This window comes from Phoenix dactylifera, chromosome 5, assembly GCF_051530095.1.
Source record: "Phoenix dactylifera cultivar Ajwa chromosome 5, Ajwa_hap1_PhDact_Kaust_v1.1, whole genome shotgun sequence".
Classification (NCBI taxonomy): Eukaryota; Viridiplantae; Streptophyta; class Magnoliopsida; order Arecales; family Arecaceae; genus Phoenix; species Phoenix dactylifera.
In genome coordinates, this window is record NC_143194.1 from 21693797 (window position 1) to 21746980 (window position 53184).

General features: G+C 42.6%; 2 protein-coding genes, 1 non-coding gene and 1 pseudogene across 5 annotated transcripts; 3 read left to right on the forward strand and 1 right to left on the reverse strand.

Moving 5' to 3' along the window:
• Positions 1-832: 832 nt before the first annotated feature.
• LOC148703466 (tubulin-folding cofactor C pseudogene) lies at positions 833-9271 on the reverse strand (annotated as a pseudogene). Its single transcript, XR_015987739.2, has 2 exons — positions 7997-9271; positions 833-967 (listed from the first exon to the last, which is right to left on the reverse strand). The product of XR_015987739.2 is annotated as a tubulin-folding cofactor C pseudogene (transcript).
• An 895-nt stretch (positions 9272-10166) lies between these two features.
• LOC149753489 (uncharacterized) lies at positions 10167-12224 on the forward strand. The gene is made up of 2 exons (XM_089923532.1): positions 10167-10950; positions 11884-12224. Exons 1-2 carry the CDS (start codon positions 10167-10169, stop codon positions 12222-12224), a joined length of 1125 nt encoding a protein of 374 aa, XP_089779658.1.
• A 5145-nt stretch (positions 12225-17369) lies between these two features.
• Positions 17370-23311, forward strand: LOC103711246 (signal peptidase complex-like protein DTM1). 2 transcript variants are annotated; one of them, XM_039128888.2, is made up of 2 exons: positions 17370-17748; positions 23075-23311. In XM_039128888.2, exons 1-2 carry the CDS (start codon positions 17396-17398, stop codon positions 23139-23141), a joined length of 420 nt encoding a protein of 139 aa, XP_038984816.2. In that variant the 5' UTR covers positions 17370-17395; the 3' UTR covers positions 23142-23311. The 2 variants fall into 2 exon arrangements, with proteins under 2 accessions (XP_038984816.2, XP_008795543.2); XM_008797321.4 differs by having other exon boundaries at positions 17402-17748; positions 23054-23311.
• A 934-nt stretch (positions 23312-24245) lies between these two features.
• On the forward strand, positions 24246-24317 carry TRNAM-CAU (transfer RNA methionine (anticodon CAU)). Its single transcript has one exon. It is a non-coding gene; the product is annotated as a tRNA-Met (tRNA).
• Positions 24318-53184: the final 28867 nt, after the last annotated feature.

Here is a 53184-nt window from a genome sequence, read left to right on the forward strand (position 1 = left end):
TTTTTCTGAGCAAACAAAGAAGTGGAAACTTCATGTTCGCATTTGTTTACTCAATTCTGGCCCCTCACCCTTTCTTCATGTTGTCTCCTCAAAAAAAAAAATAATAATAATAAAAAATAAATAAAAAAGGTAATAGTAATGACGATGACCTTGAAGACTTTGAGTTGGTCAAACACTGTTACCATGGAAGCAAACGTCTAGTGGATTAAGCAACCCTTTGTCAAAGAGATGGGAAGGGTGGGTTTGAAAAGTAAGGAACCAAGGACATGACAGCATCACAAAAACAGGGTAGTTGGTCCACACGTACGGAGATTTCGCATGGGTAGAGGAGAAAACGAGAACATGACAGGATTTCCTCTCAAATTATTTGAATGACAACTCCAAATGAACGATACTAAGAAGAGAAAAGATCTTCCATCTTAAGATAGGTACAGGTTATTTCACCTTGAATCATAGTCTAGTATGGAGTGAGATCTAAGGTCAGAGCACTGTTGCTATCAACCATAAATAGGTAGAAACAGTGCTAAAGATCTATAGTAAATTTATTAGCATGAATGGTCGTCAAAAAATCAAAAAGAAATTTGTTCAGAGAAATAAGCAAAAAAAACTTATTAACAAGGAAATACAAAAACTAGATCATGTTACAGCAACATTTTTGTTATCTCCAGAAATTAGCAATTCAGAGCTCTAGTCGTCAGAATATTTCAATGTCGCTTATAATATTTTGATGCTGCAGTGGAGTTAGCGAAGGGAGATGGTGCAGGAAACACCCAAAATATCCATCCCCTACAGCGCCTCCTGAAATACATTCTCCATAGGTGATGTATACCCTCCCTTCTATGAGCTGAAAAGTAGGCACCACCTTAAGGATCACTTCAAGATATCCACTCATTCCACTTGCATAGGAGGACAGCTTCAAGATGGGACCTGCCTCACATCTGATCTCTTTCCTCTGCATTCCTCTAACCTAGAAAGAGGAGAGATGGAGTTGACATGGATGGATCAAAGTTTAAGAATATTCAAAACACAATCACAATCCCTAGTTATTAATCGTTCAACTAGCTCGGAATAAAAAAAAGGAAAATTAATAAAGCTTAACCACTGCATGCCACTGTGAGCTTAGAAGTGATAGTTCCCTAAATTTATTCACAGAAAACATCATATTGCAAGAGAAGACCTATTAGAATAAAAAGTTATAGAGGTACGTACCACTATAGGTCAATGAAAGAGGAAGAATTACGACAAGGATTTTCCTTCCCCATGTTTCCTTCTCAATTGTTCTTGCATGCCTTCTTTTTCTCCCTTGCTTGCATCATTTGGTGAAGACAAGCATTGCAATAAGGTAAACCAGAGTTAGAGGAAACCTCGCCAGCAACCACTTCAATCAGGCTAGAAATTTTCATATTCCGTAGGTTGCCTCTCTGGCTGAAGCGTCTTATCTGGTGGACCACCCTTGATCTATAAATATGTAAACATGATCTCTCTTATGTCCCCCTTCTAAGAGGAGATAAACAGACAATGACCTCAGCTAACCGACTGCCTCATAAACTTGTGTTTTGACCACAATAATGCTATTGAGTGCTGTTCATTCCACATATACATCCCGAAGTAATTTGCTAGTAGATGTTTTCTTACATTACGACCTTGAGGCATGACAGTGGGGAAAAGAAAAGGCATAAAAAGACAAGGCTCGTTCAGATGCTTATGTTATAATTTCTGCTTCCCTCCTGTCTAATATGCATATCTATGAAGAAGCAATTTAGGCACATAAAAATTTTGACTTTTAGCATGTACCAACAAAAAATTTGATACAAGATCAGATGATGCATGGTCTATTGATCTTAGAATACATCTACAAGGGGGGAGGGATTCATGGATGCCTCCCTCCCTCCCTCCCTCCCTCCTCTGGTGTCATGAATGAAAAATGAAGAGATCTGGCAAATGAAAAATGTACACGTTACCAAAGATTTAATTATTCATTGTAGGTTTCCTTGAATTACATGATGAAGGCATCGGACGGTTAAACTAACGCAACAGGAGGGAAAACATAGTGTGAGATCACTATCAAAGGAAGAAAAGAAATGATATTTGCATGAGTATATCACATCCTATGCATGTTGAGTCATATTCAAGTCATAATATTAAAACCAACAAACCCTCCTAAGCTAATGAGCCTGACAACCGTATATGAGTTTTCTATTTGCAATAGGGTCAAAAGAAACGAAATGCTAACCTTGTCAGAACTTTACCATTTCAATGATAATGAGGGCAGATCCTCTCTCTCTTTTGAGGGGGTAAATCCTAGGAGCTTAGTGTTATGAAAGAGAGTTTGGAGCTGTCCTATGTCATAGGCCGGATCCAAATTAGAGCCATCATAATGTTGAAAAACGATTACGGTATTGATACATAGTCGTATAAGAAACAAATGAAAAACAATAAAAACTATTCCTAAAAATTTTGATAATCATGATGACAGGAACAGTCATAAAATAAAAACAAGTAGATATTAAGGAAAAACAACATTAACAGCCTGATAAGAGTGAAAGATTCAAGTACCTTGTAGTGCAAAATTGAAAGTGGGGAGTGTCAAATTTTGACTTCTTTCCCAAAGTCAAATGGGATCACACCATCATTTAGCAAGAAAAAGAAAAACCAAAATTTTATCCTATAGAAAGGGAATTGAATTTCCACGCCAAGCATAGGTGCAACCTCTATCATAGCTGTCATGTAAGTTGTACACCTTTCACCTGGACTAAATAATATTCTATATTATTGGAATTTGACAGACTATGGTAATATTAACTGCTGCTCAAAGTCTCTAGTTTTCCATAAGTGTATTGAGAGAAGCATAACTGTAGCAATATTCTCCACCAGAAGTCATCAAATCGCCATTACAATAAAAAACAATTAAAACTAAGAAAGGCAGTTTTGCAACAGTGTACAGTTTAGGTTTTGAGCAAAGAACTTCCCCTAATGTTGGATTTGCTGAACCACTCCGCCCAACATCAAAAGAATCTTTTGCTTATGTGATTGATAATTTATTCGCTATGCTTATGGAAGTTTATTTTGCCAGCCACCTAATCTTTTTCTTTTGTATCCTTTTTTAGATTTAATTATGTGTGTCAGCCAGCAACTACTACGATTTTATGTTTGCTCGACTACGATCAGTAATGACCTTAGACCCTAGCTGAGACTCATGGAAGCATAAGAATTAACTTATTTTATAGCATTCATCAACTTGATGGTTTGAACAAGGAAAATGATTAAGTCTATGTTCAATGTCTTAACTCATTTGATTCCGCGGTTAGGAATCGAGCATGTTAGCGGTCTTTTCCAGGGCTTGAGAACAAGGGTTTTGATCCATCAATTGAAGAAGAGAATAGTAGGAATTTCCCCCTCTGGTTTCTGTTTTGACAACTTTGAGGTTGACTTGGAGTCATGGAATACAGGATTAGAACATTAATAGGTCTAAAATTGTTATTAGTATCTGCATAAGAAGACAGGATTAGCAGATTTGTGCTGGTACCTAAGTCTAATGAGAGGAACAAGGGCCACAACACTGTGGAAAAAAGATGAAATTGCCCTCGCAATTAAACATCAAGACTCCACACAGGCTTAGAATTATATAATCATAGTTATAACTCAAGATAAAAACAGTAAAAATTGTAAAATCTTCCTAATGAAATCCCCCAATGTGGATTCAAATCCATAGTGGTGCCCTGTATACATTGTGTGTGGCCATCATCATTGATATGGCATGAATAAGTTGGTTAAAAATAACGTTCTACATCGGTGTCCTCAGCAAGGTACACACACACATGCACGCACCCCTCAAAGGGCATGTTTATTTGCTGAGTACAAATTTCCACATACATGCACTTATATTCTCAGAATTCTTTATTCTTTTATGCATTCTCATATAGTAAGCGCATAAATAATTGACTGGCCTGTATTAAACTGCACTAGTCGAGGATTTTAAGCACAAATCCATTTCACGTCAATAACCATTTGTGCTATGCCATAGGATAGTAATATATTAGCACATTAAGGGATGTGCCTTACCAAATTAAATTTTTTTTTGCATGTAGTAGTCATCATGCAGAATACAAATATAGCAGATTCTATGAAAAGATCTGTTAATCGGCTATCTATTTTTAATTTTTTACCAATAGAGCAGTTAGAATATCAGCCAAACAATATTAAGAATCTAGATTATTTCAGGTCTGACCACATTTAAGCAAAATATGTTTCCATGTGGATGAAACCAAGTACATGGTTTCAGCGCAGTGGTTTTGCAGCCAACTGATTCTTAGATATTTTATAGTAACATCCTAAATACTTGTCAAAACCGACCACTGCAATATCCTATAAGGTTCAGATACTCTGACAATAAAGAATCATGAATCATATGATGAGCACCATCGACTAGTGAACTGCTTAATGCCATTATCCAATGACTTCACTGGTCCACTTCAAGTAAACTCTCAATGATTTAACTTACAAGGTTCTTTTGTCCACTAGATCATGATACATTGTCATTCACACACATCATTGTATCCAAGGGTACAGAGTCTTCTGGTCATTGATTGATCTACTTTAGCTTAATTGGATGTGATATGCGTGCGAAACGCTTGCACCTAATTCTCGAAGCATGCAGAGTCACAGCTGACCCACGTGCCCGAATTTCTGGACAATAGGCGCTAACCTTCGCCTATACAATCTGCTCTCCAAGAGACCTTTCAGATAAGTGCTCTAATGCCCTGACAGACCATTATGTTGTCACCCACTGTGAACCTTCTCCATTCCTTAAGTATAGTCCTGACTTAGGCATCGGAAAGTCCCCCGCTGAACACACTCCGGCAAGAGGACATTTTCGTCTTTGCTATTTCAAGTCGGAGCTCGGTCACAGATCAGGATCTTGGATGCAAACATCCATTCCGAAGCGGCCTCGAACAGGCTGCGGCGTCACACAATCTAAGCAGCTCACCGTCGAGCTTTCCAACATCTTTTCCCCGCTCATCGCCTGGGTCAAGCCGATCCTCAGCAGCAACAGGATGAATCTAATTATTTGACTAATAAATTTTGACCATGGTTGTGCTCTTTCCTGGACTTGTTTATTTTTACTAAAAATATTTATTTTGGTGCATCTTTTTTCTTTTTTCAAACATGAGAGGGAAGTCCCACCTTATAAGTGTCTAGGCCAAATCTTGAACCCGCAAACCCAGAATTTTTGGTTAGGAAAACCCACCAAAAGTCGAGCATCTAGAAGGATAACACCATTCAAGACTCGAACATTGACCCCTTGCTTTACCACTAAGCTAAAACTCAGTTCACAGCTTTTGGTGCAATTGATGCATGCATAACACTATCTAACGGACTATCTGATCTATGTAGCAACCTAATACTAGAGATGGGAGCCAAATAGCCTCAGTTCACGAAAATACAACATCCTCTCTTTTTAATTCTTTAATGTCATTGACTCACATAACACTCATTTTCAATAATTAAGGAGCCACTCTTTCAAGGCAAGCTCACATGTTAACACAAGTAAAAGCTAAGGAATGCCACAGCTTAGTAGCAACATATCAAAACTTTTTTATTGGGTTCAACTTGCTGCATGAATTGTCATTGACTAGCACTCCCCTAACGGTTCAAGCATTCTAGGTTTCTTGCCACATGACTCTATCTAAATTATGCTCCTTTATAGTTTTACTCCATCTAAATTAAGATGATGGTAATATTTTAAAAAGAAAAAAAAACAGCTTATAATATGGTTTATCTTCTATTTATGCTTCTTAGTCTTCCTAAATTCCTAAAAATTTCTTGAATTGTTGCTTCACAAAGTTGACACCTTTGGAATTACAATTTGGTGAAGCTATGGACTTGCTATGCTTGTCTATCTTTAGTTTGCAAACATTATTCACCAGAAAGTTTTTCCTTGAAAAGTTAACACCATTTCACAGGATACTGTTTTCATGTTTATATAAAATGCCATTGAAATTTATCCTGAATGAAGCATCTAATTCTTCAATTTCTAGCATCATTATGAACTTGGCATCTGATTATAGCAACTCTCCTCCAAACAAATTGGGTTCTGAACATAGTTAAGACATGAGATATCAAAATGTGTTGATAGTTTAAAAGGAACAAAGGACTGTAAAACCATCACATACAAGAACAAGACCAATTTCTAAGGAAGGCAAGCAAGGTTCTTATCTCATAATATTGTATTGACTCTGTTTTCATAAAGACACCAAGAATCCAGGTTCCTTCCACATTTCCAATAATTTACAACATGGAAAAAATTTCTGTGATTTATTATGGTTGCTGGGTACGACTTAAAGGAAGATTTATCTATAGGAATATAATGCGTTCATAAAAGGAACAAGGTGGACCAAGAGCAAATAAGCAAATATGTGTTTAGGATCCTCTTCTGTTATTCTACTTACGCTGCAAATTTTGGGTCAAAATAAAGCAGGCAATATATAACAAATAATTGTGGGTCCAGATTTTTTTTATGAACTACCATGTCACAGATCCTACTGACATGATAGTTAAGGGAAAAAACCCTTTACTTGCCAACCTACTGAACAGCCTAATCTATATTAAGTGATACAGATAATCCAAATTATAACAGTAAATACATCAAAAGGATTTTAATAGGAAGTCAAAGACTCACCAAAAGGGAAACATTGTATGAAAACGATGATGGATCCCCATGTCGGGCATGTTCATCAATCAAACTTTAATATGAAGCACCTCTAAATCTAGAGCCTATTTAATCCTCACCCAAGAAAGCACTGTTGCTAAATTCCTGTGTGGGTAGATGGCTAGATTTCTGGCACCAGATTCTAGGCAGCGTCAATCATAGGTCCACATGAAGTGAAAGGCATTTATCTTTGTTCGGATATAGTCATGGATAAACAACTTTGGGGAGTAATCTCTCCATATATTTATATATGTCACTGATCTCTTTCATTGCAAATTTCACTTAGTATGAGTACAAGACTCCATTAGTCCAACAGACCTACGATTAGGCTATTCATTGACGTTATTGCGAACACTAGCTCATGTTGCAGATCAATCATCCTTATGCAGATAATTTAATGCAAAGCAAAGGTAAATGCAGATGCATCTCCTAGGCTTGACTTTTGTAGCATAGTGACCATCTTTATGGTAATAAGGTTCAACTAAGACTACACTGTCCAAGCCCAATCAGGATATCAGATCAGGTGAAGCTGATCAGTCTGGAATTTGGGTTGGATTTGGGTAGGAAACAGAAAATCACTAACTAATTTTTTGGCTTGATTCAGTTAAGGTTAACGGAGTGGAATAGCCAAACCCATCTTAAATTTGATCCAAGTTAATACATGACAACCATGTGTGTGTGTGTGTAATGATATTTAAGACAAAATATAAAGCAAAAATTAAAGAGCGACAATTGATAGAGAAGCACTAGGACCATGATCTACTTAGCGTTGCTGAAGAAAACATTTTATGGAAGCGGCTTGGACACCTATGTCTTCTGGTGTCAACAATGGCATTCATGAGAATGGATGGACGTTTATCATGATTAGGCGACAACGATATGTCTCATACCACTTGCCTCCATAATTATAAGTCAGGAAAGTTGATAGGAGTAAAGGAAGAACAAATTAGATCGGATATGTTGAGTTTGAATCACTCAATAATAAAAGCATCAGACAAGCAATATCTCCAATGACTTTGGGGTAATCTAATGTATGTTCCACTAAAGCAGTGCATCTGATGCTGATCATTTTTTTCCTACAAAGTAGTTACTCACTGCAGCAGCTTACAACCGGACAGCATGCATACAGGATATTGTGCTATAACTTCAGAAAATCAAATATGGATTCATTCAATCAACAGAGAAATAAGCACAACAAAAAAAAAATATAAGTTAAAATTTTCATACACCTATACCAGAGGAAATTGTTCAAATAAAAAATAGCCAAATAAACCATATATGATTTACCTGGTCTAGAAAAGTGCTTGCAGTCAGAAAATTAAGGTCAAAATGGACTATTCATCATCACAATGTTCCGCCCTATCTAAAGCATTAATGGTGTCTACACATAATCCCTCAGGTATTAAACACTGCACAGCTCGTAATCATTTAAAATCATCCACATTGGCCCAATTCCCTGTCTCCTCTCATTGGCCAGAATCTCTCGGCTCCTTATCGATTCCTTCGTAAAACAACCGGAATCGGCCAATCGGGCAAACCTCACAGCACTGCTGTCGTAGATGATTGGCCTACTCCAGACCCGGAGATAGAAATCGGTTGCCCTGGCTTGGTGGATCCTGATCTGGTGAGAGGCCAGCATGAACAAACAATCATTCACATCTTCTAGCAGGATTGATCCCTGAACGGGCCAGCAAAGATGCGGCAACTCATGAGCCGATGTACAAAGGTGCTCGGATCCGGCGTTTTAGGTAGACCTCACAAGTATTAAGATCTGAAAGAGTGAAATCCCCCTCGCCCTCTTCAGAAACCCTAAAATACTTCACCAAAACCGCACATTCCTTGTTCCTGAAACCCAGCGAGTCCCGGACGCCCGCAAGATTCAATTTTTCCGCATGCAGGACCTTGATCTCCTCCATTTCTTCGACCAAAACGCTCGGATCTTTCTTTGATGCTTTGTTTTTGAAGGAAAACCCTCTTCCTCGGCATCGGCTCCGATTTGGCGCTCTCCAGGTCTTCTTTCAACTCGGAGATGGCCTTGATAGAGGAGCCGACCTCGTAGGAGGGCAATAGTAGGAGTTCTCGGCAACGATGCGATCCAGATCGGCGATGGAGCCGGAGACCTTCTCGAGCTCGGGCTTGAGGTTGGGGGCCGAGGCCGGATCGAAGGCGAGGGCGTGGCAGCGGGCGAGGGCAGCCTCGATGGAGAGCTTGGAATCGGAAAAACAGTCGGGAAGGAGCGGACGGACTCGAAGGCACGGAAGGCGGCGGCGGAGTCGGAGCGGCGAGCGATGGACTGCTGGAGGCGGGAGTGGTGGAGGTTGGAGAGGCGCTCGAACATGGCGGCGCGCTTCTTCTGGGCGATAGGATCTAGAGTTTCGGAGGGGAATGGGTTCGGCTGAGAACGGTCTTCTTCCTCCATTGCGGTCTTTGTTTAATTCGAAGGCGGAAACCCGCGAATCCTCGGGGAAACAAGGCGGGAGCGGAGTGGAGATGGAGCAGGTGAGAGGAAGGGCTTATGACCTTACCAGAATTATGCACATGCCCAGCACGTGAAGTTCCATTTCAATATCTATCCCAATCCAAGCTTTGCCCTTTTCTTTCATTTCATGTTTTGGGTTGCAAGATCAAAGTGAAAGGGTGAAGGGGGGGCTAAAGGGGAGTGTAAATTAGAGGGAACAGGATCTTGGGCATGGCTTTTATTCGAACTAAGTGAGAGAAATGTTGGGGTTTGAGAACTTTGGGCATGAGAGAAAAAGGAGAAGAAAAAAATAGGTGGGAAGTTTTTTCTCCTTAGTTTCTCTTCCAGTTTCCTCTTATTTAACCCTTCAAATGACAGATTCTAAACTTTGGAATAATGATCTCTCACAAAGGGACAAACAAATGTGGAATTCTTACTTTCTCTTTTATCTTTCTTTCCAAATCTCATGATCCAAACAAGGCATAAGAGGAGGGCGGGTCGGGGTTGGAGGGAGAGAGAGACAGAGAGCAAGGTGGAGTAGTTTTAATTAGAGCAACGAGGATGGAGGAATAAGAGTTTCGGCGAGTCCTTTAATTTTCTCTTATATTTTTGGTAGACATAATTTATTCATACTTTGTGACATTTCTAAGACAACTCTTTACTTAGCATGGAGATCATATTCATACATTGATAGGATCCACATGTTTGCAAGATTATGTAATCAGTCAAGCAGATGTAAGTTACAATAAACAGACACTTTAGTGGGTGAGCGGGTGAGCGGGTGCATCAAATTTCATGCACCTGGGGGGGTCATTGGGGAGTTTCGTCGAACAGCAGGGGGTGTGATACATGGTCGCCCGTGAAGGGGGTCCGACACGGCCAGAGGCGGGGAAGCCTGACGGTCCAGCTATCCATATTCCGAAGGGTGCGGCGAAGGGCTGCTCTTGGGCGGAGGTGGCGAAAGAAGTAACTCGGTAGCCGGCTTGGACATGCCACCAGATGACCCCTCGTGAGCAGGAGATGTTGCAGAGCAGGTTCTCCAAGGTGGTGGACGTCCTAGAGGAAGAGTTGGAGGGGACCCGAGCTGAATGGCGGAGCACCACAGTCATCGTGAGGAGCTTGGGGAGGAATATTCCGGTAGACTGTGTAGCAAAGGAAATCAAGCGAGTGGGACACTTGGATTACAATGAGGAGTGCTTCCTGTTTATGGACGGTTTTATTGCGGTCCAGTTTGCCAAGGAGGAAGATCGCGAGGCCGCACTGATGAATGGCCCGTGGATGGTGGCCGGACAACTCCTGGCAATGGATCGATGGAGGCCTAACTTTATTCCTAGTGTAAGGGGTGTCGGCAGGGTGGTCGTTTGGCTTCGCCTGGTCTACTGGAGGAAGGAGACTATCCTTAGAATAGCCGCAAGAGCTAGTAACCCCTTGGCCTTGGATGGATTTACGAAGCAGGGGCAGCGATATGGCTTCGCCAGGGTGAAGATAGAGCTGAATTGTTCAAGCCCTCTCAAGCCGGGTACACTGGTGAGAGAGAGATCAGGAGGTGTCGAGGAGCCTTTCTGGCAAGGTTTCATCTACGAAAATCTACTTGCTCCCTGTTCCAAGTGTGGTCGGATAGGGCACTCGACGCCGGAGTGTGTCTGCTCCTCTCCGATGGATGGTGCGGCGAAGACGGCAGAGACGCAAGGGAAAGGGAAGGTAGCTATAGGGTCGGACTCCCTGGAGGACGGTGTGCAGAAGAACGGGGAAGGTGTTGCATTGGAGGAGATGTCAGCGTATGGTCCGTGGATGGTTACGAGCCGTATTTGGCATCAACGGCCGGCCAAGAAGACGGCACGTAGGAAGGAGACGACCGAGTCCGGGACAAGGCCGAACTCGGTGCCCACCCCACCCCCCCCCCCCCCTCCGCGTCCGGCAAGGACTCAAATGGGGATAGGCCGGGAACTGATGCCTCTCCGGTCGACCTTGACGGGTCGCAGAAGCCCTCCAAGGTTGCCCGATGAAGGATGCCGGAGAAGGATGTCTCGGAAGCCGGTGCGGGCATGGATACGGCTAGACTGAGTCAACCCGTCCAAGGAAGCGGTGCAAGTGCTGAGTCAAGCCACAGGCCGGGATTGGGTCGGCTCAACCTAGCCTTGGGCCGGGATGCGGGCCTGGTTGAGCGCGGGCCGGACGATGGACCAGGCTGGGCTGGTGATAGGCTCGAGTCCATGAAAGGGCAGCTCTCTAGTGGATCGGGCCCGAGCCTGAGGAAGCGATCCACAAGCCCTTGCAGGGCGCTCTGGACCAGGGGCCAGATTGAGTTGGGATGGAATTTTTCTGCCAGGGGGACTCCATATCAGCCAGGCTCGAAGGGGCGGCCGGAGGTAGGGCCCATCGGAGGAGCAGGAGCTCCCCCCCCCTCTCACGGCGACGCGTAACCGTCCTCCTCGGACGGAGCGAGAGACCTGGGGTGTTGGCGACACCTCACGGCATGGGGCAGCGGAGGCTCTAGGGAGGAAGCTGACAAGGGCTACCTCGGCGGTGGCGAATCTCTCGGCCTTGGGGTTGGCGGCTCCGCTGAGGGTGTCCGGCATGGAGGGGAGGACAGAACGGTGCGACGGGTCTGGGGTGGCCCCGTTCGGCTCCAATAACATGCAGGTTGTTCCGCCTGGCACACTGAAGACCCCTTCATAGTGTTTACCGTGCCATATGGCATGAGTGAGTGGAATAGGCCCTGTGACAGAGCTGAGCTCCGGAAAGCAGATTGCGGGGGAATCAAGCAATATTGGAGAATCAAGGAACATTGGAAGGGTTGATGACATAAGGATGGAGCTATATGGTGGGCAGATGGGGGGTACTGTGGTAGCAGCTGAAGATATAGTGGACTCCACGTGCCATTTGGCACAGACTGAAGGTGGAGGGGATCATCACCGTATCCTGGTTCAAATGATGGCAGTAGTGAAGGGGGTGAACCCCGTAGGCTTGGTGAGCGGAGGGGCTTTGGAAGAGGTGGTGTTTCATGATTGCAACCTAGAGGTAGTGGGTTGTGACACCTTCATGGGTGATCAATGAAGGTTCTTTTATGGAACTGCCGTGGCGCGGGAAAGCCCTCCTTCGCCCCGACTTTTCGCAAGATTGTGCAACAGCACAGTCCAGATATTTGTGTGTTGTTTGAGATCCGATTATCGTGGAGGAGCCTACAGAAGACTAGAAGAGCGGTACTGAGGTCGTGGGGATTCTATGCAGTGGAGTCTCGAGGGCTGTTGGGAGGCATTATTGTTACTCGGATGCAAGGATCATGTAAACTGGACATTTTTCATGTTTGTAACCAAGAGATGATTATGGTGATCTCGGAGGGTAGTAGAGATTCTTGGGTCCTTGCTCCGGTGTATGCTAGTACTGATTTCAGGAAGAGACGGATATTGTGGGAGGAGACGTCTCAGTTGATTAGTCAGGGCTATCCTATGATGTTGGCTGGTGATTTTAATTGCATTGTTGACCCTCAGGAGAAGATGAGAGGGAGACCATTCTCTTATGAGAGGAAGATTAAGGAGTTTCAGGATTTTTGGACATTAAATGGGTTGATAGACCTGGGATTCTCGGGCCCTAGGTTTACATGGTGCAACAACCAGCAGGATCGGGCTAGAGTTTGGAAGAGATTTGACAGAGCTTGTGCGACCGCTAGGTGGATCCAGTATTTTTCGGATCATCGTGTGAGCCACCTACCCAGGATTGCGTCCGATCACTGCCCTTTATTGGTGAGTACAGATGCATATATCCCAGCCCATCCCCCTTTTAGATTTGAGAAGGTGTGGCTTTGTTATCCACGATCATGTGAGATGGTGAGGGAGGCATGGAGTGCACCAATCAGGGGAGATGCTATGTATCGGGTGTCCCGCAGATTGGAGTTGATGAGGAGGTGACTGAGGAGGTGGAACCGTGAGGAGGTGGGAGACATTTTCAGGAGGATTGAGTAGTCAGAGGAGGCCATCGCCATGTTACAGGCTCAGGAGGCTCAGAGGGGGGGGTCTAGCGGATGAGGAGGTGGGGGAGCTTAGATCACTAGTGGCACTGCATGACGGCCTCCTTAGACAGAAAGAGATATTCTAGAGACAGAAATCGAGGGTATAGTGGATTGTGGAGGAAGATAGAAACACCAGATTTTTTCACCAGGCGATAGTGATCAGGAGGCGCCAGAATAGGATCAGAGTTATCAGGGGTAAGAACGGCAATTGTCGGAGGATCTGGACATGATTTAGAGGACTATGGAGAGTTTTTTTAGGGCCAGGTGGACAGAGTAGACTACGGGTGGGAGCTTAGCGGATATATCATCGCCCTTGGTCGGGGCGTCTGAGGAGGAGACTGTAGCATTGACCAAACCGGTATCGAAGTGGAAGATTAGAGAGGCAGTGTGGTCCCTTGAGAGGGACAAGGCCCCAGGTCCGGATGGCTTCCCTCCCTTGTTCTTCTAGAGATATTAGATGATAGTTGGTCGAGATGTGATGGTGGCCATACAACAGTTTTTCAGCACGGCAGTGATGGCAGTAGATTGGCAGAGGACTTTCATCACCTTGATACCGAAGCAGTAGGATGCCACGAAGCCGAGTCATTATCGTCCGATTAGCCTTTGTACGACTTTGTACAAGGCTACGACGAGGATCCTTGCCGTCAGGTTGAGGGGTGTTCTTTCTAGGCTTATTAGCTCGGAGCAGGGGGCTTTTTTGGAGGAGCGGAGTATATCGGACAATGTGCTTATTGTCCAGGAGTTTATATTTGATCTCGGTAGGGCTCCGATGAGGAGAAGCTTGATAGGGATCAAGCTTGACATGGAGAGGGCCTACGACAGGGTGAGATGGAATTTTTTGCAGCAGTCTATGCGGGGGTTCGGCTTTCATGAGACATGGATCAGATGGGTCATGGGCTGCATTTGTGCCCCTTCCTTTGCCATTATGGTGAATGGCACGCCATCTCAGTTCTTTGCATCGTCGGGAGGGTTGCGCCAGGGATGCCCCTTTTCTCCGCTTTTGTTCATCATTTGTGTAGATGCATTATCTAGATCCTTACGGCAGACAGTGGCTACTCAGGAGTTGAAGGTTTACAGACCGATGGTGGGGTCCTCTCCGATCTTTCACTTACTTTTTACTGATGATTGTTTGCTTCTAACCAGGTCTTCACGTCAGGCGGCCCGAGTTATAGGTCAAATTCTTCGAAATTATTGTGCAGTGTCGGGACAGTGGGTCAACTTGACTAAGTCAGCTATTATTTTCAGCCCGAAGACTAGATTGGCGGTGAAGCACTCTATACTGAAGATCTTGGGGGTGGGAGAGTAGGAGGGTACGATGACATATTTGGGGGTCCCACTCTCCGTCCGTCGGCTGCGGAGAAGGGACTATACTTTCATTGAGCTCAGCATCAGACGCAGATTAGAGGGCTGGCAGATGCATACACTTTATGATGGATAGGATTACTCTGGTTCGATCAGTTCTTACCTCGGTTCCTATCTACCTACTCTCCAACGCCATCATCCCAGTGGCAGTCCTAAGGTCCCTTGAGCAGCTTTTCAGAAATTTTATTTGGGGAAGATGCAGCAGTAGAGGTGGCATCCACTTGATGGCGTGGGAGGTTGTGTGCCAACCGACTAGCTATGGAGGTTTAGGGGTACTGTCCTTGGTGGCGAGGCGGGAGGCTTTAGCGGCTAGATATGCGTTTAGATTTGTGTTTGAGCCCGAGAGTTTGTGGTCCTCGCTGATGAGGGCCAAGTATGGCGTCTTGGCACCGGGTGTGCATGCTGGGCATCACTACTCTCCGGTCTGGAGGAAGATGTGCGTCAGAGCTATGGTGGTGTTTCCAGAGATCAGATAGGCTATTGGTGACGGCCGTTCTATTGATGTGCTGGAGGATAGCTAGGTGACCGAGCTGCCGTTTTGTCATATGCCGACCATGGTGGACCCGACGAGATTAGCAGGTTGTAGGGTTAGCGATTTACTAGACTCAGAGGGGGGTCGATGGAGGGAAGAGCTGATTCAGGAGGCTTTTGGGGAGCAGTTGGCGGAGTTGGTCTTGACCCTGCCGATCCCTACCGGGGGGAGGCTGACAGGCTAGTATGGCTGCCGACAGGATGGTCGCAGGTGCGAGCTAGAGATCTTCACGCTCTGATCAGTAGGGAGCCAGCTCGACAAATTGAGGGTGGTTGGATATGGAGGCTGTGGATTCATCCCCGCATGGCGCTTTTCATCTGGAAGGTGGCCTGGGGCTGCCTTCCAACCAAGAGCTTGTTAGCTCGACGTGGCATGGGGGTATCTCAGTATTGTGAGAAGTGTGCAGATATCGAGGAGACCACCGAGCATGTTCTTTTGCAGTGCCCTAGGGCCCGAGAGATTTGGAGGAGGTCACCGACCCCACTACTCGACTCGGCGCTATCGGCGTAGGACCTGATTCATTTGCTGAGGGACTCCATGTGGAGTCCTAGATCTACTAAGGCAGAGATTTTTATGGCATACTTGTCCTACTACATTTAGTTGGATAGGAATGCCGGCCTGTTTGAGGGGAAGAGGTCGCCTCCGTGGATGGTGGTGGATAGAGCGACACTTCATGCGAGGGAGGTCACTGTGGATGTCGCTGTGTTTACTTTTGGGATGACTAGGAACATCTGGGGTACTCTTCACGCTGGTTCAGCGCCCTGCTTCGCTCTTGTTTCTTGGGTACCCCCACCCCTTGGCTATCTCAAAATAAACTTAGGTCAGTGGATGGTGTAATTGGAGGGGTTGGATTTATGATTAGAGACCACCGTGGTAAGATGATAGCAACAGGAGGGCGGCGCACATCAGGACTTACAGTGGTTGAGGCAAAGCTGCGGGCAGCCTGACGGGGTATATCCTTTGCGAGGCAGGTACTTGGCGTCGATCGGGTGTACCTCGAGGGAGACTCATTTGTGGTGATCGATTGGATCCAAAAGGCGGATCGGTATGACGATGGTCATCCCCTTATCTGGAAGACTCGCAGGATGGCTCAGTTGATGAGTGACTTTTAGGCAGTACACGTGTTTAGGAAGGCGAACCGAGCAGCAGACTGGGTCGCCTCCTTTGTCGCCTGGCATTCCGGAATTTTTCTTTAGACATCTGTGTCAGACGTTCCTCCTTTTTTGTATTTTTTATTTTTCTGTGATCTGACAGGCTGTACTCACGTTAGAGCTATATGAAATGAGTAGCCGTTTTTACCCAGAAAAAAAAGAGTGTACTATATTTTCTCCACAATAATAGTATTTAATAACTTATTTAGGCACAAAACTTGCAAGAATATTAACTTTTTATTTATTCACTTATATAAATATCATTCTCAATAATTTAAGGGACATAAATACAAATTAAAAACGCTTTAATACTACTTATATAAATAGTACCAAACTATTCATATATACCATGATAGTTAGAAGTGTAAGAGAAAAAAATAAATAAATAAAATTTCTTCGGTCTTTTGCCACTTCGTCCTTAGCTCATTTTGATCGCTTTGATCCGTTCTAGTCCATGTTAACCTCCTGCTCCAATATCTCCAATATCTAACTCTCATTTCCAATCCCACCACCTCCTCACCCAAATCCTCCTTGATTATCTTCTAAGCACTATTTGATTATGAGAGTATATTAATTTTTACTAATTTGTTTCCGCCTGTAAGTTGATATACAAGTCACTGTACATATAGAAAGTTTTTATAATAATCAGCAAAAAAAACAATAATAAATATTTTTCCAAAAATAAAAATATATTAATTGTCAGTTCATTGTTTATGACTGTAACGTTTTGCCGTTTCGGAGAGTACGCCGGCTTGTTCGCTAATGTCGGCGCAGCAGCTGAAGATGCCGCGTTCTAGGAAAGACGCGACAATTTTCACCCGAAAACCAACGAGTCTCGTGTCCGTTGCTTGGTTTGATCCGTCGCAGCCCGACGGCCGCATGGGACACGTACATCGTAGATCCCGTACAAGTGCCCCCACAAAAAATTTCAGTGCGTCCAATTCCCTTCGTGTTATCTATACACGTGTCCACATAATCTCCGTCGATGACAACCTGGACGGCGCCACTGGATACGCATAAAAGGGTTCCCCATGCACCGTCCGCAAACAATTCATGAAACGGAAGCGGCGGGGCCTTTTCGCGTCCCACGTGGCATGTCGTTAATTTCCCACTGGCCCACCTCGGAAGGTGGGCAGTTGGGGAGCTTTGATGAAGGCTGAGAAAAGCGACGGCCATGGGAGGGGTCCGTCCTTCACGAACTCCTCGTGCTCCCGGTCATCTCCTTTGCTCCGCTCCGCTTCTAGGGTTAGGGTTAAACGGTTACGGTTTCGCCGGAGGGGTGGGGAGGATGGGGAGGGACGGGGCACTGCAGTCGTGCCTGGTGGCGCTGGCGGTGGTGGTGATCGTGGTCGGGGTCTGGACCTTCTCCTTCCAGAAGATGATGGCCACCTACTTCTTGGGCCTCCTGGGGATCGCTGGGATCCTCCTTCCCGACTGGGAGTTCTTCGATCGGGACTTCTCGCAGTGGTTCACTCCGTTGCCGGCCCGGAGAGGGGCTGCGTCCAATCTGGACCCGGATGCTATCAGGTTTGGTCTCTCCCTCTGTCTCTCCGTTTCCCTTTGCTCTGTTTGTCAGAGGGTTTCAGCGAAAGTTTGAGTCTTTACGCGAAGAATTTTATTTTTAGTTCTTTTTAAGGGATATGGAGGTTTAGTGTGTCATTACCTAATCAGACACGGCAAAAAAAAAAAAAATCTTACATTGAACATAAAAATTTTCAATCCGAAGTTCTAATATGTGATTTGTTTAGGGAAAAAAAGTTTGGGCTTGGGGTTTGGTGTGTAATAAATTATAACGGTATCTTTTTGTTTGATAAATTGATTGTAAAGAAAACTTTGGGGTTTGAAGTTGGATATATGGAATTTCTTAATATGAAATTCCAATCAAGAACCTCATGAATTAAAGCTTTGAAAGGCTCCAGAAATTCTGACTCGGTGATTTTTTGAATTTAGAGAGTGATTCACCTCGTTGTATTTAAATAAGGCATTGTTCGCTAAATAGATGTTTCAAGGATCTGGGATAGCTCGCAGCACCACTGAAGGTGGCCCTTAAAAGGAGCCTGTGGTGACGAAGGATTCATGAAGCCAGCCATAGATAGTTGGGAAAGGCTCCATCGTTATGGTCAAATTATTATTCAGCAAGTCCTGACAATTTTAGGGGGAGTGAGAGAAAGATGCATGGTTTTGTTGATTATGAAGTTGTTCAGGTGAAAAGACAACCCAGGAAAAGACTTATATGTATGCACATGTTTAATTGTGCTAGTTTATTCTTCCCTTAGCGAACGAGATCAGCAATGAGCCTTTTTAAGTTGAAGATTCACACTGCTAATCATAATTTATAATATTTATGGGACCTAAAATAAAACTTGTGTTCAGGTTGCTTATCTGTAGATCAAGTGGACATAGAATGAATGACATTGATATAATTAGCATCTTACAGATGTATTTTAGAGCACACTGATTGAGATTCCAAATCATCTGTCTTCTTTTAGATATCTTAAAATGCATAAATACTAAATTTCAGCTGACTTAGGTGCTTCTAAAGCTTAAAACAAATAAAAATGTTCTTACCAATGTACTTGTCCATTTTTAACTCCTGGTCTTTCTAATAAATTGTTGGATGGTTCCAGCTCCTAACACATTCTAGAAAAAGGGGGGAAAAGGATTATACATTTTGGGATCAGTTGATGCATCTGTAGGAAAACTCCAAAAATCTTGATTTTTTATCACTCTCTTTATGGTGAAGATAAAAATGTAGAAATCCTCAAGTTTGTTATCATCCGTTGATTGGAGCCCTTATATTGGAATAAAGGCACAGATACCTCTCATGAGCAGTGTGAGGGAAGAAATTCAAAAGACAGCACCAGAGGCTCCAACTAAAGTCACAGCGGAGCAAAAATTTGAGATAGTGCTCGCACCTAGGAGCACATATTGGCTACTTATAAGACATTCTTAACAAGGTTGTCAAAACCATTCGCTACACTAGATTCAGGATGATCTATTGAGTTTTTTTTCCTTTCCTTATAGATTCCCTAAGCAATATGAGGTGAGAAACTTAAGAGACAGCTCCAAAGGCTCGAACTAAAGTCGCAGTGGTGCAAAAGGTGAGACATGATTGTCACCTAGGAGCACATATATTCCACTTTTAACACAACTTAAGAAGGTTGTGATTAACAACTTATCTGAATCCAACCCTGTACCTTAGCAATCTAAGATGGTAGCAGTTCATGACATCATATATATTTTAAAATCCACTGATACATAAATCTGATCTCTTTCGGTGAAAAGCACTTTTTTTTCGGGGGGGGGGGGGGGGGGGGGGAATTAAATTACAAAATTGGATCGTGTGTATTGTGATTTACACTGAAGTTATTTCAGAAATAAAAACATGCAGCTCCTTTTAGTTTGTATAGGATATGGTTCAATCAAATTGTTTTTATGCTTTAACTTTACATGTAAAGTTATAGTGCAAGTATAATATTATTTTCATTTTCAGGTATCAATAATACCCACACACACACATTATATAATAGTGAGATGATGACCAGAAGAAGTAAATCCTCTAGCTGTATGCAACTCCATTTGGTTTTGGATCACAATAAGACACTACAGGTTGCTATTATTTTAAGGAAATTGAGTAATCCTTGATTATATATGCTTTTGATTTATGTTTACATTTGAATTTAGAGTTCAATTGCAAGAATTTTATAAATGTAGTTAATCATTATCATAGTTATGACCATCGAGATAAGTATCAGTTTTGGAACCAGGAAAAGGGAAGTCCTTAAGTTGAACATGTGGAGAATCCAGACAGCCCTTAAGCTTGTCCAGAAGAATCCTGGAAAGGATCATGTTGATTCAATGTCTGTAGGTCTATAGTTCATTTATATTCAGAACATCTTGTAGTTCTAATAGTTGAAACAAAGGAAAAAAAGTTGCATGAGCACCTCCATAAGAACCTGAACATACCCATATAGATTACATGCTGCTTGAACATTAACTTCATGTTAAAGCTATGAGAAAACCCTAACCATCAGATTGTGTCATATGTACATGAGCTTCTCCAAAGTCCACTATTCTAGAAGCAGACAGGGAAAATTAAAAAAATTCTATTGTAGAAACAGATGATGAAAATTTATAAAATTTGTATGTATTAGAAAGAATGGTGTCTGACTAAAATATAGTTATTTTGAGTGGTTACATCAATGTTTTCAAACCTAAGGCAGCACTTTCAGTGAATAGGTCTTCTTCAGAAATCATACTTCACATAAATTATAGACTTATCAGAGGACTGATGGGCTCAATTATCTTTTAAAGGCTCATTTATCTTTAAAAAGATTTCTTCTCTATGGCTCCATACCATGTTGAATATGAGTGGAAGTAAATGGGAGATCTTAGAAGGAAAATGTAGAAATGGACAATGTTGGTAGAGAGGTGAAAAGCCAGAAGCTTGGATGGAACAGTTGTGCTTGGCTGATTGTTTGATTGGCTTTTTTCTAGATGCTTATCTAAGGAACCAGGACCTTCTCCAATATTAATGCAACTTTTGTCTGTTGGGAGCCTGCCTGAACCCCTTCAGTATTGAACGATTATCCAAGCATCTATTACTATTACGAATACTATCACTATTACTACTACTATTATTACATTTTACAGTTCAAAAGCTGGAGCCAAATTCATGTCTTTATTAATGCTTAAGAGTGAAGGTCCTTATGTGCTTTGAACTACTTGTACTACGGCTACTTTTTTTGTCAAAATCTGAAGCAAATTCATGTGTTGTTCATCAATGCTTAAGAGTGGGGGTCCAAATGTGCTATCAACAGCATCATAAACTCGACTTAGAGAGCTCTGTGCAATTCATTTCAGACCCAAAGTTGTTCCTTTAACATATGAATCATGTCTATCCTATCACAAATAGATGCAAAGATCACCTTATGAGTTTATGGAATGCCTTAAAAGGCTTGTAGTTGCTAGGGACCAAAATAATGTAGCATTTAAGTTTGCTTGTTTTACAAGGAGCAGTGAAATACTATTTTAAGATGCGAAGAAAACCAAGTATTTTTTCTCCGATCTATGGTTTTGTTGGATATCCATAAGTGTTTCTGGACAGATTCTTTCGGGTAAGCATTTAGGGTTTTTAAGGTGGAAAAGGCAGGTATAGGCAGAATGGTAGCACTGACAAGTGGACCTATGAGACTTGGATGGAGGTAGCACAAAAGGTTACAATGAACCCCACATTAAAAGCAGTCCGAGCTCTAGTGTAAAACTTAAAACTAAATGGCGGTGGGTATTGTGTATCATGGATCCTAGGGATGCAATAATGGTGAGATAACATTATCCATGGAAGTATTTCAGGTTTTGGAACATCCTGCCGGATCCAGCAGGATGGGCCAGAGAGATGGAAGGGAGAGAATGGGAGAGGGGCAGGGATAGTGCTGGAGGCCTGTTTTGGAACAACACCACCAGTATAGTATGCATTTCCCGCTCCATCAGAATGACGTTGTATATCTTAGCTACTGTAGCGCACCTACTGAGTGAAGAAGCTAATTGATATCCAAGTGGTGAAGCACTTTCTCCTTCTACTAAAGCAAGAAGTGCAGACCTATCTTAAGGTAGCATAGGCTTTCGCTTTGGTAATAAGGGCAAGTCAGGATGATGTCCCTCTTCCTTCTCTTGCTACCTCCTATCCTCCTTACCTCCATACGCTCTTTTCCGCCTATCCCATCGGATCCGCCGAGATGTTGGGAAACAGGCCCTAAATATGTTTTCTTATATTGTTATTATCCTAGTGAAAAATAATGGTTGGCTATAAACAATGGTGGATAAATCTACCTCCGAACTGGCTGTTGTCAAATTGCATTAGAGTAGCTCTTTGTTGGCCTATATGTGAGATGGTTCATATCAGGTGTAAAGCCAGACAGATGTATATTTCCTCAAATCATATGAAGCCTTCCAAATTTGAGGTCTACTACAGAATCTCTCTCCTCTTGATTGGACAGTCCTGCCAATGGTGAAACACATTACCACCAAGGTTGTAGGTGCCAGTCTGTGCCTGCCTGTACTTTGCTGGACTTGTGCTTGCATGGGGCATGCATATGCGCTGCATGTATGTATCATGTATGTACGTATGCATATACCTGTGTGTGCATTGGTTTCAGCATAACATGGCATACTGTGCTGGACATGTCCTGCAGGTTATGTTGGATTTGGTAAATTGAGGATAGCAAGAACCTTTGTTTGTTTTTTTTTTCACAATTCAAACTCTGCTGTCTGCAAAAGCAACCAAATCCTTATCGATTGTTTATTAATACAATAACTCCAAGCTAGAATATTCTCTGAATATGAAGGTCATCGTCATGCTAGTCTTTTAAAATTTCTTCACTATGTAAAGCTGATTTAGCCAGCTTTCTTGATCAAATAAGGGGTGGAATGCATTGGTTGTGTGTTAGTTTTAGCTGCTAAGAATAGTTGAAGAATGAAGTGGTCTCCAAAGTTATGCTTGGAAGCAGGAAACTAAATGAAGAGCAAAATGGTGGTTGATTTTTTCTAACTTGAATGATGATCTTGTCTATATTACCTAGATTTAGACTTTCCATTTCCAAATCTTTTCCTAGTTTTCCAGCATCAAAACAAAGGTCAATTATAAATCTATTTCTATGCAGATTTTCCTTTTCCTGTTTGTGTTATTCTCCTCCCCTTTGCAGTGAATGTAATCTAACGAACTATGCCTGATCATTTCTAGATGTTTGCTAGTTTAACGTGTTCATCGTGTGGTAATTCATCACTTTATATCAGAACAATGTTAACCATTTTGTTTCCTATTTTTGTTGAGCAGATTTAAATTTTCTCCCCTCAGGGTTGCTGCGATCGCTATAATTTATGGCTTTGGCCTGTACAAGTGGTGGATGTTTGTAATCAGCTAGTTGTCTGAGCTTCTTCATGGCGTCTCTTTCATGCTTCTTAACACTAAAAGTTTCTCTGTTGCAACTTTCAGAATTCTATGGGTTGTATCTATTTTACACAAACTCTATCAGAGAAACTGTAAATCTCTGGATCATATCATGGTGATTATTGCCTTTTATTCTTCTATTTAGTGCTTGGTTGTCCACATATCTTACTTTTAATGTTCTGGATACGGGCTTCATTAATCATGATTGCATTCGGATGCATCAGGATTTATAGACCTAGTGCAAGCGATGTAGCATCAGCGAGAATTTGTCTAAGTGCATTGATGATTTTATTCAAGTTGTGATGCATCAAACAAAAGTTCAATTTGAAGCATGTAATTGACACCGAGGAGGTTGCAGTTAGGTTGCTGATGGGTTTTCTTCCTTTCTTTCCTCAAATTGTCAAGTCAAAAGATTGGGTTGTGACTTTCTGGTCAAATGTGGGGTGGGTTTTGTTCTGCTACTAGTTCAAGGTAAATGTGTTAAGAGTCCAAAGCACATTCAGCACGGTGCACCTTGAGTTGGCCTAAATGAACTTTGAGGAGTGACAAGAAACCTAAGTCCAATAATACTTGAATTACCCAAATAAAATTTGAGTCGCAGGAAACTTAAGGTTCAGTTGCACTTAAATTGCGAGTTCTATAATCTTTTCCTCCATCTCTGACTTGGAACATAAAAAATGGTTCAAGATGTGCAAGGACATTTATGTACATCTTTGTCTATATATTTCAATCTTCCCAACAAGAGAAAATGCATAGCATCCACAGGCCCAAACAGGCAGAGCCACAGAAATGGTTTCGGATCGGCTCCCAGAATGAGACCCAAGTATTCTTTTAGGCAACGATTGAGTCAAAAACTAACGAACTCATGTCAGATCGGATAGGTCAATCTGATCCATTTTCAGCCCTACTTATTGGCGCATCTTTTCAGGGGCGGCTAAAAATTTTTGACATAATTTTTTTTCTTTTTTTTTTTTAAAAAAAGGAATCGAAAGAAATGACAAAGGCGTTCGTCGGATGAGACGTGTGACAATGAAGTATAATTGGTTATAATGTTTTGAATTCAATACGATAAGCAGCCATCAGAGTGGCGCAGCGGAAGCGTGGTGGGCCCATAACCCACAGGTCCCAGGATCGAAACCTGGCTCTGATAAGGAGTGGCTTTCGCTTTTTGTTTCTTTTTTGTTTTTATTTATTTCTCAAACACTTGCATGGTTTCCTTTCTATTTTTCCTAAAAAACTTTGCAAGGTTCCGATTTAATTATATTCAACTTGTTCTATGCTTCACTTAATCCAAATTGTGGATGGGTTGAGCATATTGAGCCAATCTTTTTGGATTTGGATGATTGATTTATCGTGGGGTTAGGTTTGGTTTTTAATTGGTTACAGTGAGCCTTGATTAATTTTAACTTGATTATCTATTTGTGAACTAGGTGATAATCTTCGTTTTGAGGGAGAACGTAGGAAGCAAATCGCTTCCCCCATATTACTGGGTAAAAGCAAGGATGATTACAGTGAAAAGAATGGAAGAAGAGGACAGTGGTTACTAAGAGAGTACAATGGAGATCCTAGAATCAGAAGATTGGAGCTAATTAGATGTCAAGATATTTCTATGGCTCTCCAGGTTTTTCGCTAAGCATAAATTTCCTCAAAGTTTGAAGGTCTAAAGAGTTTTGGGAAGGACTGATTTAATGGAAAACCTTTTCCTTAGGAAAATTCTCTAATTCCTCTCATGTGAAACATGCTGATGATAAGCTCATTCCAAGCACTTCTTGAAGATGACTGAATTTTCTTGTGTCTCTAGGTGGTCCAGAATTATGTGATCATGTAATCTGATAAACTCAAATGCATTAACCTATCAAATCCATAAATAGTTTATCCAAATCTAAAATTCTCAAAATAAAAAGTGAATAATCACAATACAGAGATAGGTTAACAAACAACATATTGATCTTAAATGACCCCATGGATATGCCAAGATAGAGAAGATCAGCTACACATCTAGCTTTGGCAATCAATACTCTTGGAACATCACTAGTTCTTCTCTTCAGCAGGTATCAACAAATCAATTCCTGAATGTACTACAAATCTTTATCCCTAATGAATTATCGAACATAGTTGATTTTCAAAGTTAATGAAGCATGGTTATTAGCAACCTTTCCTTTAAAAAAATAAAGGAAAAAATGTATTGACAAAAAATTAGAATGTATCTCGCTTAAAATTGTTCTTTTAGATGCATGGAGCTTTACCACTCTAGGAGACAGGTGCTTCTAGATCTGCGAAGTAGCATATAACAAAGAAGCAATAGCCTAACAGAGGATAGCAAAAACTCTCTATTGAAATAGAAGAATGAGAGAAGAGAATTATATTTCTGCTTGTCTTTACAATGTACATGAGTAGCCTTTATATAGACTAGAAGGCTAACGAAATTTGGTACGGCCGAATAAGTTTGGCACAATCAATCACAAATCAATTAAGAAAAAATTTAGTAAGGTCGATTAAGTTTGGCATAATCAATCAATCAATGAACCTAATCAATCATATGATTTTGACGCTCTCTATGATAAAAATTTAGGAGATGTTACACTTTCTTCCTCACTTGGAGCACTGCAACCTTTGTTATTTTGAAACAAAATTATGATATAGGAAACCAGTGGTAAAACTGTGTGCAGATAGAGATACCAAAAGATTCATGGGATGTAAAATTTCTTTCAAGATCTTTGTAGGCTTTTGCCTCTTTTTCTTTTCCAACTTCGAAAAAGATGTGCTTGCTATAAGCCACCAGTGGTCACACAGGCACGCATGGACATGGTGGCACCTTGTCACAGAAGCTAGCATACGCATTAGCTAAAAGAACCAAACCTGCTGTTGATGGAGAGTCAAACCCATTCAACCAAGTGCGGACATTCTGGGTATCGACCATGCTATAATACTCCAGATCATGAGAAACTCTTTGTGTGATATCTCGCAATATTCTTGGGCAAGGCTCTACAGGTATGTATGTATCATGTATGTATGTAAGTATGTATGTATGTATATATGTGTTGGGGGAATACAGCTTCCCCCCTAGTACATGAGAACCTCGTCACCAGGAGACCGCATGACGGCCGACCTTGGGCGGCCGAGGTCGGCGTCCGACCCCGGAACATCCGACCCGGAGAGCTCCCGACCTCGGAAGTCCGTCCTCGCCGCCCACCTACCGCGGTTGTACCCTTCCGAAGTTTGGCCGGGGGCCATACCCTGCCACCGCCTCCAGCATTTAATACGCATGATCTCTGCAAACCCACGGCTCACTCAACAATTAATGCATATCTCCGACTCACTTAACAATTAATGCATATCTCCGACTCACTCAACAATTAATGCATATCTCCGGCTCACTCAACAATTAATGCGCGTGGCTCCTATTACCTACGGATCCTCAGCTCTCCACGGCAAATCGGCTCAGCAGGATCCGGTCGGCCGTGACAACTCTCTGATCCCGGCCTCACCTCCGACATCAAGGCATTAATTCATCTGATCGCGCGCCAACTCAAGCAACGTGCTGAGTCGTACGACGGCCTCGCCCTATCACATCACAGGTAATCCGACCCCCCTATAAAAATGGGACCCTTCCTTCCTGATGACCCAAAAATTGATTTAAAGATTAATTTTGATGATCACAAAACCTTGAAGTATAATTACTAATGCTTGTGTTGCAAGAAGAAAGATAATTTGTTTTGCAAGGAATATATCAAGTTGGAAAAATACAAGAAGGCTTCAAAAGCTCTCAAGAAAAGTTGGAAGAAAGCTACACTTCATTGGCCCAAGTTTCAAGTTCAAAGGATTCAAGTTGGAGGAGCAAAATCAAAGAAAGATTCAAAAGAATAGTCCTCGAGTCGACTCCTGGAAGTTCAGAGTCGACTCTGGCACTTTAAAGTTTCAAGGAACAGTGCTCGAGTCGACTCCGGGATTCTGCGAGTCGACTCCGACTGAGAACAAACAAAAAGACAGAGAGGTCAGCGCTACAGTGATCTCGAGTCGACTCCAACTTTAGTGCTACAGTGCGGAGTCGACTCCCAGATACAGTGCCGGCAGACTACTATTCACGAGTCGACTCCTATTTCAGCCGAGTCGACTCCTGCTTCAGCCGAGTCGACTCTAGCACGCTGGGAGGCATAACGGCTAGTTTTTTCTTGATTCCAACGGCTCTATTTTTGTCTCTAACGGCTAGATTTTTGTTTTCACTCCCTCTAAAGCTATAAAATCAAGAGGAGAGCTAGGAAAGAGGGTATGGAAGTGGAAGAAAATATTTAGAGAAGAGATTTGAAAGAGATTACAAGAAAAATCTCCCATAAGCACAAAAGGGCCATTCAAAGTAAAATAGAGAGAAGAAGAGCATCCAAGTGAATCCCAAAGCTTCCTCTCCATCCGTGTGCTGCCTCGGGGATCCTCTACTTCGTGCAAAATCAGAAGAGGGGCAAGTGAAGAAGAAGCCGAGTTCCTCCATCTACAAATTAATTTGAGGGCTTCTTCTCTTTTCTTTACTTATTTACATTTGCTATATTTGCTTATTTGAGAAGCTTGTATTTGATTTAAACTCTTGTTCTAATATCTTGTAACTTGATTCAATCAAGGGATTGAATCAAGGGGTTAAGGTTTGTTGGTGAGCCTTTGGGGAAAACCAATCGGGTTGATTGTGAACCCGGAAAACAATCATTGTAAGGTTGTGGTTGGTGAGCCTTTGGGAAAACCAACTAGGTTGGATTGTGAGCCCGTGAAAACAATCGGTAGGTTCTAGTCGGTGAGCCTGTAAAAACCGACCGAGTTCGTTGTGATCTCGCAAAACAACAAGTTGGGTTGTGAGCTTGTAAAACAACCGACTGTAATCTAAGGAATTATAGTGAAATTCTCAAGAGGTCTTGGGGAGTGGATGTAGGTGCTGGGGTGCACCGAACCACTATACATCTTTGTGTTTGTGATGCCTTATCTCTTGTATTTCATGCCTTCCATTCATGCTTGATTGTGTAATATCTCTAGCTTTGTTTTCTATAGAGTTATAAGTGATTTGCTTAGCTTCCACTCCATTCTTACCATACACATAGATTAAAATTGATCATACAACTATAAGTTGTTTTTAGATCAATTGCACCCTAAAGCCATAGTATAATTGCTCTAGCTTAATCTTCCACTACTTTACTTGTAATTGCCTAGAGCTTAAGTAAATAACATCTTATTATTCCGCTGCATTCTATTCAAAGTAAAAATTAGGGAACATAATTTTTAGAAAACCCAATTCACCCCCCCCTCTTGGGTTGTCACCTTGGGCAACAAGTGGTATCAGAGCAGGTGCTCTTTTATTAATTATAGTCTTAACCGACAAGAGCCAAAGATCATGACAACTCAAATAGATAGTTTTCTAGGAGAGGGACAGTTAATTGATAGGCCTCCACTGTTTAATGGCATAAACTACACATATTGGAAAGCACGCATGCGCATTTTTATTCAATCACAAAACTATTATTTATGAAAAATCATAATAAATGACCTTCACACACTCTCTCAAACTATTAATGAAAAGGACTTAGCACAATTGAATGCTAATGCTATGAACATATTATATTGTGCTATTCATGAAACGAAGTTTAATGAAATTTCTGCATGCTTATCTGCTAAGGAGATCTGGGATACTTTAGAAAATATTTATGATAAATCTCAGATTAGCTCACATGTGCTTCAATTGCGTACTAACAATGAGATTGCAGAATCCTCCATAGTAGCCGAGTCGACTCCCAGTTTGTCCGAGTCGACTCCTAGAGAAGAACAGTCTGAAAGGCAGAGACACAGTCTTGAAAACCCTGTGAACGAGTCGACTCCAAGTAGTTTCGAGTCGACTCCCAAGTTAGCCGAGTCGACTCCGACAAGGCCTGAGTCGACTCCGAGGCAGAACAGTTCAAAAGACAGAGAATCATCTTTTAGGCCTCTGAGAACGAGACGTCTCCCGAAGATCTCGAGTCGACTCTCAAGTCAGTCGAGTCGACTCCAAGTAAACCCGAGTCGACTCGAGGAAGAAAAAACAACAAAAAAATTCAAAAGCTTCCTAAAGACAAAGAAGAAGAGGAAGCAAGAAGAAAGGAAGAAAGAGATAAAAAGCAAGAAAGCCTTGACCAAGGAAGAGTCAAGCAAAAAATTGAAAGCTAGAAGCAACAATGAACTACAAGAGGTAACTAACTTATGTTTTATGGCATTAGAAGATAAAGTAGAATCTGAATCTAATTTTACACCAAATGAATTTCATGAAGAATATTCTTATGATGAACTATTAAATGCTTTTCATGATTTGTATGGTGAATGTAGAAAATTAGCTATCAAAAATAAAAATCTTAAAAAGCTAAATCTCGAAATCTCAAAAGAAAGAAATTCTATTGCTAAAATATATGACAAACTAAATTCTGAAAATGAAAGCTTAAGGTTAAATTCAGAACAATTGATTCGGAAAAATCAGAATTTAATTAAAAAAAATCAAAACTTAAGTGAAGAAATTAACCAATCAAAATCTCTTATTAACAAATTCACTGTAAGTTCAGAACGATTAAAATTGATGTTTGAAAGCCAATATGTTGCTTATGATAAATCAAAACTTGGCTTGACTCCTTTACTTGACAATAAATCTCTAGAGAAAAAGGTTATCAATGCATCAAGCAAACCATTAAATAAGATAACATATTTCAAACATGAAAAGAATGGACATAACAACTTTACCTATCGTTCTAACATAATTAAATCAAGTGGTAAAGTTATTACAATTAAACAAATTTGGGTTCCAAAAGGAACCATATGTCCTAACTCTCAAGGACCCAAGCAAGCTTGGGTACCCAAAATGAAAATATGAGGATGTAGACATAGGTGTGCCAAGATACCCATGGAACAAATGGAACTTTCATACAAATGGGTGTTCAAGACACACGTCAAAAATGAAACTTAAAACATACTTATGAAAAGCAATTTTAAATAATAAAAAAAATTTATAATAATAATAATAATGAAATCAGTAAACCTTGCATTTCATTATTATTTTTGCTTTAGTATTTGATTAAAATATGAATTGCAAGTATTGACCAATTTTGTGATATAGAAAATACTTTTGGAAATATAATCAAATCACTTCATTTTATAGTATACTTTACTCACTATTGGACAAGTTGCTAAAAGATTAATCAATTTATTAAGAATAACTCTATGAATTCTCTATATGCTTGATTGAGAGTTTTTATCCATGGCATTATTGTTTATTGATCATAGATATGATAATGTGTACTTGGTGTGCTTTTGAATATATGCACTATGAATACCAAGATTAAAGAAACCATCTTTGGCATATAAAATCAACTCATGCTAGTATGTACTTAATCTCAAAAGACCTTGCCATTGGCTTACTTAGATTATCTTCTGAAAGATCAAAGTTTACCATGCATGCTAACTAAGGAAACAAATAAAAATCAATTTCTAAATCTAAAGATGTTGTTTCCATCACTAAGTTTTCAAAAGCTTACATTGGATGTGTTCTTGGCAAATAAAATTGAAATATTTTCTGTATTTGCTAAATCTTGTAAAAGTGTTTCAAATGATAAAGGTTTCCAAACTGTGAAGATAAAGAGTATCATGGCACAGTATTGAAAACTAAAATCCTGATAAAGTTTATACAGAAATTAATTATTTCAGCACCAAAGACACCTTAAGTAAAATAGGGTTAATAGAATTCTTGAAGAAATGAAAAAGACAATTGTGTATGATAGTCATCTACTTAAATGATTTTTTTTTAAAGGTTATCATCACTGCTTGTCATACATATGACTTCTATTAGATCTATTTTTGATGAAAACTTCTTTTGATCTTCTGAAAAATAGAAAATGAACTACTGCATATCTCTCATATTTTTCAGTCGTACATACTATGCTTGATACGTTCTTATGAAAATAATGCCAAATCTGATAAAGATATGTCTATCCTTGGATATCATTCATCAAGCAATGCATATAGAACATTCAATTAAAAGATTCGAGTTGTAGAAATATCAATTCATTTTGTTCCTTATGAGACTAATGATTTATTATCAAGATACTAAAATTAAATTATATATGTATATGGTTAATCTTTTACATATAACAATCTGTAAACTTGTTAATAATTATAACCAAATTGAGTTTTTCAGAAATGCACTTAATGAAGAAAAATTGATGACTACTAAAAGACTAAATCAAGAAAAGATGAAATAGATCTTGATTCTTGCATAATTAGAAGTAAAGATCACCATTATCATTTGCTTGCTTTATGAGCTTTATATTCTATCAAATGAATGTGTAGAATGCACTCCTAGGTGCTTATTTTATTAAAGAAGATATATGTTAAATAACCACCATATTTGAAAATACTTATTACAAATATGATAAAGCAATATATAATCTGGAACAAGCATCAAAAGCAGGATATAAAAGCTTAAGTAACTTTTTTTTTATAGAAAGTAATAATGATAAATCTATGCATCAAAAAGAAGAATTTGTGATATCTTATTTGCTCAAGGTATGCATTGATGACATCATTTTTGGTTCTACTAATGAAGAGTTATATGAAGATTTTACTAAGCTCATGCAAGGTGAGTTTGAAATATGTATGATGAATGAATTAGCATCTTCTCTCAAACTCCAAATTAAGACAAACAAGAAAGGGGATCTTCATTGACCAAAGTTAGTCCACAAGAAAACTCTCATAGAAGATTGGCATGAAGAAGGTATGTCTATGATCCCATCTTGTAGAATTTGAAAAGGATGAGCAAAGTAGATCTATTGTTTTAAAGCTGTATTGAAGCATGATAGAATAATTATTTTATCATACAGCTAGTAGACCAGATTGTATGCTCATTATGTGCCCTTGTGCAAGACTTCAATCTAACTCTAATGTTTCATAATCTGAATTTTGATAGAAACAACTGTTTAAGATAAATTGATTAAAACTTAGCTAACATGTCTTATTGATAATTATCTTAAGCAAATAGAATCTAAGCTAAATTGATTTTGAAAATTAAAAAAAAATTGATTTGACCTTGATAAATCTTCCTATTGCTTCACATGCTTGTCCTTGAACCTTCTTGGTTAATGAAACTATCTCTTAAGTTCAAGTGACATGTGTTTGCTTATATTTAGGCGATCTCTTGAGTAAAATAACTCAACATTCAATTGTTGTCATATCTTATGATTGAGTCACCTAGTTAAGAAATATGCTATATGAATGTTTTGTATCTTGAAGAAATTAATGACTTTCCTTCAAGAAAGAAAAGAATTTTGTTAATAATGCAGGATTCTTGAGCAAGAAAATGAGAAATTTCAACTTGAAGGATATCTCCATGTAAGATACAATAAACATTCACATGCAAACAAGAGAGAGGACCTTCTTCAGCCAAAAGCTCATACATAAGAAATCTAGTAGGTATTTGACTTGAAGAATGCAGAATGAATCGGTAATTTTAGATACATCTCTCATAAATTAGCTAAGCAAAGTCAATAACTTAAATCTTATTGTGGCATGATTAAAATCTTTAAATATTAATTTCTAGATATCATGTCTATATATGCATTAATTGACTTATGCTTTTAGAAATTATTTCATGGTTTGCTCAAACTAAAATATTTCTTTGCCTATATCATAACAATAAAATACACAAGTATATACTTAAAATTTTGATTTAAAATAACTTGTGAGAAGTTATAAATCCTTGAGCACAATGAAAATGTTGTTTGCATGATATACATCTATATGATACATAAGATTATTTCTTAATTCTGCTCTTTCATATAAATTACTTGAGAATAACAAAAAGAGAGAGAGATAAAGAAAGAAAAATGGATATTATTCAAGTAAAGTAAAATCTAAGTAAAGGCAAATACTCCAATCTTAAGGAAAAGCAAAACAAGCATAATATATCCGGCACATTTGTGAGACTTGTGTGAGCATTCTTTTAGAAGGGATAAAATCCGTAATTAATTATACTTAAACAAGGAGAGTTTGACGTAAATATTTTAACATTTCTATATTGCTCATCATAGGGATGGTGCCAATGGAGAGGCTAGTGGTAGTACTCGGCACTATTTGACCCAACTATTCGGTGTAGGGTATATTAGGGACGGCACAAGAGGGAGGCTAGTGGTAGTACCTCGTGCCCCTTCCAACTCCACCGGATAGGGAGCAAATAGAGTATAGAGCATAAGAAAGTAAAAAAAAAAAATGAAAGACAAAATAAATGAAAGTATATAAGAAGAATCATGTTTTTTTTTATCACTTGAAAACACACTTTAAGGATGAAATCAATGCAAGATTATATTTAAATAGGGGGAGTTTATTTAAAAAGAATTGATTTTGATCCTTAACATGCTTGTTCTTAGTAGTTTTTATGCATGACTTAACACATAATATATTGTGCATGTGGCATGATGTTTTGAATTATGGGTTCTCAATATTTTGTAATGCTCCATGCTTGGATAAGTTGATTGAAATATGTCTTAACTTTGCTCACAAGTCTTTGCTTCATCCTTGCCTCAAACTAACTTGTGTTCCAATACTTGAATGTTTAAAATACTGATCGAATTTTTTTTTTAAAGTAATATTAAAAATGAAATTTCAGTTTTATCATTCACGATTATCTTTGAAAGTTAAATAGATTTACAAAAAGAAGAAGAGAAGGATATTTCTATTTAGGCAAAATGAATTGATCTTGATCTATCTTTCTACTTGCCTAACTTTGATACATAATGTCCTAATGCTTGTTAAAATATCCTTTATTTTGTATCGAAACTCAATATTAAATACAAAGATTCTGAAAGTGCTCGAATGTTATTGAAATATGTGTTTTCAATCTTAGTGATTTAAGATGAGCTACAATGTAGAAGATACATATCTCAAATTATAATTGTTAAAGCCTTCTTGGAAATTCTTATGAAAATTCAGAATCTGATTTTGTATAAAAGCTTAAACTTAACTTAAAAATGCTTATATCGTTACATCTTTGTAACCTTAGTTATATGCTTCAATGATCACGTCATTCAGGAGAATAACTCAATATGATTTCTAAATAAAAATTTTAATATAAGAAAAACAAAATTAATTTTGACACCTTGGTTGATTGTCTCGACACGCATCCGAAACATATCTTTTCTTATCCTTAAAGTGTACTAATATTGGTCTAAATGATGTGTCCTTCAATGATCTTAATTGCAAACAAATATTTTTAAATATATGATTTTATTTTGATATTAAAAAGATTTATTGTGCTTCATGTATACGTTGCTGAAAAACTATGATTAAGAAATTGAGTTCTATAAATATATATACTTCAATGATCATCTATATGTTTTTCTCCCCTACATTATTAAAGACCTCTATCAATATAAATATATTATTAAGAGAGTGAATGATCTTAAGTCTAGAAACATTTCAGCTCACTCAAATGATTCTTAAAAGAAAGAAAATGTAAATGCTTTTGAAAGAATTTGAGCTTCAAATGAATCATTTTTCTGATTAATATTTCAGTACAGTTTCTCAAAAATTAAGAGGAAGCATAACTTGTTCTTGAAAGATTAAAAAGAGTGATTGCTATAAATTTTGAATAATTCTAGATCACTCTACATTCTTGATATCATAGAGTTTCAGTTTTATTCACGTTCATCATTAAAATCTGAAATTCAACAAAAGAAAAGAATGATTAAAGAAGAATGCATCTTTTGAGGGGGAGCTTTAGATATTCAGTATCTTATCCTAAAGTTACTTTAATGCATACTTTGAATTTTATGGATTGATTTTGATGAACCTCCTTATATTGCAAGACTTGCTTTAATTATATAATAAGTTTATACCTTGAAATGAGTTCTATAAAGGTTGTCTTATCTCAAACCTTGAGTCTTATGAAAATAAGCTGAAACTTATAGAAAATATATTTTTGAGATTGACAATTTTATTGAACATTATCTTCAAATTCTAAACTCTTAAATGGAATGATCAATTGAGGGGGAGAAAGAAAATTTCAGAAGGAGAGATCTGATGGAACTTAATCGCATAAATCTATAACTAAAGGAGAGAAAATGAATACTAAATGAAAAGTGATCCTAATACTCTCCAATATGTGTCATCTGAAATTTAAATCTGAAAATCTTTATGATACACCTTGAAGCTTGTTATTTGGTTAATATATCTTATGCATAAATCATGAACCAAATTGCAATTCAAACAGATGATCTTAAGAGCCTCTAACTTAATGAAAAAGGAGGAGAATAATGTGTTGAATTTTCTTGAGTATCTCTCAGAAAATCTATTTTGGGAATTCAGTAATGAGTCCTAATTGGCTTGTTCTTTAGAACTTCAATTTTGTGCCAATTCATTATTATATGTATCAAAATGTACTTATTTTTAAAGGAATAAAAGAACTTTGAAATTATACTTAAAATATTGCTATTATACTCCAAAAAAGAAAATTAGTTCAATTGCTCTCATGCTGCTAAAATACTTAATATATTGGGCAAAAGATCTTAAATGAACAAGCTTTCATACTTATTATTAAAAAATGATTAGATTTTCATTCGTGCTTTCCTTAAATATCATTTGTGGTACTTCTTGAATTAACTTAAGAAAGATTCCACCTACACTTGAGTTGAAAACTATCCTTGGAATCACATTCGATGTGCTCTCATCATCATTTGCCTATTCTAATTAATCTGATTCTGACATTATTGCCTTGAGTTATATGATTCATATTCTTGCAATAATTTGACATGCATTAATTGAAAATCAGAGTACTATAAGAAAAAGAAATATTTGAATATTCTTATCTTTGTGCTTAATGTTTCACTATCTTTTTGATGTTGTCAAAAAGGGGGAGAAATATCTAAGTATATGCTCATAATGCTTTATGTGTTGATTATGTTAAGTTGATTAAATCTAAAGCATTATCATGAAGTATATTTTAAAGATACATACATATTTTCTACTTCATGCAACTTAGTTATGCATTAGTTCTAGAACATAATCTATTTTATATTGCATATACTCCAAGTTTTGTCATCATCAAAAAGGGGGAGATTGATGACCCAAAAATTGATTTAAAGATTAATTTTGATGATCACAAAATCTTGAAGTATAATTACTAATGCTTGTGTTGCAAGAAGAAAGATAATTTGATTTGCAAGGAACATATCAAGTTGGAAAAATACAAGAAGGCTTCAAAAGCTCTCAAGAAAAGTTGGAAGAAAGCTACACTTCATTGGCCCAAGTTTCAAGTTCAAAGGATTCAAGTTGGAGGAGCAAATTCAAAGAAAGATTTAAAAGAATAGTCCTCGAGTCGACTCCTGGAAGTTCAGAGTCGACTCTGGCACTTTAAAGTTTCAAAGAACAGTGCTCGAGTCGACTCCGGGATTCTGCGAGTCGACTCCGACTGAGAACAAACAAAAAGACAGAGAGTTGATTTTCAGCGCTACAGTGATCTCGAGTCGACTCCAACTTTAGTGCTACAGTGCGGAGTCGACTCCCAGCTACAGTGCCGGCAGACTACTATTCACGAGTCGACTCCTATTTCAGCCGAGTCGACTCTTGCTTCAGCCGAGTCGACTCCTGCTTCAGCCGAGTCGACTCTAGCACGCTGGGAGGCATAACGGCTAGTTTTTTCTTGATTCCAACGGCTCTATTTTTGTCTCTAACGGCTAGATTTTTGTTTTCACTCCCTCTAAAGCTATAAAATCAAGAGGAGAGCTAGGAAAGAGGGTATGGAAGTGGGAAAAAATATTTAGAGAAGAGATTTGAAAGAGATTACAAGGAAAATCTCCCATAAGCACAAAAGGGCCATTCAAAGTAAAATAGAGAGAAGAAGAGCATCCAAGTGAATCCCAAAGCTTCCTCTCCATCCGTGTGCTGCCTCGGGGATCCTCTACTTCGTGCAAAATCAGAAGAGGGGCAAGTGAAGAAGAAGCCGAGTTCCTCCATCTACAAATTAGTTTGAGGGCTTCTTCTCTTTTCTTTACTTATTTACATTTGCTATATTTGCTTATTTGAGAAGCTTGTATTTGATTTAAACTCTTGTTCTAATATCTTGTAACTTGATTCAATCAAGGGATTGAATCAAGGGGTTAAGGTTTGTTGGTGAGCCTTTGGGGAAAACCAACCGGGTTGATTGTGAACCCAAAAAACAATCATTGTAAGGTTGTGGTTGGTGAGCCTTTGGGAAAACCAACTGGGTTGGATTGTGAGCCCGTGAAAACAATCGGTAGGTTCTAGTCGGTGAGCCTGTAAAAACCGACCGAGTTCGTTGTGATCTCGCAAAACAACAAGTTGGGTTGTGAGCTTGTAAAACAACCGACTGTAATCTAAGGGATTATAGTGAAATTCCCAAGAGGTCTTGGGGAGTGGATGTAGGTGCTGGGGTGCACCGAACCACTATACATCTTTATGTTTGTGATGCCTTATCTCTTGTATTTCATGCCTTCCATTCATGCTTGATTGTGTAATATCTCTAGCTTTGTTTTCTATAGAGTTATAAGTGATTTGCTTAGCTTCCACTCCATTCTTACCATACACATAGATTAAAATTGATCATACAACTATAAGTTGTTTTTAGATCAATTGCACCCTAAAGCCATAGTATAATTGCTCTAGCTTAATCTTCCACTACTTTACTTGTAATTGCCTAGAGCTTAAGTAAATAACATCTTATTATTCCGCTGCATTCTATTCAAAGTAAAAATTAGGGAACATAATTTTTAGAAAACCCAATTCACCCCCCCTCTTGGGTTGTCACCTTGGGCAACACTTCCCAAGGGGGGTTGGACTCAGAAAAAACTCAGCAAGAATATATCTTCCTCCTCTCTTCTTTAAAAAACTAAGCCCCCCCTCTGACTTAAGCATCGGAGGGCCGGCGCCGGAAGACCCGGCCATCGGCTTTTTTGCGGCACCCCTACGGAGGACGCCGCTCGCCGACGGATCGCCACCCACCAGTGCCCACCGAAGCTCCCCCTCCTCAGCCGACGGCCGCCCCCGGGTCCAATTTCCAGCAACAGTTGGCGCTAGAGGAAGGGCCCGAGTCGCGATCATGAAGCTGAGAAGTAAGGGAGCCTCCAACGTTTCCCGGCGTCCCCCGCAGAGTCCTGGACACTCCGTCCAGAATTTGCCTACTCCTGCTGATCCGGTTCCCCTGGTCCAGCCGGAACAATTCAACGCCCTGGTGCAGCAAGTCCAGGCCTTGGCCGCTGCCGTTCAAGGTCTGTGGCGTGAGGAAGCCTTACCTACGCTCCCCCCACAGGCCCAGATCCCGCCGGAGTTTCCTCCCAACGGTCCGATTCTCTAGGGCCAGAACCTTCATGGCTCTTCCAGGGCCAACAACGAAGAGCGGGTGTCCCCCCAGAGAGAGCTGCAGGGGGGAAGTCTCAACAGAAGACCCCAACTCTCCGAAGCCGAATCGGCCCCGGTCCACCGTGAGCTGGAGCAAACCACGGTGACAATTCCCCGGGTTGGGGAGCTCGACAGGAAAGTCGAGCACTTGGAGCGCCAGATCGAAGCGCTCCACAGCAGGAAGGCAAGACACGAGGGGGATTTCGAATTTACCACCAAGTCCCCCTTCTCCCGCCAAATCGAGGACGAGCCGGTCCCCCCGAGGTTCAAGATGCCTCAAGTGGAGCCCTACAGCGGAACTACCGACCCCCTCGACCATTTGGAAAGCTACCGAGCTCTCATGGAACTGCAAGGGTCCTCGGAGGCCGTGCTCTGCAAGGCATTCCCGGCGACCCTCCGAGGGACAGCTCGGCTTTGGTTTTTCGGGCTGAAGCCGAGCACGGTATCCTCTTTCGAGCAGCTCGGCAGGTAGTTCGCTACCAACTTTGCTGCCAGCCGACGCCAGCGACGGACGTCAGACTCCCTCCTAGATATCAAGCAGAAGGAGGGGGAATCCCTCAAGGAGTATCTTGACCGCTTCACCGCCGCCACGTGGGAAGTCCGCGAGCTGGACCAGTCAATAGCCATGTCGGCCCTAAAAACTGGGGATCGTTCCTACAGATTCCTCTTCTCTATCGAGAAAAGCTTCCCTGCCGACTTCACCGAGATGCTGGCCCGAGCTCGGAAGTATGCTAAGGCCGAGGAGGCTATCGCCTCCAGGCGGGGTGCAACTGAACCAGCTTCAAAGAAGCAAAAAAAATGCCGCGAGGAGCGCGGCCGCCAAAGGAGTCGATCCCCCCGCCGAGAGAAGAACCTCCCCCGGCTGAGAAGCCCGCCTCGACAGCGGGGACAGCCTCGACAGAGGTCCCCGCCTCAGCCAAGGTCCCCACTACGACCTCGGACGCACCCGGGGAGGTACGAGAACTACACTCCTATCAATGCACCCCGGGCCGAGATTCTGATGGAGATTGAAGGTCGGGACTTCTTCCGACCTCCGCCTCCTATGCGGGATACAGGAGTTCCCCGCAATCCCAGGAAGTATTGCCGCTTCCACCGAGACCACGGGCACGACACGGAGGACTGTTTTCAGCTCCGGGATGAGATTGAGGCGCTTATTCGCCGCGGAGTACTCAATCGGTTCGTAAGGAACCGACGTGAGGAAAGAAGGCCAGTGGGAAATGCCACACCGCCCGAAAATCCGGATGACAACAGGCCTATCGCCGGCACGATCAATGTAATTGGAGGAGCCTCGGCTGGAGGGTCAGCCCAAGAAGGAATCTCCCCAAAGCGCCCGCGCACTTCTAAAGTCATCTCGTTCTCGGACGAGGATTTGGAAGGGGTTGAGACCCCTCAGGATGATGCTGTAGTCATCTCCATGATTCTAAATAAATTTGATGTAAAACGCGTCTTAGTTGACAATGGAAGCTCAGCCAATGTTTTGTACTACCACGCCTACCAAAAATGGGGTTACCGGGAAGCCAGCTTCGGAAAATTAATACCCCGCTGGTTGGGTTCACCGGGGACTCGGTCCCAGTCGAGGGCGAGGTCAGTCTTCTTGTTACGGTCGGCCTCGCTCCCCAGGAAAGCACTGTGAGGACGGACTTTCTTGTGGTCCGTCTACCCTCAGCCTACAACGCTATCCTTGGACGATTAGGGCTAAATGCCCTCCGAGCCGTGGTCTCGACCCGCCACCTACTCATGCGATTCCCCACCAACCAAGGAGTAGGCGAGGTCCGCGGGAACCAGCTGATGGCCAAGCAGTGCTACATGGCAACCCGCAAAGTAAAGCAACCAACTGAAGCGTCGAGTCGGCGAGAGTCATCAGCCGAGGCGCCAACTCAGGCAACGGGTCGCTCGCTGCCCATAGAAACCTTGGACGCAAGGGACGACCTCTGGAAGGAGCAAGTAAAGCCCGGTGAGCTTCTAATTCAAGTTCCTCTACGAGAAAATTTTTCCGAGCTAACTGTGCAGGTCGGCTCCGGCCTTGGCACTCACGAGAGGGATCACCTCATCAACTTCCTACGGAACAATGCTGATATCTTTGCCTGGTCGCCCGCCGACGTGCCAGAAATTGACCCTGAGGTCATGGTCCACCGACTCCAGTGAAGCCAACCTGCAGGCCTGTAAAACAGAAAAAGAGGGGCTCTGCCCCGGAACAACAGCAAGCCGCAGCCGAGGAAGTGGATAAACTCCTTGAAGCTGGCTTCATCCGGGAGGTTTCTTACCCAGACTGGCTCGCCAACATAGTCCTTGTAAAGAAGGCCAACGGAAAATGGCGCATGTGCGTGGACTACACCGACCTGAACAAGGCCTGCCCGAAGGATAGTTTCCCCCTTCCAAGCATCGACCAGCTTGTTGATTCCACCTCAGGACATCAATTGCTGACCTTCATGGACGCCTTCTCGAGATACAATCAGATCCGAATGGCGCCAGAAGACGAGGAAAAGACGGCCTTCATCACCGACAAGGGCACCTATTGTTACAAGGTAATGCCATTCGGGCTGAAGAATGCTGGAGCCACATACCAGAGGCTGGTCAGCCAAATTTTTGAAGATCAGATCGGCCGAAATATGGAAGTCTATGTGGATGACATGCTGGTGAAGAGCCGAACGGCGGAATACCACGTAGCTGACCTCAACGAAACATTCTCCAAGCTCAGGAAGTACCGAATGAAGCTCAACCCTGCGAAGTGCACGTTCGGAGTTACCTCGGGCAGATTCCTGAGTTTCATAGTGACCCAGTGTGGAGTTGAAGCCAACCCCGAGAAAATCCGAGCGCTGCAAGAGATGACGCCTCCAAGGACAGTCAAAGAAGTGCAGCGGCTCACCGGGCGGGTCGCCGCCTTGGGGAGATTTGTCTCCCAGTCGGCTGAGCGCTGCCTCCCTTTCTTCAAGATCCTTAAGCGGCCGAAGGACTTTCTGTGGTCGGAAGAATGCCAGCAAGCCTTTGAAGAGCTCAGGCGCCTTCTGGCCTCTCCCCCGCTACTCACCAAGCCTCAGCGGGGCGAGGTTCTTTACTTGTATCTGGCCGTCTCCCCGGTCGCAGTGAGCTCAGTTCTGGTCCGGAAAGAGGACAAGCTCCAGAAGCCAGTCTACTATATCAGCCGGGTCCTCAGGGATGCTGAGACTCGATATTCTAAGCTTGAGAAGACAATTTTTGCCCTGATCATTTCAGCTCGGAGACTCCGGCCTTATTTTCAAGCATATACCATAGTCATACTGACCGACCAGCCTATGAAGCAAATACTACAAAGGTCGGATCGTGCTGGGAGGATTGCCAAATGGGCGGTTGAGCTCGGAGAGTTCGACCTTGAATACCGGCCCAGGCCGGCCATTAAAGCTCAAGTACTCGCCGATTTCATCGTGGAGTGTACCTTGTCAGACGACCCCGAGCTACCACCCACATCCACAGAGGAGACCCCGAGGCTGCCATGGGTCCTATATGCGGACGGCTCCTCGACCTCGGGGGGTAGCGGAGCTGGACTCATCCTCACCAGCCCGGATGGAGTGGTGGCTGAGCAAGCCCTACGCCTCGAGTTCCCGGCCTCAAACAACGAGGCAGAATACGAGGCGCTCATTGCCGGACTCAAATTGGCGAAGGAGCTGAAGGTGGAAGACCTAAAGGCCTTCAGTGACTCCCAGCTAATAGTAAGCCAGGTCCAGAGAGACTTCGAAGCAAAGGAGCCATCGATGCGGAAATATCTCCAAAAAGTGCGGGAAGTCACGTCCGCCTTAGGTTCCTTCAGCATCCAGCACATTTCCAGAGCGGAGAATCTCAGAGCGGACCAACTGTCTAAACTAGCGACCTTCCGCATGAGCGAGCTTTCCAAGGCGACGGTGCTCGAATATCTCCGAACACCCAGCACAGAGGAACCTGAACCAACCATGTGCATCGACCTCGAGCCAAACTGGGTCGACGGGTTCGTCCGCTATCTCGAGGATGGAACCCTCCCTCACGACGAGATGGAGGCCCGCCGGATCAGGCGTCAAGCTTTCCGGTATGTCCTATATGAAAACAGGCTCTACCGTCGGTCATTCACTTCTCCTCTCCTTAGATGTCTCCGCCCCTCGGAGGCGGACTATGCCCTCCGAGAGGTCTACGAAGGGATTTGTGGAAATCACCTGGGAGGTCGGGCACTAGCCCATAAGATCCTGCGACAAGGATATTTTTGGCCCACGCTCCAGAAAGACACGACGGACTTCGTCCGGAAGTGTGACCGGTGTCAACGGAACGCCAACATCCAGCGCCGACCTTCGGCTCCGCTAAACTCAATTATCGCCCCTTGGCCGTTTGCCCAGTGGGGGATCGATATCCTGGGGCCCTTTCCCCTGGCCACCGGGCAAAGAAAATTTCTGGTCGTCTCCATCGACTACTTCACCAAATGGGTTGAAGCTGAACCTGTGGCCCGGATCACCGAGCAAAAGATGCGGAACTTTGTTTGGAAGTCCATAATCTGCAGATTCGGACTCTTCGTATCCTTATATCTGACAACGGCCGGCAGTTCGACAACGTCCACTTCAGAGAATTTTGCTCCGAACTCAGCATCGATCACCGCTTCACCTCGGTCGCCCATCCGTAGACAAACGGGAAAACTGAGGTAACTAATCGTACCATTTTACAGGGGCTCAAGGCTAGGCTTGATCGATCCAAAGGACAGTGGATCGAGGATTTATACAACGTCCTCTGGGCATACCGGACTACGTTCCAATTACCCACTGGTGAGACCCCCTTCAACCTGGCATATGGCACGGAGGCTGTTATCCCGCTGGAAATCGGCCTCCCCTCCTCAAGGGTGGAGCACTACAACGCCGACTCCAACTCTTCCCAGCTCAGGAATAATTTGGACCTCGTCGAAGAGACACGAGAGGTCGCCCGGGTCCGCATGGCAAGGTACCAGCAGAAAACGGCCCAGTACTACAACTCCAGAGTCAAGCCCAAGCTCTTCAAGGTGGGGGACCTCGTCCTCAGAAGAGCCGAGGCTTCTCAGCCAACCGAGCAAGGAAAGCTCATCCCAAACTGGGAAGGACCGTATCAAATCGCTTGAGTGCAACGGCCCGGAGCATACAAGTTGAAATCTCTTGAAGGAACTCCTATCCCGCGAAGCTGGAATTCCGAGAATCTACGGATGTATTATCAATAAAACCCCAAGGGGTTCCGGGCAATCAAGAACATGGATCCAGTCTCCTTTTTATAATGATTCACCTCTTTACAATGATTATAATTGTCTTTTCTAATATTGGGTCATTTCTAATCCTCAGATACCCCGATTAAGGTCGGGATGCCCCGAGCGTCGACCGTAGAGTCTCAAACTCCCTCGACCTCGGAAAGCGCCACCCGGTCGACGATGAGCCCAAGCTCCCTTGGCCCCATATTTGAGACCTCGACTAAGGTCGGGATGCCCCGAGGGTCGACCGTAGAGTCTCAAACTCCCTCGACCTCGGGAAGCGTCGCAGGTCGACAGAGCGTTCCCAGACCCCTCGTCCTGGCGCACGATTCCTCGACTAAGGTCGGGATACCCCGAGGGTCGACCGTAGAGTCCCAAACTCCCTCGACCTCGGAAAGCGTCGCAGGTCGACAGAGCGTTCCCAGACCCCTCGACCTGGCGCACGATTCCTCGACTGAGGTCGGGATGCCCCGAGGGTCGACCGTAGAGTCCCAAACTCCCTCGACCTCGGAAAGCGTCGCAGGTCGACAGAGCGTTCCCAGACCCCTCGACCTGGCGCACGATTCCTCGACTAAGGTCGGGATGCCCCGAGGGTCGACCGTAGAGTCCCAAACTCCCTCGACCTCGAGAAGCATCGTAGGTCGACAGAGCGTTCCCAGACCCCTCGACCTGGCGCACGATTCCTCGACTAAGGTCAGGATGCCCCGAGGGTCGACCGTAGAGTCCCAAACTTCCTCGACCTCGGAAAGCGTCGCAGGTCGACAGAGCGTTCCCAGACCCCTCGACCTGGCGCACGATTCCTCGACTAAGGTCGGGATGCCCCGAAGGTCGACCGTAGAGTCCCAAACTCCCTCGACCTCGGGAAGCGTCGCAAGTCGACAGAGCGTTTCCAGACCCCTCGACCTGGCACACGATTCCTTGACTAAGGTCGGGATGCCCCGAGGGTCGACCGTAGAGTCCCAAATTCCCTCGACCTCGGGAAGCGTCGCAGATCGATAGAGCGTTCCCAGACCCCTCGACCTAGCGCACGATTCCTCGACTAAGGTCGGGATGCCCCGAGGGTCGACCGTAGAGTCCCAAACTCCCTCGACCTCGGAAAACGTCACGGGTCGAGAGTGCGGCCCCGGCCCCCTCGATCTCGTGCATGATCCCTCAACTAAGTTTGAGATGCCCCGAGAGTCGACCGTAGAGTCACAAACTCCCTCAACCTCGGGAGGCGCCATCAGGTTCATAGGAAGCCCAAGCTCCCTCGACCCCGAGCCAAAAAGTGACTCCGAAGGTCGGCGAAGAAACAAAGCAACCCACTCCGCTACGAGGCGCGCAATTTCGGAGGTGCAAGAGGTACATCCTGCTTGACGCCCGCCTTGTTATATTTATCTATCTACGTATTGCCAGCGAAATCCCGATTGAGATCGGGACCTTATCCCGGCCAAGGCCGGGTTGCCCCTACAAGTCGATCTAAGACCAAGGTCCCACCGACCTCATGCATGCTCCCTCTACCGATAACCCCCATGACAACTCATGCAAACCTTCTTGAGTAAGGGCCTGATTCGGCCCCCATACGTCGAGACATCGATCTCGACCCGTGAAGATAACCCCGACCACGGACGTGCTGATTAAACTCAAGAAGGCTGAGGTACCCTCTACAGGTTCCGACCCTGCTCGCCAGAACCTCGGTAGAGCCCGAGAGCAATGACCATGAAAGCCCCGATGATGGTTTGACTACTGGCTCACGCTCCCCTTCGGGGAACAGCCCTAACATTTCTATGGACCCACGCTCCAAAATACCAAACTCAAAAGCTCGGCCAAATACCCCGATAGCGACCTATGCGAATTTGACAAGGCCCCTCTCGGGGTCTGAGGCCCGAGCCCGGTGCCTCAGAAATCCAAAAACCAAACCTAGTGACCTCTGCGAGCTTCGAATCCGAGCTCCAAGACTTGGTGAAACTTCTTAGAATCCAAGTTCGGAGCCCCCTGATCAGCGTAATCGGAACTTGGACACTCAAACAAGTCAGGAGAAAGAAAAACAAAACATAGCCAAGGAACATGTCTTCATTGAAAAGCAGCCCAAAGGCTGGAATACAAAATCGAGGTCAAAGCGCCAGCCCTGCTTACAATTGGAAAAAATAAGAGGAAAAACTAAACATAGAATGGCGAAAGAAAATCTTTTCATTAATAAAGTGCCAGAAGGCTAAGTACAAGATTGGAGGTCGGCAGTCCAACAAATTTGGAAGCCGACCTCGTTTACAAAAAGAGAAAAAAGAACCTAAGTCCTAAGGGGCGGCGGTCCCGCCGGCATCACTTCCAGGGTCATCTATGGCGATGACCTGAGGGCCTTCAATGAACGCGGGCTCGGAGCTTGCGACGGGGACCTCGGCAGGCGCCTCGGGAGCGTCCTCGGTGATTCCCCGGCGGGGAGCCTCCATCCCCGCTGGCGCGGCTGCGTCCGCCTCGGCCTCGGCGGACTCCTCCTCGGACGCGAGGGCTGCGGGAACGTCGTCGTCAGAATCGGCGCTCAACCCCATCCTCGGACGAATTGTCGAGAGGTCGAGCTGGGGGCAGTACCGAGCCATCTGCCTCCGGAAGTTGTCAAAACCGCGGAGGAACCCATCCACGGTCTCCTCCTCGAGCATATCGCGGAATTCGTCCGAGTCTTTGAAAAAGTCCACGACATGCTCGGCCCGCTCGAGCGCCCTCTTTTCCTGGGCCTCGAGTTGCCCGATCTTCAGGCGCAGGACTCCGCCCTCGTACTTGAGACCCGCCACCTCGGACTGAGTCTCCGCCAGGCGCGCCTCTGAAGCACGTAGGGCCGACTTGGCCAACGAGTGAGCAGCCCTTTCCTCCTCGAGCTCCTCAACGATGGCCAGTCTCCCAGCCTCCGTCGCCTCCCTCCGCGCTTCGGCCTCGGCCAGCGCGGCCTCCAGCTCGGCGACCCTCTTCTTGGCCGGCTCCAGCTGCCGGCTGAGTCGCCGAGTCTCTTCTTGACATCCTTGGGCGATAAATACCAAGGTGTCGACCTCGTGAACATGCTGCAAGAAAGAAAAGGAAGAAAGCAGTCATAAGTAAAGTATACATATACACTAATAGCTGAAGGAAAATTAAGAGGATGGCTTACCCGAACAGTATTGCAATAAGTACTGTCGATGATTTCTTCTAGGGACAAGTTCCGAAACTCGGCCCGGTCCGCCGGAAGCATGGCGCGCCGAAACACCGCACGCGCGACGTCGGCGTCATGGAAAGCCGAGCTCCCCTCAAGGAGTGGGGACCCCGGCTCGGCCGACTCTCCCCTCGGGCCCCGCAAAGAGCTCGGCCCGTCCGAACTTGGAACCTCGGGGCCCCTGCTCTACTCGGGCTCCGAGCGTTGCGACTCAACGGTCGCCCGCCCCTCCCGCTCGGAGACAGGAGCAGGGCGGAGAGGGGCCGCCGAATCGGACGCCCTCGTGAAGCTCGGGCCTGCGTCCCCGGCAGCCAGCTCCCGCCCTCGAGCGGCTGTAGAGACCCCCGCCTCCGGGCCTCTCACCCCGGCCGAGGTAGAAGCGCCGGCCGATTTTGACTTTTTCCGAGGCTGGGGAATAGCCCCGCCGGCCTCGGCCTCCCGCCTTTTCAGCCGGGAGAAGAGAGACGTGTTGCTGGTCGGCATGTGAGGAATGTCTGAAACAGAAAAGATTTTTTCTAAGTGTCAGACTAACATTAAAAAAGGAGGAAGAAACAGATAAAGCAAAGACGAAACAATGCGACTACTCTTACCCTCGGGACGCGCCGAACTCAAGCCAACGCTCGCCAAGGCGTCCTCTTTTAGGAGCTCGGCCAGGTTGAACCCCTTCCCGAGGCCCCGCAGGGCGTCAAGGACCCTCAGGTCCCTCGCCGAGGGCTCGGAGAGCCTGTTAAGAGCCTTTAGCCGAGGGTGCCCACACCTCGGGTCAAACCCTCACGGCACCTCGGATGCAAGAAAGAAAAATTTCTCCTTCCACTCATGAATAGAGGAAGGGGCACCCTGAAAAAGTGACATACCACCCCGAAAGGCGAAGTATAGCCACCCTCCGTCCGCCGGATTTTTCTTTAACAAAAAACACCGGCGGAAAACACTCACCGAGGTCGGGATCCCATGTGCGAGACAAAGGGATAAAAACCCGACTATGGTCCTCCACGAGTTCGGAGCGAGCTGTGCTGGGACGAGCTGATACTCCACCAGCAAGCTGTTCACGAACTCGTGCAAAGGAAACCGCAGACCGGCCCAGAGCGTCTCGCGATGAATCGCGATCCGACCTGGGGGCGGCCGCATTATCCTGTCCTCCGGCCCTGCAGTTTCGAGACGAAACCCGGGCTGGAAAAAGAACCGGGAGCGGATCAACTCCAGCTCCTCCCCCGACAAACTAGATCCGACTTCATCCGGACCGAAACCCATTTCTAAGAAAAAACGCAGAGACAAAAGAGACGAAAAGAAAAAGGGAGGAAGAAGGAGAAATCCCTTAACTGACACGAGGGAGAAACCTACGGGGGGAGTCGCCGGAAATCGCTCCGAGCACCACCGGTGAGGTTTCTGTTGAGAAAGGGGACGAAGGTGGAAACGGCGAAAAAGAGAGGGCAATCGAACAAGGCTCCTCTTAGGGCTGGGGGGTTTATATAGGCCCCTCTAACGGCCCAGATCGGCGGGTTCGGTTTCCACCCCCCGTCTGGATTACGCCACGTGTCGGTCTCGGAAGCCGAAGCACCGCATTCATTCCGGACCGATGCGTCGAATACAGAACCGAGGCACCGTCCCATCGGATCTCACGGCCTCATCATGAACCCGCAAGGCCGGACCGCCTCGAAAGACGAGCAAATGCCGCCCCCGCTTCCTTCAATTAAGAAACCCCAGGGACGCGTGGAGCACCGATGTAATCTCAGCCTCCCAAATCTCCGTCCGGCCAATACAAGATTAAAAGCGTCCGACCTCGGATCATATCGCGTGTCCGCTTCGAAGAACAAAACGGCGTACTTATTCAAAAAGGGCGCCTCCACCACAAGATCGAGGCGCCGCCCCATCGGGTCCAGGGACCCCATCATAAGTTCCCCATATGAAACGACCTCGAAGGGCCAAAGGGCGCAACCTCCGTTATAAATGCTTCGAGATGCGTAAGGACGCAGACATAGTCCAACCCCCCTCGACCTCGGTAACCATAATAAAGACTTCTACTTCCCGCGTCCGAGCTCGCAAGCGGCTCGAACTCGGAAGTCGGGGGGTAGTGTTGGGGGAATACAGCTTCCCCCCTAGTACATGAGAACCTCGTCACCAGGAGACCGCATGACAGCCGACCTTGGGCGACCGAGGTCGGCGTCCGACCCCGGAACATCCGACCCAGAGAGCTCCTGACCTCGGAAGTCCGTCCTCGCCGCCCACCTACCGCGGTTGTACCCTTCCGAAGTCTGGCCGGGGGCTATACCCTGCCACCGCCTCCAGCATTTAATACGCATGATCTCTGCAAACCCACGGCTCACTCAACAATTAATGCATATCTCCGACTCACTCAACAATTAATGCATATCTCCGACTCACTCAACAATTAATGCATATCTCCGGCTCACTCAACAATTAATGCGCGTGGCTCCTATTACCTACGGATCCTCAGCTCTCCATGGCAAATCGGCTCAGCAGGGTCCGGTCGGCCGTGACAACTCTCTGATCCCGGCCTCACCTCCGACATCAAGGCATTAATTCATCTGATCGCGCGCCAACTCAAGCAACGTGCTGAGTCGTACGACGGCCTCGCCCTATCACATCACAGGTAATCCGACCCCCCTATAAAAATGGGACCCTTCCTTCCCAAGGGGGGTTGGACTCAGAAAAAAACTTAGCAAGAATATATCTTCCTCCTCTCTTCTTTAAAAAACTAAGCCCCTCCCTCTGACTTAAGCATCGGAGGGCCGGCGCCGGAAGACCCGGCCACCGGCTTTTTTGCAGGCACCCCTACGGAGGACGCCGCTCGCCGACGGATCGCCACCCACCAGTGCCCACCGGAGCTCCCCCTCCTCAGCCGACGGCCGCCCCCGGGTCCAATTTCCAGCAACAATATGTATGTATGTATGATTTCTCATGTTTTGCCGTAGGTGTGTCCGGTACAAAATCCAATTTGCCATCCATGCTTCTACCAAAAGAAATACACGGTTTGAGTTTCTACACAGTTTGAATTTCTACTTGGTTTAAGATTCAAATGTAGATGCAACTACAATCTGAGCATCTTTTTTGTTTTTTTTTTTTGGTAAAACTGGATTTTATGTATATGAATCTAGAGAAAATATATCCATATGCATCAAGAAATAAAATATGCAAAAAATTAATAGAAATGTCGACATAAACGATTCACAAAATAATTTCAGTATGATGTCACCTAATCTGCAGTTTTATTAGCTTCCCTCAAAATATATGTCGCCTCATAAGAAAGTAGAGCAGAAGCCGTTCTTCAGCAGTCATGTAGTACTGGATGAGAAATATCAAAAATAGATGTGTTTGATAGCCACTTAATCATTGCCTATGAATCCCCTTCAAGAATAATAAGGGATGCCTTAAGATATTTTGTTGCATATATCAGGCCTTCTTAAGCAGCACACAATTCTGCCATTGGTTCATTAATATCAAAAGGTTTAATTTCACTTACTGCCACTAATGCACCATGTGAACTTCTAATAACAAAATTAGCCCCTCCGAATTTATCTTTATTCAGAACACTATCCTTAAAAAAGACCTTGATGAAATAGGGGGGTGGTGGCTCTCATGAAAAGTAAATCAGTCAAGAAGATGTACAATTTGTGGTCTAGGAACCACAATTTTCTCTGCTATTCAAAGATCTCTTTGTAGTTGTGTAAATAAATTTCTAAGCTAGAGATGCAACTCTCATCAAAATAGATCTAAGACTGCAATGAACATTTGGGAAGATACGTTCGTTCCTAGCCAACCAAATCTCATGAACAATTTGAGCATCTTTGCTATTTTAATCTGATAGCTCCACTCAGAATTATAACTAGACTTTTCATCTGATCATAGTCTAAAAATTAACTTTTTAATCAACTATTACTAGAATGTCATATAGGTAGAATTTGAGAGTTCCAATATCTAAAAACCACAAAAAGATAGGCTTTGTGCGCGGTTTTATTTTCTCGACTCTATAAGATGCTTTTTCTTCGGGAAATATTTCTTTTAGATATGACATCTTCTCTCTCAAGGCAATCTCCAGCATATTATCCAAAAAGAAAGACTCCCAAGGAATCAGATCTCTCTCACATACTCTCTCTAGCTCCCCCGTTCTTCTTACGTGCACATTCAAAATATTAGTAAACTAGTATATAACCTATGCGATGTGCATAATTCATTTTTTTTTCTTATTTTTTCAACTATTTTTGAAATGCAATATAGAATAAATAACAAAAAGTTATTTTCTAAAATAATTTTTTGATATTAGTATTATGATATACTATCGTTATACAAAATTCTAATAGTCTATATATATTAATAAAGTAAAATAATATATTTTTATAAAATAATATGATTATGACCTAATATTTAGGTATAATAAAGAAATAGAAAAGTATTGCATTAGGGGATATGTAAATGCAATATAATAGGGCCATTAGTATTTGTATTTTCACTTAAAATCATGATTACAAAAATATAATAGAAATTAATAAAATATTAGTGCAGTCTCATGACTTGCATAGGATATGGGCATGGTACATTAAACAAATATGATTATTAATAAGATCAATAATTTTTGTACTAATTTAATATTACTAATGAAAATTCTTTATTTAACATAGCTTAATAAGCTAATAAACTACTTATAATGATATTGTATTATTATATTTTGATGAAGAAATATATTAAATTAAAACTCTACTTTTTATCCAAATTAAAGAGTTTTATTAATCACATTATTAATATGACTATTTACATGGCAAATAGAGAGTTCCGCACAAGCAAAGCCTCCAATTTAGTGTATATATATACCAGCTTATAACCCAGGCAATATAAAGGGTATAGTTTTCTCTCCTTTTTTTAACTAATTTAATAGTATATAACACACATGATGTAACATATGCTTGTACTTGATATGTTTAATTAAAGCATGCCAAAAAATAGAATAGTTTTAAATTCACTTTACATGTCTTGGGAAGAAAAAAATAGGTTAGATTAGTTCGAATAAAATTGATTTATATTATTAAGATTATGAGAAGAATAGGAGAAAAAAATCATACATCAGTAAGAGAAACAATAATACTTTTAGGATATTTCCCTTTTGAGCTTCTATCTTCAAGTATTTTTTGGTAATTGTTGTAACTTATACTAATTGGACGAATCTTTTGCTAAGCAAATATTAATTCCTCCTTAATTTTACATAATTAAAATTAGAAATTCTCTATTTCAAATTATGTATATAAATTATTCTTATTTTCATGTTCTTATTTTCATCTTTTCTTTGTTGAAGACTGTAATAGGATATCACTTTTATAGAGCTATGTTCTTTGATTTTGTGTAGTGCTTCATCTTTAAATTTATGAAGTATCATCCAAGTTAATTTTTTTTCACTTATTCGTTCATCATCTTATGTTTGATTTTTTCCCCTCCTCTCCTTTGAGTATTTCCCTTAATTTCATTTTTGTTTATAGCTACTACATGCATTATCCTGCTATTTGATTTGGTCCATGGTTATTTTCTTATTGCCGATTTTACCTTATCAAGATATATTTTATGCTTTTAGGATTGTAACATGTGCTTTAGCCAAATTAATAATATTATGTTTCTATTATATGAATTATCCATAAGATTTACAGTGAATAATTATAAGCATATAGGAACAATAATAAATTAAACAAATGACTCGATAACATAATATGACTATAATTACTATCCAATCAATGCAATCATGTATTCTTTTACTACCAGTACAATAATTTTTATATTTATTATATTTATATTATATCATACTAAATTTTACTAATTATCTCAATATAGTTGATATACAATAGATAATATAACATATAATAAATGATGTATTATATTATTAATTTATCATTTGCATGCTATAAATATCAGAATATTGTAATATAATATATGTTATACTATCAAAATTAACATAATATTTGACTAATGGATTATATTAAAATTATTATACTTTATTATATTAAAATAAAATATCCACTATAATATAGAAGTACATATTATATTATCGAAATTTAATTAAAGCATGCCAAAAATGAAATTGCTTTGATACGCTTTACATGGATGGAGAATTTACTATTATCATTTTACCTTGGAATAGGGATACGCTATTTGACATTAATGATATGCTATGAATGCAAAAACATGGTATTAACTATTTTTTCTTAATGATAAGAAAGATATGCCATTTATAAGTTACTTTAATTGGAAGAACCTACCTAGTTT

Excerpts from the sequence above, each read along its gene's own strand:
- LOC149753489 (XM_089923532.1), top strand. The coding sequence starts at position 10,167 with ATGACCCCTCGTGAGCAGGAGATGTTGCAGAGCAGGTTCTCCAAGGTG. Across the intron at positions 10,951-11,883 it reads GGAGGAGATGTCAGCGTATG|GCCCTGTGACAGAGCTGAGC; the intron begins GTCCGTGGATGG and ends TGAGTGGAATAG.
- LOC103711246 (XM_039128888.2), top strand. The coding sequence starts at position 17,396 with ATGGGAGGGGTCCGTCCTTCACGAACTCCTCGTGCTCCCGGTCATCTC. Across the intron at positions 17,749-23,074 it reads CTGGACCCGGATGCTATCAG|GGTTGCTGCGATCGCTATAA; the intron begins GTTTGGTCTCTC and ends TTCTCCCCTCAG.